The sequence below is a fragment of the Loxodonta africana genome, chromosome X (assembly GCF_030014295.1).
Source record: "Loxodonta africana isolate mLoxAfr1 chromosome X, mLoxAfr1.hap2, whole genome shotgun sequence".
Taxonomy (NCBI): domain Eukaryota; kingdom Metazoa; phylum Chordata; class Mammalia; order Proboscidea; family Elephantidae; genus Loxodonta; species Loxodonta africana.
Genome location: NC_087369.1, coordinates 75,062,394 through 75,134,482, shown reverse-complemented (window position 1 = coordinate 75,134,482; position 72,089 = coordinate 75,062,394). Strand labels below are relative to the sequence as shown.

The following is a 72,089-nucleotide window of genomic DNA, read 5'->3' as shown; positions in this document are numbered from 1 at the left end:
TTGATAGAGTCCTACATGATTCTTAGGGTTTCTTCGTTTTTTTTTTTTTTTTAATTTTTCATCTGATTTTTCTTCAAATATATTGGTGCCAAATGTTTTATCTTCAGTCTCACCAATTTTGCCTTCCACTTGCTCAATTCTGCTCCTCTGACTTTCTATTGAGTTATCTAATTCTGTAAATTTATTGTTAATCTCCTAAATTTCTGATGGCTCTCTCTGTATGGATTCTTGTGCTTATTAAATTTTTCATTATGTTCTTGAATAACCTTTTTAATTTTTTCAACTGCTCTATCTGTGTATTCCTTGGCTTGTTCTATGTATTGCCTGATCTCCTTCCTTATCTCGTTCCTGATGTCTTGAAGAATTCTGTATGTCAATCTTTATTCTGCATTTGATAATTCCAGGAATACACCTTCATCTAGAAGATCCCTTGATTCTTTGTTTTAAGAACTTGTTGATGTGATCATGGTCTGCTTCTTTATGTGATTTGATGTTTACTGGTGTCCCCGAGCCATCTATAAGTTATTGTATTAGTTTATTTAATGTTTGCTTACTGTATACTATCTTCTTGCTTTGTTTTGTTTTGTTTTGATATGCCCAAATGGGTTGCTTGAGTGAGCTAGCTTGATCGTTTTTGACTTTGAAGCTCTAATGTCCTGTCACCAGATGGCTAGAGCTGTTATCAGGTATATCAGCCTATGAGTCCATTCACTTTTCTTGTATGGATTCAGCTGAGGTGTCCTGGTAACTGGTCATCAAGTGTGTGGTACAGGCTCTGTCCTACAGTCTTAAAGTGGCAGGGATGATTGCTGTAGGTACTGGTATCTGGTTGCAGCAGGGGGTCACACTCTGAACAAGACAGAGAGCTCACAACCATCCCCCGAGTGTGTATGCGGAAAGCGTGTTCCTGTTCCCTAGATTACTGGTGGGTTGGTTGTGCAGATGGACCATAGGCACCCAAATCTTTTGGGTGTAAGGACTGGGAGGTACCAGGTATTCTTGAACCTCGTCACAGGTGGCTGGGTGACCTGAGTGGCACCACCGGTCCTTAGGCCCCTGATGTGGGTAATTGAGGACCCTTTTTTAATAGGCAAGCAGTGTCAAACATCCAACATGCACCTCTCCACCACACAGCTGAAACAGTTGCAGCCTGCCAACAAGGGTCTATTCTCCCAAAATAGGCCCACACAGACCTATGCAGGGGGAAATGTATTCAAACTCCACGGACCATTTATGCCTGGACAGGAGCCGCTTCTGTCCTAAGCTTCCCAGGTTAGTGGAGCTGGCAAATTATCTTTTCCCCCAATTGTGAATTTATTCCTTCTCCAAGGCTGGGACAATGGCTTAGAGCACTCAGCAGGGCCTATCTCAGGCCCAGGGATACCAACAGCCACTGAAGCTGACTTGAGGGTGGGGGGTGTGGTAAAATATACACAAGTACTTAGCTTTTGCTGAGAGTGCTGTTATTCTCTGGTACCGGAGGTGTGAGTAGGCTGTGTGGCTGGCTGTTTCTCCCAGAGGAAGCTGCAGCCAACTGCTACCACGAACCCATCACAGTCACTCCCAGAATGGTGCTGTGTGTTCCCAGCAATTCAGGTCTGGCAAGTCCTCTCCACTTCTGAACCGTCTCTCTGTCCCCCTGCTGTTCAGTCCTTTTTCTAACTTTGCCTTTGATATTCAGGGCTCCTAGCTTGTCATAAATATAATCATTTCAGTTGTTTTTTCAGCCCTTTGTTGTAAAAGAGATTGCCAGAAGTGTCTGGCTGTTCTGCCATCTTGGCCCCACCTCTGGGTTTTTTTTTTTTCTTTTTTTGCTCATTCAGGGAGGTCTCTGAACATACCTCTGCCCCAGGCATCCTTGTCATGATTTTACAACATAGTCCTTTCAAATCCTTGAACATCCAGCCAAACCATTGGCCACACCCCATACATTATTATACAGTTGTATATCTTGCTATTTCTCCTTCCAAGCAAAGAGAACAACCAGGAGCACTGCTCTAAGTTTTTTCCTCTTGAAGAATTTTCCTTCACCACTGCCCTTCAGGGAAGTCCCGTAAAGGGGCTGCAGTGCTACGCTGTCCATTTTCAGGTGGTGCCTGCATATTGTGCAGAAAGGAAAGCAAAGCAAACCAAACCAAACAAACAAATCAGTTCCAGTCGAGTGGATTCTGACTCACAGCAATTACGTGTTTTCAGAGTAGAACTGCTCCCTAGAGTATTCAAGGTTGTAATCTTTTGGAAGCAGATCATCAGGTCTTTCTTCCAAGGCACCTTTGGGTGTGTGTGAACCTCCAACTTTTCAGTTAGTAGTTGAGTGCTTAACCATTTGTGCCACCCAGGGACTCCAGATATTGTGTAGAACCATCTGTAAACCAGGCCCAAGTTTTCTATTCCTCAATCAGCTGATCGTAGAGAACTCCCCACGAGGCCATAGGTGCAGGCTGGGAGAGAAAAGGTAACATAACCAGAGTGGAGATCATGGGCATTTGGGCCACTTCCTCATGTAACTTACTCATGCCTTCAGGATTGGCTGGAGCCCGTTCTACTATATACCACTTTAGTATTATGATGGAACGCTGCTGTACACACCTGACTTTATAACTTTGTGGGTTAGGCCACAGCCAGTTCCTGGTAGGCAGCTCAGGTCATGTGGTAATTTGGTGGCCCATGGTTAAGTGTCCAGTCTCTACTAATGTCCAGTAGCAAGACAAAAGCTGTTCCTCAAAAGGGGAATGTAATTCTCAGAGATTTTGGGCTTTGCTCCAAAATCCGAAGCACCTGTACTGTGATTCACCAAAAGGGCCTTCCAAAGGCTCCAAACAGCATATATATCTGCCACTGACATTTCAATAACCATTGGATATGCTGGGTCATATGGCTTGAATGGCAGAGCAGCTTTCACAGCAGCCTGGACCTGTTGCAGAGCCTTCCCTTGTTCTGGACACCACTCAAAGCTAACAGCTTTTCGGGTCACTAGGTAAATGGTATAGATAGCACCCTCAAATGAGGAGTATGTTGCTTCCAACATCCAAACAAGCCAACTAAGCATTGTGCCTCCTTTTTATTTGTAGGAGGGGCCATAGGAAACAACTTATCCTTCACCTTAGAAGGGACATAGGACTGGAGAGTCAATATGTCCCTGTGGCAGATCAAGGAAGGTGGATTATTGGTCTTGTAAGCTGAAAGCACACTACTTCCGGTGGTCTCTGCTAACAGGAAACAAGAAAGAAAAGCAAACAAACAAAAAACATTTTCCAGATCAATATCTGTGTAGCAGGTACCAAACAATGTATTAATTTGCTTAAGCAATGAAACCACATTTGAAACAGCAGCAACAAGTGGAGTCATGGTCTGCTTAAATTTATGATAAGCCACTGTCATTCTACAAAATACATTTGCTTTCTGCACAGGCCAAACAAGCACATTGAATTGGAATGTATTGGGATCACCACTACTCCATCCTTGAAGTCCTTAATGTTGAAACTAACCTCTGTAATCTGTCCAGGAATATAGTATTGATTATGGTTTACTACTTTCCTAGATATAGGCAGTTCTAGTGGCTTCCCAATGGCCTTTCTTCCCATAATAGCCCTCACTCCACAGGTCAGGGAACCAATGTGAGGATTCTGCCAATTTCTGAGTATGTCTATTCCAATTATGCATTCTGGAACTGGGGAAATCACTACAGGGTGGAGGGACCCACCGTGAGGCAGACATGATCTAAGACTCCATTGATAACCTGACCTGTATATGCCCCTACACTGATTGGTGGACCACAGTGATATTTTGGGTCTCCTGGAATTAGTGTCGCTCAGAGCCAGTGTCCAGTAACCCCTGAGAAATCTAATTATTTCCCTTTTCCCAAAACACAGTCACCCTGGTAAAAGAACATAGATGTCTTTTGGGAAGGCTAGGATAAAGACCAGCACTATAAATTTTTGGCAGTGTAGTTGTGTCCTTCCTGAAGAGGACACACTTTCCCTTCCTTTAAGGGATTGTGGGTCTATAAACTGCCTGAAGTTTGGGAAGTGATTGAGGAGCCGTTAGACTTCTGTTCCCTTGATCTAGAACTCTTCATCTTATGCAGATAAAGTAAATATTTAGAAGGTTTTCTCTGTATTTCACTCTTAGGGACACCATGACCATTTAGCCGACGCCATATGTCTATAAAAGTCAGACTATACTGATTACAGCTTTGACTCTGCTGTCTATTATGGTAACTACACCAATCTTGCCTTTGGTGATTAAGTGCTGCCACTTGGCCCCTGTCACCTGGGATCTAATCACCTTCATTGTAGTTAGGTTCCCCAATTCAGTGAGGGAAGTTCCCACTGTAATAGTTGACCTACAGAGAAGAACAATCACAACGCTCTTCAAGGGTGCTGGGGCTCCCTTCAGAAATTTATTCCTCACAGTATGGTGAAAGGCACATCCACTGGGCACGCATGGAATGTGTGAATGGATCTGACATGACAAATCCACTCTACCATTCCAATTTCCCCAAGCCTTTGAATACTTTCTTCTAAAGTATACCAAAGCAGTTTTGGCATTTCATCTTCATTTAGTGTAGGCCACACTTTTCTCCATGTTTCAGCCAACCAGCCAAGCAAACTGTTAGATCTCTTCCTAACTACTTGAGCTGAGACACTAAATAGAGAATTGTCATTGTTGTTGTTAGGTACCATCGAGTCAATTTTGACACCTAGCAAACACAAGTGACATAGCAGAACTTCCCCATAGGTTTTTATAGGCTGTAATCTTCAAGCCACAAGTTGCAATATTGAAGGATTCTATGGGCAAAATATTGAACAATGCAGGAAGCATCAAAAAAAGATGGAAGGAATACATAGTCACTGTACCAAAAAGATCTGGTTGACATTCAACCATTTCAGGGGGTAGCATATGATCAAGAACTATGGCACTGAAGGAATAAGTCCGAGCTGCACTGAAGGCATTGAAAAAAAAAAAAAAACAAGGCTCCAGGAAATGGTGGACTATCAATTGAGATTATTTCAACAAATGAAAGCAAATTTGGAAGCACTCACTTGTCTATGCCAAGAAATTTGGAAGACAGCTAGCTACCTGGCCAACTGACTGGAAGTGATTCATATTTGCGCCCATTCAAAAGAAAGGTGATTCAACAGAATGTGGAAATTGTCAAATGATATCATTAATGTCACATGCAGTTAAAATTTTGCTGAAGATCATTCAAAAGTGGCTGCACCAGTACATAGACAGGGAGCTGCCAGAAATTCAATCCGGATTCAGAAGAGGACATAGAACAAGGGATATCATTGTTCATGTCAGATGGATCTTGGCTGAAAGCAGAGAATACTATGAAGATGTTTGCCTGTGTTTTACTGACTATGCAAAGGCATTCCACTGTATGGATTATAACAAATTAAGGGTAACATTGCTAAGAATGGGAACTCCAAAACACTTAACTGTGCTCAGGCGGAACCTGTACATGGACAAAGAGGCAGTCATTCTGACAGAGCGAGGAGATACTATGTGGTTTAAAATCAGGAAAGGTGTGAGTCAGGATTGTATCCTTCCACCATACTTATTCAACCTGTCTGCTGAGCAAATAATTCAAGAAGTTGGACTATACAAAGAAGAATGCAGCATCAGGATTGGAAGTAGACTCATTAACAACCTACAATATGCAGATGACACAACCTTGGTTGCTGAAAGCAAGGAAGACTTGAAGCACTTAGTGACGAAGATCAAAGACTACAGTCTTCAGTATGGCTTACATCTCAGCATAAAGAAAACAAAGATCCTCACAACTTGACCAATAAGCAACATCATGATAAATGGAGAAAATATTGAAGTTGTCAATGATTTCATTTCACTTGGATTCACAATCAATGCCCATGGAAGCTGCAGTCAAGAAATCAAGACACAATGCTTTGGGCAAATCTGCTGCAAAAGACCTCTTTAAAGTGTTAAAAAAGCAAAGATGTCACCTTGAGCAGTAAGGTGCCCCTGACCTATGCCTTGGAATTTTCAATCGCCTCATATGCATGTGAAAGCTGGGCAATAAATAAGGAATACCAAAAAAGAATTGATGCCTTTGAATTATGGTGTTGGTGAAGAATGTTGAATTTATCGTGGACTGCCAGAAGATCTGTCTTAGAAGATCTACCGCCAGAATGGTCCTTAGAAGGGAGGATGGTGAAACATCTTTGGACTTACATATTTTGGACGTGTTATCAGTAAAGACCAGTCCCTAGAGAAGGACATCATGCTTGGTAAAGTAGAGGGTCAGGGAAAGAGGAGGACCCTCAATGAAATGGGTTGACACATTGACTGCAACAGTGGGCTAAAACACAGCAATGATTTTGAGGTTGACTCAAGACTGGCCACAGTTTCCTGTTGTACAGAGTGTAGCTATGAGTTGGAACAAACTCTATTGCACCTAACAACGACATCAATGCCTTCAGTACAGCTTGGACTTCTTCCTTCAGTATCACTGGTTCTTCATCATATGCTACCTTATGAAATAGTTGAATTTCAACCAGTTCTTTCTGGTAGAGTGTCTCTGTGTATTCCTTCCATCTTCTTTTGATGCTTCCTGGGTAGTACAATATTTTTGCCCATAGAATCCTTCCATATTACTACCCAAGGCTTGAATTTTTTCTTCACTTCTTTCAACTCAACAAGTGCCAAGCATGTTCTAACTCCAGGTCTTTGCAAATTTAATTAAAATATCTCACTTTGTTTTTTTCAAGCAGCCCTTTGAAATCCTCTTTTCAGTTATTTTACTTCATGATTTCTTCCATTTGCTTTAGCTACTCTACTCACGAGAGCAAGTTTCAGAGTCTTTTCTGAAATCCATTTTGGTCTTTTCGTTCTTTTCTTTTCTTTTTAATGACCTCTTGCTTTCTTCACATATGATGTCCTTGATGTCATCTCACAAATCTTCTGGTCTTCAGTTATTAGTGTTCAGTGCATCAAATCTGTTCTAAATTTAGGTGAGATATACTCAGGGTCATACTACGGCTCCCAGAGACTTGTTTTAATTTTCTTCAGCTTCAACTTGATCTTGCATGTGAGCAATTGATGTTCTGTTCCACACCCAGCCCCAAGTCTTGTTCTGACTGATGATATTGAACTTCTCCATCCTTTCTTTCCCCAGGTATAGTCAATTTGATTCCTGTGTATTCCATCTGGCAAGATCCATGTGTATAGTTGCCATTTGTGTTGTTGAAAAAAGTTATTTCCAATGAATTGGTCGTTGGTCTTGCAAAATTCTTTCATGTGATCCTTCTTTGTTTCCAACTTTCACATTCCAATCACTAGTAATTATCAATGCATCTTGATTGTATGTTTGATCAATTTCAGACTGCAGAAGGTGGTAAAAATTTTCGATGTCTTCATCTTTGGCATTAGTAATTGGCACTTAAAGTTGAAAAATAATCTTATTAACTTATCTTCTTTGTAGGTATATGGATATTATCTTATCACTGACAGTGTTGTACTTCAGGATTGATCTTGAAATATTCTTTTTGAGGATGAATGCAACACAGCTCCTCTTCAATTTGTCATTCCAGCATAATAGACCATATGATTTTCCATTTCAAAATGGCCAATATCAGTCCATTTCAGCCCACTAATAGCTAGGATATGGGTCTTGAAAGGTTCCATTTCATTTTTGACAACTTTTTCTTGATTCATACTTCTTACATTCCACGTTCTGATTACTAATGGGTGGTTGCAACTGTTTCTTCTCATTTTGAGTCGTTCCATGTCAGCAAATAAAGGTCTTGAAAACTTTACTCCAACCACGTCATTAAGGTTGACTACTTTGAGGAGGCTGTATTTTGACTGCCTTCCAACCTGAGGGGCTCATCTTCTAATCCTATATCAGACAAAGTTCCACTGCTATCCATAAGGTTTTCACTGGCCAGTTTTTTTGGAAGGAGATTGCCAGGTCCTTCTTATTCTGTCTTAGTCTAGAAGCTCTGCTGAAACCTGTCCACCATGGGTGATGAGGCTTTTTCTTGACATACTGGTGGCTAGCTTCCAGCATCACAGCAACACAAAAGCCACCACAGTATGACAAACTGATTGGCAAGTAATGGGATAGAGACATTCACAAAAGCATTAGTGCCCTTAAATTTACCCATATTTTAGAATCAATTCCAGAAACCCCAACAACACTTCAGAAAACTCATTCTTTAGATCCAGCTCCTCTAGAGTCACTCTCATTACCAAAATTTCTTAGAGAGAGAGACGTAAATTAAAAAAATTTTTTTTTCTCATATGATTGTGGGGGGCTGACAAAGTCTAAAATCTGTAGGCCAAGATATAGGCCGGAGATTCCTGCAGGCTTGTGCCCCAAAATACATTGTCAGGTGATGGAAAGAGTGAAGAGAAAGAGAGATCTGTAAAAATGTCTATTTATAGTCTGGAGGCAGGACACACCCTAGGGAAACTCCCTTTTAGCTCTTAAGGCTTTTAACTAATTGGTTGAGGCTGACCCACATTATGGAAGGTAATCTTCTTTGCTTAAGGCCAACTAATTTAATCGCACATAAGTACTCAATAACAACATATAAACTAGTGTTTTACCAAATAACTGGGGGCCATTACCTAGCCAAGTTGACATGTAAATTTATTCATCATAAGTAGAATATAATTCATCACTCTGATCCAATTTCAGGAACTAATTTACATTTTCTCCAAATATAGTCTTTGTATTCTCAAGTATTTGAAGTAGGGGTGAATTTGAGTGGGGAGGTTGGCAGGCATGCATAGTTTGAAGAAACATATTTAAAATGCTAACTAAAAGAAAATTTAGGCAAAATTGTCTTGAGGAAAATATCCAGAAGTTAGAGTTAGGATATATATAGAGTGTAAGGGATAAAAAGGTTGAGATGCACGATAATTCAACTCTTCTCTCTAGTTGTAATACCTATATCTAACAGAATAATGTTCATTTGTATACTGATGGCTTTTAGAGGATTTTCATATCCATTTTTCTCATTTTCTTATCAAACCAGTACTTCCACTATTCACTTATCAACATGGTTGGTTAAGTTCCAAAGACCAAGCTGTTATGCAAAAATTGACTTTAGGTGAAAATGGAGGATGACTACATCAGATCACAATAGTTGGATAGTAAATTTTTTACCATTGTCATAAATATAAAATGTCAGATAATGAGATATTTGATAAGTGAGGAGTAGGTATATTGTGACCCTTTATACTCCCATTTATTTCTGTAACCCCTTATTTTAAATATCACGCTTGTTACTCTAACTTGTCCATCTCCACCACTACTGTCCTTTACTATTTACCACTGTCTCACTAGCATTTAGCACAGTGCCTGACACTTAATAAGCAATCAGCATATACTTTTGGATTAAGGAATGAATTGTTGTGTTATAGCTGACTGAGGGTCAGAGAGGAGGAATGTGTTGCCCAAGGTCAAACAACATCGAAGTGGCAGGGGCAGGACTCCAACACAGGTCTCTTGATTTCCAGCCAGGTCAGTACTCTTTCTGCCACTGGCTATATAGTAATAGTAGAAACAATAGTAATAGTTGCTAACAGTTGCTCTTGGCCTACTATGTGCCAGATACAGTACATTACCTGATCAGACTATGTGCTATCCCTAGAACTTTATAGCTGACCCCTCTTCCTGGAACACCTTTCTCCAACTGTCTTGCTTCTCTCCTACTCGTTCTTTAAGAGAATATCAAACACTTTCCTCTAGGATTTTTTCCCTAATCCCACCTATGTAGGGTTAGATCTCTTTGAATTTTGTACACACCTCTGTCCTAGAATGTATTACACTGAGTTGTCATTATTTGTCTACTTATCTGTGTCACCTACTTAGATAATGAGCTCCTTGAGACAGGGACCATGTCTTATTTATCTCATACAGCTTACTTTATGTTATCAGCAAATATTTGGTACATGAATAAATGATTGAATTTTATTCTATCTTTAGAGTCACTCTTTGGGAAAGGTAATAATAATAATTTAAAAAAACCCAAACCCATTGCCATCAAGTTGATTCTTCTCATAGTGACCCTGTAGGACAGAGTAGAACTAACTGCCCCATAATATTTCCAAAGCTGTAATCTTTATGGAAGCAGATTGCCACATCTTTCTTCCGCATAGTGACTGGTGGGTTTGAACCATTGACCTTTTGGTTAGCAGCTGAGTGCAAGGATTATTTTGCTAAAGCAATGGGTCTCACACTTCATTATTCGTTATAGCACGTTGCATGTTTGTTAAACATACAGATCCCAGTTTCTTCTCCCTTCCCTTACCTCTGCAGATTTAAATTCAGTAGGTCTGGAGTAGGAGGAGATATTTGCATGTTTAATAAGTCTCCCAGGTGATTCTGATGCAATAAACATACTCCAAGAACTGCTGGACTAGGGTGTAAAAGTGAGCTGTACTACCCATAGAAATGGCTCTGAAAGCCTGATGGAACTGCATAGATGAAGAAGGGTGCAGTGGCAACCCTGCCCTGTGGTTCAGTCCCCCACTGTGAATTTCAAGGACTATCTAGAAGACTGGTTTATTGAGGCACCCATGAAAGAGGCTTGGCTGCCTCAATATTCTTCCCTTCTTGAGACATTATGGTGTAGTGGGGTGTATATTGTCCTGAAAGTGAGGAGATCTGAGTATGACAGGGTGGCCTGAGTATGTCACTTGTCCTCTATGCATCTCAGTTGGTCATCTGTAAAACTGGAATATATTGGTCTTTCTGCTTCATAGGGTTGTCTTGAAAATTAAATGAAATAAAGTAGATCAAGAAAATAAGTGTCTGACACAGAATGGGTGTACATTAAATTAGAATGAAATGCACAAAATGAAATCATCCCAACTCTGCTGCTAAATCAGAGTCTCTTCTTTGGGTTTCAGCTTCCCTGTTTGTCAAATGATGTGGGTAGGAATTATACAGCCTCGTTTCCAAGGTGTGTTTCATCCTAATGCTGTGATTCTAATCTCAGTTCTGTGCTGTGGGCTGTGGGACAGAGTTCAATGTTCACCTTGATGTGGGTTTTCTTGAAGTAGGCCATGATCTTGTCACTGTGTAGTGTTGCCAACAAGTTCTGGTCTGATGCATTGCCCTCCCTTTTTCCTGTCTCCTTGCTCTTTGACTTTGCTCCACATTCTGCCCAAGGATGACACATTTTTTAGAGCAGGCAGTAGTGAATGGGAGATTTGCAAGGCAAAAGAAAGAGCAAAGTAATCAACAAGATATGGAATAATCTCTTTATTGTAATCTTGATTGTATTCTGAGTACTTTCCTGTAAAAGATGGGCTGGTTGGCATTCCAAAGCTTCCCAAAATGTTTTCTTTGGTGTTTGTGTTGAATACTATCTTCAGTATTAACTAAGTAAAGAGGAGAGGGAGGAAGGTTAGGAAAGAGTGGGTGGTTTGGTTGTAAAGTTGTTTGTTTTATGGCTGCAAACAGGCAGTGGCTTAGAGAGCCATTGCAGCATTGGCAGACTTGAACATTGTGGAGCAGCACCCATTAAAAGAGCTTTCAAGGGGTTAGAAGGGCAGGAGCTAAGGGAATCATAATTTCTGTGCCACACTCCTAGAAAGGATGTCTTTGCTACATAATGCTAATAATAGCCAATAATTAAATTTCTGTACTGTATAATATGTGCCAGACACAAGTTTAAACATATTTAAATGTCTTAACTCTTTCAAATCCCATAACAATTTATGTGGTAGTTACTATTAATATTATCTGCATTTACAGTTGAAGAAATTGAGGCCTAGAGCAATCAAGTGACTTGCCTCGGGTCACACATAAGATATGTGACAGAGCCCAGATTTGAACCCTGAATGGATGACTCCAGATTATGTGCTATTACCACTATGCTACACTGCCTCTCAGGAGAGGGTTTGGGTGAACACTATCTGGAGGTCGGAGGATGTTCTATCTCTACTTTGGGGAGCTTTTTATTTTGATAAGGCCCAGGTCTCCTCATCACTTTTTAAAAAAATAAACCTTTTATTTTGGAATAATATTAGATTTACAGAAAAGTTACAAAGATAACACAGAAAATTCCTGTTTACCTTTTTTGATGGTTAATGTTATGTGACAACTTGGCTAGGCTATTATTCTCAGAAGTCTGGCAGACACTATGTAATCACCTTCCATTTTGTGATCTATGTGAGCAGCGCATCAGTTGAAAGGGGATTTTCCTTGAGGGTGTGGCCTGCTTCCAGTATATAAATAGTATGTTCTGGCAAAGCTCACTCTCCTTCTTGATCCTGCAGTCTTCTTGTCGCTTGACTGTCAGCTCTTGGGGCATAAGCCTACAGAAGTCTCTGGTTTGCCACTTGACATGCAGATTTTGAGTTCTCCAACCCCCACAACCCTGTAAACCAGCAGACGCCTCCAGCCTGCCACCTGACTTGCAGATTTTGGATTTGTCAGCACCTGAAACCATGTGAGCCAGCAAAGGTCTTCAGCCTGACCTACGGATTTGGGACTTTCCAGCCCCCACAATTGTGTGATCCATTTTGTTGTTGTTGTTAAGTGCCGTCGAGTCAGTTCCGACTCATAGTGACCCTATGCATGACAGAACGAAACACTTCCTGGTTCTGTACCATCCTTACAATCGTTGTTATGCTTGAGCTCATTGTTGCAGCCACTGTGTCAATCCACCTCTTTAAGGGTCTTCCTCTTTTCCGCTGACCCTGTACTCTGCCAAGCATGATGTCTTTCTCCAGGGACTGACCCTCCTGACAACATGTCCAAAGTATGTAAGACGCAGTCTTGCCATCCTTGCCTCTTCGGAGCATTCTGGCTGCACTTCCTCCAAGACAGATTGTTCGTTCTTTTGGCAGTCCGTGATATATTCAATATTCTTCACCAACACCACAATTCAAAGGTGTCAACTCTTCTTTGGTCTTCCTTATTCATTGTCCAGCTTTCACATGCATATGATGTGAATGAAAATACCATGGCCTGGGTCAGGCACACCTTAGTCTTCAGGGTGACATCTCTGCTCTTCAACACTTTGAAGAGGTCCTTTGCAGCAGATTTGCCCAATGCAATGTGTCTTTTGATATCTTGCCTGCTGCTTCCAGGGCTGTTGATTGTGGATTCAAGTAAAATGAAATCCTTGACAACTTCAATCTTTTCTCCGTTTGTCATGATGCTGCTCATGGGTCCAGTTGTGAGGATTTTTGTTTCTTTATGTTGAGGTGTAATCTATACTGAAGGCTGTGGTCTTTGATCTTCATTAGTAAGTGCTTCAAGTCTTCTTCACTTTCAGCAAGCAAGGTTACGTCATCTGCATAACGCAGGTTGTTAATGAGTCTTCCTCCAATCCTGATGCCCCATTCTTCTTCATATAGTGCAGCTTCTCAGATTATTTGTTCAGCATACAAATTAAATAGGTATGGTGAAAGAATATGCTACACTGCCTCTCAGGAGAGGGTTTGGGTGAACACTATCTGGAGGTCGGAGGATGTTCTATCTCTACTTTGGGGAGCTTTTTATTTTGATAAGGCCCAGGTCTCTTCATCACTTTTTAAAAAAATAAACCTTTTATTTTGGAATAATATTAGATTTACAGAAAAGTTACAAAGATAACACAGAAAATTCCTGTTTACCTTTTTTGATGGTTAATGTTATGTGACAACTTGGCTAGGCTATTATTCTGAGGCACACCTTTCCTGACTTCAAACCAATCAGTATCCCCTTGTTCTGTCCAAACAACTGCCTCTTGATCTATGTAAAGGTTCCTCATGAGCACAATTAAGTGTTCTGGAATTCCCATTCTTCGCAGTGTTATCCACAGTTTATTATGATCCACACAGTCAAATGCCTTTACATAATCAATAAAACACAGGTAAACATCCTTCTGGTATTCTCTGCTTTCAGCCAGGATCCATCTGACATCAGCAATGATATCCCTGGTTCCACGTCCTCTTCTGAAACTAGCCTGAATTCCTGGCAGTTCCCTGTTGATATACTGCTGCAGCCATTTTTGAATGATCTTCAGCAGAATTTTGCTTGCATGTGATATTAATGATATTGTTCTATAATTTCCACATTCGGCTGGATCACCTTTCTTGGGAATAGGCATAAATATGGATCTCTTCCAGTCAGTTGGCCAGGAAGCTGTCTTCCATATTTCTTGGCATAGATGAGTGAGCACCTCCAGCGCTGCATCTGTTTGTTGAAACATCACACTTGATATTCCATCAATTCCTGGAGCCTTGTTTTTCACCAATGCCTTCAGTGCAGCTTGGACTTCTTCCTTCAGTACCATAGGTTTCTGATAGTATGCCACCTCTTGAAATGGTTGAATATCGACTAATTCTTTTTGATATAATGACTCTATGTATTCCTTCCATCTTCTTTTGATGCTTCCTGCATCGTTTAATATTTTCCCCACGGAATCCATCACTGTTGTAACTCGAGACTTGAATTTTTTCTTCAGTTCTTTCAGCTTGAGAAACGCCGAGCATGTTCTTCTCTTTTGGTTTTCTACCTCCAGCTCTTTGCACATGTCATTATAATACTTTGTCTTCTCAAGAGGCCCTTTGAAATCTTCTGTTCTGTTCTTTTACTTCATCAATTCTTCCTTTTGCTTTAGCTGCTCAATGTTCAAGAGCGAGTTTCAGAGTCTCCTCTGACATCCATCTTGGTCTGTACTTTCTTTCCTGTCTTTTCAGTGACCTCTTGCTTTCTTTATGGATGATGTCCTTGATGTCATTCCACAACTCGCCTGGTCTTCGGTCACTAGTGTTCAATGTGTCAAATCTATTCTTCAGATGGTTTCTAAATTCAGGTGGGATATACTCAAGGTCATAGTTTGGCTCTCGTGGACTTGCTCTGATTCTCTTCAGTTTCAGCTTGAACTTGCATATGAGCAATTGATGGTCTGTTCCACAGTCAGCCCCTGGCTTTGTTCTCACTGATGATTTTGAGCTTTTCCATCGTCTCTTTCCACAGATGTACTCGATTTGATTTCTGTGTGTTCCATCTGGCGAGGTCCATGTATATAGTCGCCGTTTATGTTGGTGAAAGAAGGTATTTGCAATGAAGAAGTTGTTGGTCTTGCAAAATTCTATCATTCGATCTCCAATATTGTTTCTATCACGAAGGCCATATTTTCCAACTACTGATCCTTCTTCTCTGTCAATTTCTCATAATGTGGGGGTTTGCGTGTTGCTGTGATGCTGAAAGCTATGCCACCGGTATTCAGATACCAGCAGGGTCACCCATGGAGGACAGGTCTCAGCTTAGCTTCCAGACTAAGACAGACTAGGAAGAAGGACCCGGCAGTCTACTTCTAAAAAGCATTAGCCAGTGAAAACCTTACGAATAGCAGCAGAACATTGTTGATATAGTGCTGGAAGATGAGCCCCTCAGGTTGGAAGACACTCAGAAGATGACTAGGGAAGAGCTGCCTCCTCAAAGTAGAGTCGACCTTAATGACGTGCATGGAATAAAGCTTTTGGGACCTTCATTTGCTGATGTGGCACAACTCAAAATGAGAAGAAACAGCTGCAAACATCCATTAATAATCGGAACCTGGAATGTACGAAGTATGAATCTAGGAAAATTGGAAATCATCAAAAATGAAATGGAATGCATAAACATCGATATCTTAGGCATTAGTGAGCTGAAATGGACTGGTATTGGTCATTTTGAATCAGACAATCATATAGTCTACTATGCTGGGAATGACAACTCGAAGAGGAATGGTGTTGCATTCATCGTCCAAAAGAACATTTCAAGATCTATCCTGAAGTACAACGCTATCAGTGATAGGATAATATCCATACACCTACAAGGAAGATCAGATAATACGACTATTATTCAAATTTACTCACCAACCACTAGGACCAAAGATGAAGCAATAGAAGATTTTTATCAGCTACTTCAGTCTGAAATTGAGTGAGCCATTTTATTGAAGTATATTTCTCTCTATATTTATATATGCTTCACTGGTTTTACTCCTCTAGAGAGCCCATATTAAGACAACTTTGATCCAGCTTCCCCTAATAATCACATCTTCCTTAACTGCTACACATTTCTTAAAACTAAAAAATTAACATTTTCACAATAAAACTATTACCTACAAACTATGTTCAGATTTCACCATTTTTTAACTGATCTTATTTTCTTTTTAACATGCAAAATCAATTGTATTTCTAAATACTAGTAATGAACGTGAAAACTGAAATTAACAATAAAGTACCATTTATAATCATTCAAAAAATGAAATAACTAAGTGTAAATCTGACAAAACTTGTACAGGACTTTTATGCTGAAAACTACAAAATGCAAATGAAATAAATCAAAGAAGATCTAAATAAATGGAGAGACTTACTGTGTTAATAGATTGGAATACTCAGCATAGCAAAGATGTCAGTTATCCCCAAATCGATATATAGGTTTTCTTCTTTTTTTTTAATTGTGATAAAATACATATCAGAAAATATTTTGATGTTTCAACCATTTTTGAGTGTACAATTCAGTGACGTTAATCATATTCACCATGCTTTGAAACTGCACCACTATCTAGTTAGTTCCAAAAGTTTGTCATCACCCCAGGTAAAAAGCCAGTACTCCTTGAAAAATAACTGTCCATTCCCCCTTGTCTTATCCCTGGTAACCACTGAAAAAGCTTTGTCTCTATGCATTTGCCTGTTCTAGATATTTCATGTAAGTGGATGTGATGATTAAGGTCGTGTGCCAACTTGGCTGAGCCATGATTCTCAGTGGTTTTGCAGTTATGATGTAGTTTGGCCATTATGTAAAGATTTAATTTGACAGTTATATAATGGTGTAATCAACTTTATGATGAGATCTGCTATGAGAAGCCAAACAGTTGAAAGGGAGTTTCCTTTGGGATGTGGCCCACCTCCAATATATAAATGGATCTTCTAGGAAGGCTCTCACTCTGTATCCTGCCTCTGGCTCATCATCAGCTGACCTCTGGTTTTTGGAACTTGAGCTACCAGCTTACCTGGTGATCTTGAGATTCATTGGCCTCTGCAGCCTGTGAGCCAGCAGCCTGCTCTCTTACCTGCAGATCTTAGATTTCTCAGCTTCGGTAGTCTGAGACGTGTGCCTGCCTTCTGACCTGCTGATCTTGGGTTCATCAGCCCCTGCAGCTACATGAGTCAGGAAAAGCCTGATGCCTGACCCATGGGCTTTGAACTAGCCAGCAGCCTCTACAACTGCATGAGACATTTCCTTGAGATAACTCTCCCTCTCAATCTCTGGCTCTATATATGTGTTTATGTACATATATATATATAAGCATGTATACATATATATGTATGTATACATATATATGTGTGTGTGTGTGTATGCTTCACTGGTTTTGGTTTTCTAGAGAAACCAGCCTAAGACAGTGGAGTAGTATTTGTCCTTTTGTGTCTGACTTTTTTCACTCTGCATAATGTTTTCAAGGTTCATCCATGTTTTAGCATGGATCAGAACTTCATTTCTCTTTATAGCTGAATAACATTCCACTGTATTTTTGTACCGGGTTAATGTCACAGGTTGAATTATGTCCCCCCGAAAAATATGTGTATCAGTTTGGCTGGGCAATGATTCCCGGTATTGATTGATTTTCCTATATGTTGTAAATCCTGCCTCTATGATGTTAATGAGAGAGGGCGGGCAGCAGTTTTGTTAGTGAGACAGGACTCAGTCTACAAGATTGGATTATGTCTTGAGGCAACCTCTTGAGATATAAAAGAGAGAAGCAAGCAGAGAGATGGGGGACTTCACACCACCAAGAAAGAAGCACAGGGAGCAGAGTGTGTCCTTTGGACCTGGAATTCCTGCACAGAGAAGCTCCTAGTCCAGGGGAAGATTGACGAGAAGGACCTTCCTTCAGAGCCAACGGAGAAAGAAAGCCTTCCTCTGGAGCTGATGCCCTGCATTTGGATTTTTAAGACTACTAGACTGTGAGAAAATAAATTTCTCTTTGTTAAAGCCATCCACTAGCGTTATTTCTATTATAGCAGCATTTGATGACTAAGACACAGGCATTATCCTAGGCATGATCCTAGAAATGTCTTACTCCAGCTCCAGTGTTCTAGCTAATATACCACTTCCTCTGCTTTCTTGGAAGCCATGCAGAACGCTTATTTAGGTTCCTTGAGTAGAGGAGAGAATAAATGTTTATTGAGCCAACATTATTCAGTAGACTAGGGATTTTATTTGCATTTGTTGTCTTACTGAATATTTTTAAAACCCTGAAAGTTTGAGATTTGTATTTCCGTTTTCAGGTGAGGAAGTTGAGGAGTGAGGCAGACCCCCAGTTTGAACTAGCTCCCTTTTTCCTCTCTAGAGTTCCATGTCCCAATGTCCCAGCTCTCTCTCTCTTTCTCTCTGTGTGTGTCTCCCAGGTCCAGGAACTTCTCAACACAGGGATCTTAGGTCCAAAGGATGCTCTCAGCTCCTGGTTCTTCTTCCTTGGTGGTGGAGATCTTTTTGCTTTGGAATTGGAACTCTTTTAAGCTTAGCAGGATGCCAAAACTGACCAGTCCCCTTGGTGGACTCCAATTATCTTATTTTCACAGTCCCACCCAATCACTTGGGTGGGAGTTAAAAGACCATGGCGAGAAAGGCCATAAAAAAGTGATCCATTGCACAACAATCCTCTGGCAGATTCTGCTGAAACCATTCCTTGGAATGCTGAGCCCAATATGAACACATCTGTTCATGTATCCATAGTTGCTTCCATGGTTCTCTCAGCAGAATCATAAACAACATAAGTGGAAAGGAGTCAGGTCAGTGAAGGAAAAAGGAAATGAGGCCTAGCCCTTGGGTCATACTCTGAGACCTCATACCCTCTAATGCCTAATGTGTCCATCAAGCCTAGATCACAGGTGGGTGGAGAGGGTCTCCTGCAGAAGTCCTCTGAGGTATGGCCTAGTTATGATGCTCAAGACTCCGCTGGCATCTCCAGTTGCTGCTTCTCATTTCTCAGACCTAGCCTGCATTGTCAAAGAAGGAGGGGCTCAAAAAGTCAAGTAGGTATGTGAGAAGAGGCTTGCTCAGAATCCGATCATGTCTCTTAAGGGCATGGAGCTCTGCTTTGTTGAGACAGCTTCTCTTGTTTCCTGTGGAGAGGGCCTGACGATCAGCCTTCTGCTGACGTTCTTTCTGGTGGTGGCCAGGCTTCAGGGGATGACATATTATAGTATTTAGGAAATGTCATGTCTCAGGTCAGCCTGCTTACTTGCTTCAACTCACTGGCAGGAGGACTTCTGACACTCTGAGCCATCTCTCACCTCTCATATCTTGGGCCTTATCATTCTTAAACTTGGAGGATAAATATAGAATCATATAGTCCTTTGGCCAGGAATACCTGCTAGGATCATCTTTTCCACCTCTCATCTCAGATCATGATTTCCTTAACTACTAAGACCTTTGTGAATTTCCCCTGTTCATAAAGGTCCTGTGGGAAAGAGATTCCACCACTCTCTTTGATTAATTAAAAAACCTCTACACTAATCCAGACTTTCTGGAGCCATTGAGGCTGGATGAACCCTCAAAGCTATTGTCCCGAGATAATCTTTAAACCTTAAGCCAAAAGTAAACCCTGAAATCTTTAAACCAAGAGATAAAGTTTAGCTTAATTAGTAAAGAATGTCTACCTTGAACATTATACTCTTTTAAAGAAATTTCTACATGGGATCAAATTGGTAACAGCAACTGGAAAGTTTAGATAGGAATTTGAACCTAAGTGGCTGTGAGTTTCTATTAGTGGGGGAGGAACAACTCAGAAAAGAAGGACAAGAATCTTTGCACAACCCAAAAAATGTAGTCAATGTGACTGAATAATACATGTAGAAATGTTGAACGCTCGTATGTTCTGCTGTGTATATTTTCAACAACAACAGCAAAAATAAAGTATTAAAAAAATACCTCCACACTTTGAATGCCATTTTTTTCATTGGACTTGATTCCTTACACCTTCATTTAGTGTCGTAAAAAACTTAGAACTAGAGGAGGTGGGGCCAAAATGGCAGAATAGTCGGATGCATTCTGTGGTGCCTCTTACAACAGAAACTCGAAAAAACAAGTGAATCAATTATATGTGACAATCTAAAAGCCCTGAACATCAAACACAAAGTTGAGGAGTCAGACTGAGCAGCAGGCAGAGGGAGAGACAGTTCAGAAGCTGTGAAGAAGTGCCAGACTTGAGCTAGCTGGCACCCTGTGGATTGGGAAAGACTTAGCTGCAGAGAGACTGCACAAGCCTCTGGAGCTAGGGGGAAGCAGCGGGATCTGCAAAAGAAAAGTGCAAGTGTCTAACCTACCCCGTGAGATCAAAATAACCCCTCCCCCTCTGGGACTTTTGTAGAAGTGCCTCTTTTCCCCTCACCCACCCCTTCCCTGCTCTGCTCCAATAGTGGTCCTGCAGTATCCACCAATTGCCATGCCCCTAAGCTGGAAATAGGAGCTCTCTGTGCCTGAACTAGTCTCCCAGTTTTAGGGGAAAAACAAACAAACAAACATCATCAACTCCGCTAAGCTGGGTGCTCAGAACTAGCTATGCCCAAGCCAGTCTCATAAAAAAAAAATTTTTTTCTCATAGCTTTAAAAAATTGCTATGCCCCCTAAGCCATGAACTCATGGCAGGCACAGCCATTTTGCCTAGGCACAGGCATAAGGGTTTCATGGACTTTGAACATCTTTCACCCCTGCCTAGACATGTGTGGGCTGATTCAAAAGCAGACTCTCTTTAGCATAGAACAACAGGGTATATACCTGAAACCTGTTTTCAACTGCAACAGCCAAGGGGGAGTGGAGTTCATGACATTTGACACAGCCGTACCCATTAAGCAGGGTCCTCATCCACCCACATCAGGGGCCTGAGGATAGGTGGTTTCACCCATTCCACCAAGCCACCCGTGACGAGGGTCTGAGAATAAGTGGTGCCATTCAGTCCTTGCAGCCAACAGTATTGGGTACCCAAAATATGGCTGCAAAATCCTCCCACCTATGCACCCTAGGGGACAGAGACATGCCTTTTATCTAGGCACTCAGGGGTAGCCATGAGCTGCCTACCTTTTTCAGCACATAGACCCCTACTGCAGCCAGATACATCTGCTTGATCCAATCACCCCTACATAACCCTGGCTGTCTAGTACTGTAGATGAGAGTCTTCTCCACATACCTGGTGACAGACAACCTGGACACCTGAGCTGAGTCCACACAAGAAATGTAAACAGACTCCTGGGCTCACATACCTAGTAGCAGTTCTAACCACCTGGTGACAGGATGTGAAAGCTTCAAAGAAGCCAATAACAAAAGTAGCTCACAGGCCCAGCCTACCTGGGCATATCAAAGCAAAACAAAAGCAAGGATACAATAAATAAACATACAATAAATAAATCAATAACTTATTGACGGCTCAGAGACAACAGTCATTATCAAATCACATAAAGAAGTGGCTAAAGATGGTTCCAGCAAGTGACCAAAACAAAGAACCAGGAAACCTACCATAGGAAGGGAAAATATTGAAATTACCAGAAGTAGATTTCAAGATTAATATATAGAGCTCTTCAAGAGATCAGGCAAAACCCAGACCAAGCCAAGGAACACACAGAAAAAGCAATAGAGAAAATGAGGAAAGCTATACAAGATCAGAATGACAAACGTAACAGGCTGCTAGAATCCATAGGGAGACAGCAAGTGGAAATCTAAAAGATGAATAATAAAATTTCAGAATTAGACAACTCAATAGAAAGTCATAGGAGAAGAATTGAGGCAACGGAAGTCAGAATTAGTGAGATTGAAGATAAAGCACTTGACACCAACTTATGTGAGGAAAAATCAGACAAAGAAATTTTTTAAACATGAAGAAACCCTAGGAATTATGTGTGACTCTATCAAGAGGAATAATCTACGAGTGATTGGAGTACCAGAATGAGGGTGGGGGGAGATAACAGAAAATACAGAGAGAATTGTTGAAAATTTTCTGGCAGAAAACTTCCCTGATATCATCAAAGATGAGAAGGTACCTATCAAATAAGCTCATAAAACCCTAAACAGGATAGATCCCCAAAGAAAGTCACCAAGTCATATTATAATCAAACTTTCCAAAACCAAAGATAAAGAGAGAATTTTAAGAGCAGGTGGGGATAAACAAAAAGTCACCTGCAAAGGAGAGCCAATAAGACTAAGCTCTGACTACTCAGCAAGAACCATGCAGGCAAGAAGGCAATGGGATGACATATGTAATGCTTTGAAGGAAAACAAATGCCAGCTAAGATTTATATATCCAACAAAACTGTCTCTCAAATATGAAGGTGAAATTAAGGCATTTTCAGATAAACAGAAGTTAAGGAAATTTGTAAAAACCAAACCAAAATTACAAGAAATATTAAATGGAATCCTTCAGCTAGAGAACCAACAATATCAGATAACAACCCAAGACTAGAACACAGGACAGAACAACCATATATCAACCCAGATAGGGAAGTCACAAAAATAAGTTAAATCTTAAACACTGAAAATAGGGAAACCAAGATGTCAATATGTAAAAGTGGGCAACATTAAAATAAAAAAAGAGGGACTGAATAGTGTAGTCATGAACTTTCAAGGGGAAAGAAAGTTCGGGTGATAGCAAGAAATAAAAGATTAGTTTAAACTTAGAAAACTAGAGGTAAATTTTAAGGTAACCACAAGTAAAAAATGTACACATCAAAATAAGAAAGAATAAAAACATAAAGCCTCAGCAAATACAGAATCAACAATAATGAAAAAAAGAAAAGAAAATACATAAAGAAAAATGACTCAGCACAGAAAATTGCATGGAAAAAAGAAGCTATCGACACCAGAAAAAAATACATCAAAATGACAGCAGTAAACTCATATCTATCAATAATTACACTGAATGTAAATGGAATAAATGCTCCAATAAAGAGACAAAGAGTGGCAGAATGGATTAAAAAAAAACACTTCATCTATATGCTGCCTACAAGAGACACACCTCAGACTCAAAGACACAAACAAACTGAAATTCAAAGGATGGAAAAAAATATATCAACCAAAAAATAACCAAAAAACAGCAAGAGTGGCAATATTAATCTCTGACAAAATAGGCTTTAAAGTAAAAACCACAATAAAGGATAAGGAAGGATACTACATAATGATTAAAGGAGCAATACACCAGGAGGACATAACCATAATAAACATTTACAAACCCAATGGTTAGGGCTCCAAAATACATAAAACAGAGTCTAACAGCATTGAAAAGAGAAATAGACAGCTCCACAATAATAGTAGAAGATTTCAATACACCATTTGCCGTGGAGGACAGAACATCTAGCAAGAAGCTCAATAAGAACATGGAAGATCCAAATGCCACAATCAACCAACTTGACCTCATAGATGTATACAAACACTCCACCCAATAGCAGCCAAGTATACTTTCTTTCTAGTGCACATGGAACATTTCCTAGAGTAGACCACATATTAGGTCATGAAGCAAGTCTTAGCAGAATCCAAAACATTGAAATATTATAAAGCATCTTCTCTGACCATAAGGCCATAAAAGTGGAAATCAGTAACAGAAAAAGCAGGAAAAGAAAGCAAACACTTGGAAACTGAACAATACTTTGCTCATAAACGACTGGGTTATAGAAGACATTAAAGATGGAACAAAGAAATTCATAAAATCCAATGAGAATGAAAATATTTCCTATCAGAAACTTTGGGACAAAGAGAAAGCAGTGCTCAGAGGTCAATTTAGATCAATAAATGCACACATCCAAAAAGAAGAAAGGGCTGAATCAAAGAATTATCCCCACGATTTGAACAAATAGAAAGAGAGAAACAAAAGAAACCCTCAGGCACCAGAAGAAAGCAAATAATAAAAATTAGAGCAGAATTAAATGAAATAGAGAACAGAAAAACAATTGAAAGTGTTAACAAGACCAAAAGCTGGTTCTTTGATAAAAATTAACACAATTGATAAACCATTGGCCATATCGACAAAAAGAAAAACAGGTGAGGAAGTAAATAACCCAAACAGGAAATGAGATGGGTGATATCACAACAGGCTCAACTTAAATTAAAAGAATCATATCAGATTACTAGGAAAAATTCTACTCTAAAAATTTGAAAACCTAGAAGAAATGGATGAATTCCTAGAGACACATTGAATATCTGAACTTACACAAACAGAAGTAGAATAACTAAATAGACCCATAATAAAAGAAGAGATTGAAAAGGTAATCAAAAAACTCCCAACAACAACAACAACAAAAAAGCCCTGGCCCGGACGGCTTCACTGCAGAGTTCTACCAAACTTTCAGGCAAGAGTTAACAGCACTACTACTAAAGATATTTCAGAGCATAGAAAAGGACAGAGTACTCCCAAACTCATTCTATGAAGCCAGCATATCCCTGTTACCAAAACCAAGTAAAGATATCACAAGAAAAGAAAATTACAGACCTATATGCCTCATGAACCTAGCTGCAAAAATCCTCAACAAAATTCTAGCCAATAGAATTCAACAACATATCAAAAAAAATTATTCACCATGACCAAGTGTGATTCATACAAGGTATGCAGGAATGGTTCAACACTAGAAACACAATTAATGTAATCCACCACATAAATAAAACAAAAGACAAGAATCACATGATTTTATCAATTGATGCAGACAAGACATTTGACAACGTTCAACACCCATTCATGATAAAATCTCTCAGCAAAATGGGAATAGAAGGAAAATTCCTCAACATAATAAAAGGCATTTATACAAAACCAACAGCCAACATCATCCTAAATGGAAAGTCTGAAAGCATTCCCTTTGAGATCAGAACTAGACAAGGATGTTCTTTATCCACTCTTATTCAATATTGTGCCGGATGCCCTAGCCAGAGTAATTAGTCTAGATAAGGAAATAAAGGGCATCCAGATTGGTAAGGAAGAAGGAAAAGTAACTCTATTTGCAAATGACATAATCTTATACACAGAAAACTCAAGGAAAAAAAAAACTAATAAAAGAGTACAACAGAGTATCAAGAATCAGCTGGATTCCTCTACACCAACAAAAAGAACATTGAAGAGGAAATCGCTAATTCAATACCATTTACAGTAGCCCTGGAGAAGATAAAATACTTAGGAATAAATCTTATGAAAGACCTGTACAAAGAAAGCTTTAAGACACTACTCCAAGAAACCAGAGGAGACCTACATACCTTGCTCGTGGATAGGAAATCTTAACATTGTAAAAATGTCTATTCTACCAAAAGTGATCTATAGATACAATGCAATTCCAATCCAAATTCCAATGACACTTTTTACTGAGATGGAGAAAGAAATCACCGACTTCATATGGAAAGGAAAGAGGCCCTGGAGAAGTAAAGCATTACTGAAAAAGAAGAACAAAGTGGGAAGCCTCACTGTACCTGATTTTAGAACCTGTTAAACCACTACAGTAGTCAAAACAGCCTGTTACCGGTCCAATAACAGATACACAGGCCAAAGGAACAGAATTGACAATCCAGACATAAATCTATCCACATATAAGTAGCTGATATTTGACAAAGGCCCTAAGTCAATTAAATGGGGAAAAGATGCTCTCTTTAACAAATGGTGCTGGCATAACTAGATATCCATCTGCAAAAAAAAAAAAAAAAAATGAAACAAGACCCATACCTCACACCACGCACAAACACAAGCTCAAAACGGGTCAAAGACCTAAATACAAAATCTAAAACAATAAAGATTATGGAAGAAAAAATAAGGACAGTACTAGGAGCCCTAATACATGGCATAAAGAGTATACAAAACATTACTAACAATGCAAAAACACCGGAGGAGAACGTGGACAACTGGGAGCTCCTAAAAACAAACACTTATGCTCATCTAAAGACTTCACCAAAAGAGTAAAAGGATCACCTCCAGATTGGGAAAAAGTTTTTAGCTATGACATTTCCCATCAGCATCTGATCTCTAAAATCTACATGATACTGCAAAAACTCAACTGCAAAAAGACAAATAACCCAATTAAAAAGTGGGCAAAGGATACGAACAGGTACTTAACTAAAGAAGACTTTCAGGTAGCTAACAGATACTTGAGGAAATGTCCACGATCATTAGCCATAAGAGAAATGCAAATCAAAACTACAATGAGATTCAATCCCACTCCAACGAGGCTGGCATTAATCCAAAAAACACAAAATAATAAATGTTGGAGATGTTTTGGAGAGACTGGAACACTTATACACTGACGGGCATGTAAAATGGTACAACCACTGTGGAAATTGATTTGGTGCTTCCTTAAAAAGCTAGAAATAGACCTCCCATACGATCCAGCAATCCCACTCCTTGGAATATATCCTAGAGAAATAAGAGCCTCTACACAAACAAATATATGCACACCCATGTTCTCTGAAGCACTGTTTACAATAAAAAAGAAGGAAGCATCCAAGGTTCCCATCAACACATGAACTGATAAATAAATTATGGTATATTCACACAATGGAATGCTATGCATTGATAAAGAACCATGATGAATCTGTGAAACATTTCATAACATGGAGGAATCTGGAAGGCATTATGCTGAGTGAAATCAGTCAGTTGCAAAAGGACAAATATTGTATGAGACCACTCTTATAAGAACTCAAGAAATAGTTTAAACAGAGAAGAAAATATTCTTTGATGGTTACAAGAGTGGGGTGGGAAGGAGGTAGAGGAGTATTCACTGATTAGATAGTAGACAAGAACTGTTTTAGGTGAAGGGAAAGCCAACACGCAATATAGGAAAGGTCAGCACAACTGGACTAAACCAAAAGCAAAGAAGTTTCCTGAATAAACTGAACACTTTGAAGGCCAGTGTAGCAGGGGCCCGGGACTGTGGACCATTTTTTTCAGGGGACTTTTACGTCAATTGGCATAATAAAATCTATTAAGAAATCATTCTGCATCCCACTTTGGAGAGCGGCGTCTTGGGTCTTAAACGCTAGCAAGCAGCCATCTAAGATGCATCAATTGGTCTCAACCCACCTGGAGCAAAGGGGAATGAAGAACAGCAAGGATACAAGGTAATTATAAGCCCAAGAGACAGAAAGGAGCAGATAAACCAGAGACTACAGCAGCTTGAGATCAGAAGAACTAGATTGTGCCTGGCTACAAATGATGACTACCCTGACAGAAAACACAACAGAGAACCCCTGAGGGAGCAGGAGAGCGGTGGGATGCAGACCTCAAATTCTTGTAAAAAGACCAGACTTAATGGTCTGACTGAGACTAGAAGGACCCTGGAGGTCATGGTCCCCAGACCTTCTTTAGTCCAAGACAGGAACCATTCCTAAAGGCAACTCTACAGACAGGGATTGGACTGGACTAAAAACAAAAAAGCCAAATCCGTTGCCATTGAGTCGATTTTGACTCATAGGAACCCTATAAGATATAGTAGAGCTGCCCCATATGGTTTCCAAGGCAGCGCCTGGTGGATTCGAACTGCTGACCTTTTGGTTAGCAGACATAGGTCTTAACCACTGGATTGGGCTATGGGATAGAAAATGGTACTGGTGAGGAGTGAGTTTCTTGGATCAAGTAGACACATGAGACTATGTGGGCAGCTCCTGTCTGGATGGGAGATGAGAGGGCAGAGGGGGTCAGAAGCTGGCCAAATGGACATGAAAATAGAGAGTGGAAAGGAGTGTGCTGTCTCACTAGTGGGAGAGCAACTAGGAGTATATATTAAAAAAATATAGTGAGGCATATATAAATTTTTATATGAGGGACTGACTTGATTTGTAAACTTTCACTTAAAGCACAATAAAAATTTTTAAAAATGCCAGAAAAGATAAGAACCACATGATCGTATTAATTGAGGCAAAAGGCATGATAAAAAACTCTCAGCAAAATAGGAATAGAAGGAAAATTCCTCAACATAGTAAAGGATATTTTTCCAAAGCCAACAGCAAACATCATCCCAAACGGAGAGAGTCCAAAAGCATTCCCCTTGAGAAAGGGAACCAGATAAGGATGCCCTTTATCACTACTCCTATTCAGCATTGTACTGGAGGTCCTTGCCAGAGCAATAAGGCAAGAAAAAAAAAAAGATAAAGGGCATCCAAATTGTTAAGGAAGAAATGAAAGTGACCGTATTTGCAGATGACATGATCTTATACACAAAAAACCCTAAAGAATCCACAAGATAAATACTGGAACTCATAGAAGATTTCAGCGAAGTAGCAAAATACAAGATAAACATACAAAAATCAGTTAGCTTTCTCTGCACCAACAAAGAGAAAGCTGAAACTGAAATCACCAAATCAATACCATTTACAGTAACCCCTAGAAGATAAAATACTCAGGAATAAACCTAACCAGAGAGGTGAAAGACCTATACAAAGAAAAATACAAGACACTACTGCAAGAAACCAAAAGAAACCTACGTACGTGGAAAAACACACCATGCTCAAGATAGGAAGTCTCAACATTGTGAAAATGTCAATTCTACTCAAAACGGTATACAGATACATGCAATCCTGACCCAAATTCCGTCGAATGTTTTTAATGAGGTGGAGAAAATAAATCACCAACTTTGTATGGAAAGGGAAGAGGCCTGGGATAAGTAAAGCATTACTGAAGGAGGAGAACAAAGTGTGAGGCCTCACACTACCTGATTTTAGAATCTATTTTACCTTCGCATTAATCAAAACAGCCTGGTAATGGTGCAACAATAGATACATAGATCAATGGAACAGAATTGAGAACCCACACGTAAATTCATTCACCTATGAGAAGCTGGTATTTGACAAAGTCCCAAAGTCAGTTAAGTGGGAAAAAGACAGTCTCTTTAACAAATGGTGCTGGCATAACTGGATATCCATCTGTAAAGCAATGATACAAGACTCATACCTCACACCATGCACAAAAACTAACTCATAATGGATCAAAGACCTAAATATAAAATCTAAAATTATAAAGATTATGGACAAAACAATAGGGACAATGCTAGGAGCCCTAGTACTTGGTATAAACAGAATACAAAGCATAACTAACAATGCACAAACACCAGAAGAGAAACTAGATAACTGGGAGCTTCTAAAAATCAAACATGCTCATCAAAAGACATCACCAAAAGAATAAAAGAGAACCTTCAGACTGGGAATAAATACTTGGCTACAACATATACAATAAGGATCTAATCTCTAAAATCTACAAGATACTGCAAAACCTCAATGATAAAAAGACAAATAACCCTATTAAAAACGTGCAAAGGATATGAACAGACACTTCACCAAAGAAGACATTCAGGTGGCTAACAGATACACGAGGAAATGCTCATGATCATTAGCCCTTAGAGAAACGCAAATCAAAACTGCAAGGAGATAGCATCTCACCCCAGCAAGACTGGCACTAATCTAAAAAACAAAAAATAAGAAATGTTGGAGAGGTTGCAGAGAGACTGGAACACTTATGTACTGCTGGTGGGAATGTGAAATGGTACAGCCACTTTGGAATTCGATTTGGTGCTTCCTTTAAAAGCTAGAAATAGAAGTTCCACAGGATCCAGCAATCCCACTCCTAGGAACATAATCTAGAGAAATAAGAGCTGTCACAGAAATAGACATATGCACACACATGTTCATTGCAGCACTTTTCACAGTAGTGAAAAGATGGAAACAACCTAGGTGCCCATCAACAGAAGAATGGATAAACAAATTGAGTTTCATAATACAATGGAATATTACACAACAATAAAGAACAATAGTGAATTGGCGAAATAGCTCATAACATAGATGAATCTGGAGGGTATTATGCTGAGTGATATTAGTCAGTTGCAAAAGGACAAATACTGTATGGAACTATTATAAGGACTCTATCATCAGAACACAAGAAAGGGTTTAAACACAAAAGAAAACATTCTTTTGTGGTTAGGAGGGTGGGGAAGGAAGGAGCAGGTATTTCAGTAACTAGATAGACAAGATTCATCTTAGGTGAAGAGAAAGACAGTACGCAATACAGGGGAAGCTAGCACAACTTGACTAAAGCAAAATCTAAGAAGTTTCCTGAACACAACCAAAACTCTGAGGGACAGAACAGCTGGGACTGAGGTCTGGGGACCATGGTTTTGGGGAACATCTAAGTCAATTGGCACAACAAAGTGTGGTGAGTGGTATCTGGGATCTTAAAAGCTTTCGAGTGGCCACTGAAAATGGATCAGTTGGCCCCAACCCACTTGTAGCAAAGGAGAATGAAGAACATCAAAGACACAAGGAAAATATTAGCATAAGAGACAAAAAAAAAAAAAGTCCAAGAGACAAAAGGGCCACATAAACCAGAGACTCCATCAGCCTGAGACCAGAAGAACTAGGTGATGCCTGGCTACTGTCAATGACCACGCTGACAGGGAACACAATGGAGAATCCCTGAAGGAGCAGGAGAAAATTGCAGAGCAGAACTCAAATTCACGGACAGACCAAACTTAATGGTCTGACTGATACTGGAGGAACCACCGAAGCCATGGTTCCCAGAAGCTCTGTCAACCCAGAACTAGAACAATTCCTGAAGCCCGCTCTTCCTACAAAGATTAGACTGGCCTATAAAGCATAAAATAGCACTTGTGAAGAGCATGCTTCTTAGTTCGAGCAGATACACGAGACCAAATGGGTGGCCCCTGTCTGGAGGCATGATGAGAAAGCAGGAAGGGACAGGAAGTGGTTGAATGGACACAAGAAACCCGAGGTGGAAAGGGGGAGTGTCCTGTCACATTACAGGGATTGCAGCTAATGTCGCATAACCATATGTATATAAATTTTTGTTTGAGAAATTAACTTGAACTGTAAACTTTCACTTAAAGCATACACACACACAAAAGTTAGAACTAGAAGCATCTAGCACGGTTCCTGGCATATTAGATCTTGATGTTAGTATTACATGAGAAGCTTTGCAATCCATAAAGTACAGCACAGATGTAATTGATCATTATGGCTACCTTGTGCAACCTCCGCATTTAAAAAATACTAAGGCCCTTTGGGATAAAGTGATTTGCCAAAAAAGACACAGCTCATAAATGACAGCTCCAGGTCTCAAGTCCAAGTTTTCTGGACCAATCACCATGTCCTTTTCACTGTGCTCATTGACTGTTGTCCTGCTACAGCTGAATTGGTGAAGAGAATGCCATTATCTCCTAAATATTTATACTGAAGTTTTTTTTGTTGTTAGGATGTCATTGATTAACCTTCTCTTCCTCAGGCTACATCAAGGGATTGGTGTTTTTCATCCCAATGACTTATTTCCAACTCTTCAGTCCTTCCAGTTCCCTGAGGAGGAGATGTGTACTTCAACAGCAGAAAGATGCCCACTGAGTTGGCCTAGGAAGGACCAGGGATGTTTTACTCTTGATCATCAGAATACAGTTCTGGTGAGAGAAGTGGGAGTTAACATCTTTTTCCAGGCACCAGGATTCCAGCATACTGAAACTCGTGTTTTATTTGGGTAGACGAAATAGACTGCTGTCTGGGGAAAAATAATATTATAGCTACCACTTACTAAGTGCTTATAATATGCCTGGAACTGTGCTAGGTGCTTTACAAACATCATCTTAATTAATCTTTGCAGTCACACACATGTGCACACACGGAGAAAATGAGAGAGATTATTAGCTCCATTTTATAAATGAAGAAAGCAAGTGTGATCGTTAAGGTTGTATGTCAACTTAGCTGGGCCATGATCCTCAGTGGTTTGGAAGTTATGGTGCAATTTGGCAGATGATGTGATCACTTCCATGATGAGATTTGATATAATGTGATCACCTCCATGACGGGATCTGTTGTGAGCAGCCAATCAGTTGATAAGGAAGTTTTCTTGGGTGTTTGGGATGCATCAAATATAAGTGGACTCTCTGGGAAGGCTAGTGGGCTTTTACTCTCTTTGGATTCTGCAGCTGGCTCCTGTTCATCTGACCTCTGGTTTTTGGGACTTGAGCTAGCAGTTTACCTGTAGTCTTGCCTGCCAATCTTGGGTTCACCAGCCCCTGTGGCTATGTGAATCAGGGGAAGCCTTTATCCTGACCCACAGCCTTCGGACATTCCAGTCTCTACATCTGAGTGAGCCATTTCCTTAATATAAATCTCTCTCTATATATCCATTTACATGCTTTGCTGGTTTTGCTTCTCTAGAGAACTCAGTCTAAGACAGCAAGGCACAGCTACTAAGTATTTCAGACAGCATTTGAACCTGGGTCTTTCTGGCAACAGTGCCCAGGTTATTTTCACTTTTTAAGCAGCTTCTGTGAACAGTAAACTTCTCTCTGTTTGATGTGGCCTGAGATATGTTAGAAAGCATCCACTACCCATCACCTTAAAAGGTTTTTCCTACCTCAGTGTTATTGTCATTATTGTTAGTTGCTTTCAAGCCAATTCCAACTCATGGCAACTCCATGTGTGCTGAGCAGAACTATTCCATAGGGTTTTCAGGGCTGTGGCATTTCAGAAGCAGATCTCCAGGCCTATATTTTGAGGCATTCCGGGTGGGGTTGAACCACCAGCCTTTGGGCTAGTAGTTGAGTACTTAACCATTTATGCCACCCAGAACACATTTCTTGGTGTTACAGTGCCTGAGAATTCACAATTAGAGACTCAATTTCTAGCAGAAACTATACTCGTCTAGGGGTTAGCAATCCTGAGTTTTAGTACGAGCTCCACCACTAAGTCACTATGTGAACTCAGGCAAATTACTTTACTCTGTGCCTCAGTTTCCTCATTCTTACAGTGGACAAGATGTTTGATGAGGCCTCTTAATTCTCTAAAATCTTGAGATTCTCTGAAAATGATGACCCAATTCGTCCAGGCTTTCTTGTGAAAATTGATGACAGATTGGGAGTATGAGGATGTTTCTTGCTATGTAGTAGTTAATCTAAGTATAACTTTTCATGATGAGCCCAATCCCAAGATGTTCCTCAACCTTAACTTGTCCAAATGGAACCAAGATTAGTCTTTTGACTTGTTCTTATTACCTCATATCTTTTTTAATGGAATGAGAACTGGGCATGAGAGCTAGGGAGCATGCTAGCTCTGATAGTAAGAATAACATGCCTTAGATTCAAATCCCGCTGGCCTAGGCCAAAAAGACCCAGGAATCCACATGTTTATAAGTACCCTCAGGTGCTCTGACGCACAGTAGAGTTTTAGGCTCACCGCCTTAGGAAAATATAATTTATTTTACTTTTCTCAAGGAGTGATTATAAAGATAAAATGGAGCTGCACTCATTCATTTATCTCTCTTTCATGTAACAAGGATTTACTGAACACGTCTGTGTTAGGCTTTGTGAAATAAATAAGACGCATTCTCTATCCATGATAAGTTTAAGGTCTAGTGGGTGAGACAAATTGATGATGATCAGACATGGGAATCAGTGCTCTGACAGATATGTATAAAGGCTAGAGGAGCCAGAGGAGCCTAGCCAGCAAAACTGGGATTTAGGGTGGCTTCCAGGAGGAGGTCGTGGCTAAGGTGAATCTTAAGGGATGAGCAAAGATGTCACCTTGAAGACTAAGGTGCGCCTGACCCAAGCCATGGTATTTTCAATCGCATCACATGCATGTGAAAGCTGGACTATGAATAAGGAAGACCAAAGAAGAATTGATGCCTTTGAATTGTGGTGTTGGCGAAGAACATTTAATATACCATGGACTGCCAAAAGAATGAACAAATATGTCTTGGAAGAAGTACAACCAGAATGCTCCTTAGAGGCAAGGATGACAAGACTGCATCTTACATACTTTGGACATGCTGTCAGGAGGGATCAGTCCCTGGAGAAGGGCATCATGCTTGACAGAGTACAGGGTCAGCAGAAAAGAGGAAGATCCTCAACGAGGTGGATTGACACAGTGGCTGCAACAATGAGCTCAAGCATAACAACAATTGTAAAGATGGCTCAGGACCGGGCAGTGTATTGTTCTGTTGTGCATAGGGTCACTATGAGTGAGAACTGACTTGACGGCACCTAACAACAACAACAACAAGGAGTTAGGCAGGACAAGGGCAGAAGGTGTTTCAGGCATAAAGTTCAGCTGTAAGTTTCAGAAGATGTTATTTAGTCTGATTGAACAATGTATAGTAGCATTCCTGGCACATTGTAGGTAAACAACTGATAGATATTTTTTGCCATTGTGTATGTTATGCTTCTGTGAGGTTTGCTAGCCAAAGAGGTCATCCAGGAGATGCTAAGACTTGAGGAATTCAGCAAGCTTAACCATGAAGATTACCGGAGAACAGAGGGTATTCCCCATTCCATTATTGTTAATATTTCCAGTTCAAATCGACCCAAGATTGACCATAAAATATCATATCTTAAAGGTCATCTGACCAACTTCTCAGTGGAGTTACTCTCATTCCCAAGGCACATGAAAAGTCTATGTACTTCAGTTCAATTCACAGTTTGTTCTCATGAACTTTGGCCTCCCAAATTTCTTTGCTCTTTGAGGCTGATTACTACATGTACATCAGAGCTAAATGGCCTGTACACAGCACCTATTCCAACTCTTGTATTTTACAGATAAAAAAGGGAAAGGAAGGAATTTGATCTCTTGCTAACTGATTTCAAGTTTCTTACCATCTCCGATAACTAAAGAACTTTCCTGTTTTTCTGTGGTATTTTATTAAAGTTAGATCTTACCATTGGTTTAAGGCCCCAAAACTCAGGGTTGCAGAATCCAAGATCTGGGATTCATGGCAGAGATTACCTAGTCCAGTAGACTAAAGAAAAGCCATATAAGTAGGCAGTTGTCTACCTTATTCTTCAAGATCCTCAGAGAAGGCACTTTTTTATTCCTCTGGATAGGCTAGTCTAATATTTTCTCTTCCTTGCCGTCTTGTGCCTAGTAGAGTGCTTGGTATATAATAGATGTTCAATAAATATTTATTAAATATATTTTTTGGAGGAATTCTTATCTCTTTTTTTCCTTTTTAATTTTCAAATTCAGTGTATTTTTATCATTAAAAAAATAACTTCGAAATTGGATAAATAGGGGAAAAATTCACCCATAGTTCCACCACCCTAATATTACAACTTCTAGCATTTTGGTATATTTCAACCCAAGGTTTTAAAACACATATCTATGCATATATGAAAAAAATAATCCTTTGCATATAACATTCTGTCCTGTTTTCTTACAATATCTCACATGCATTTTTCAGTTATTATATATCTTATACTAAGTATCGTTTTATGACTCCATCATACTATTTATTTCCTTTTGCTTGGCATTGCCATGAAGTTCTTATGTCTGTGTTTTATTGCATCTTCATTCCCCAATCTTGTAAACAGGCACCAAAAAATACCAGGCCACCAGGACTTTTTGACTATCACAACCACTCCATTCCAAACTTTTCAGACTATACTCTAATATCAGTAGACCCTATCCTTTCCTCTTCCTTATCTTTAAACATTCATATGCATCAGAAATGTAGACTGTTGGTCTACAAAAGTCTATTATACATATTAGATTCCTGTCCTTATAGTCTAAGAGAAAATAACTTGAACCTGAGGTAGGAGATAACTTAGGAAAATTCCAACGTGAAGAAATTCTTCAAAAGTAAAACATTTGCATCAGGAACAATTAGAAGAAGCACATCTTAGTGGTGATTGGAGTGTGTGAGAGGGCTATATGGTGAGTATAAAACTGAGAAGAAAATTTAATTGCAATTCATTTCCAGACAGGGCAAAGTAAGGGGAATTGGTCTGCTCTTCTCTGGTCAGTTTGGGAAAACTTCCTGGAAACATTACCACTGTCACCATCATATATTATTTTGGGCCTCAGACATGTGAACATGTGGTTCTCTCTGGGATTGGGTAACTGGGTGTGTGTGAGGATGAGCTTTTCTCATATTAGATATGGTTTTGCAATATGATAAGGTAACTGAAAGGGGCCAGTGTTATTTCCAGAAGTGTTCTGAGAGACACTGTGTTATGCTGAGATGGCACCTAGGATGTTTGAGTCAGTATGGGGCCATAAGAGGCTCTGAATGATGAGGACACAGGGTAGGAAGTCATAGAGAAGCTGTAGACATGATTGATGAAGTGGGAAGGTTTTATTGGCAGGGAAAGATTAAAGGAGCTATGTTTCCCCAGACACACTTGATGAGGAGGTACAGAGAATAGGCCACATGGTTCTCTATAACTATCTGGAAGGCATTAACACTAGTAAAAGGAAAAATATTTTCTGGGTTGGGGTAGGGTGGAAAAGCGAGGATTCACAGATGAAGGTAACGGAAGATATAAAAAGGTGGTTACCTTTGAGGTGTTTAAAGATGATGTTCAAAATATCACATAGCAAAGATGCTGATCAGTCAGAATGGACACTGGCCCATGGCACTGAAGAAAGCTCCTGAAAGCATTGTTGTGTCAGACAACACTCAATGATGAAGAGATATGGGGATGGCACTGGGAAAGCCAGTGCAGCAGGAATATACTTGGGAGGCATGAGGTAGCTGTTTTCCAACTAATATGAAAGTGTTTCAATATTTTATCACTTGGTATGGCTATTCAGGAAACCCTGGTGGCATAGTAGCTAAGTGCTACGGCTGCGAACCAAAGGGTCAGCAGTTCAAATCCATGAGGTGCTCCTTGGAAACTCTATGGGGCAGTTCTAATTTGTCCTGTAGGATCACTATGAGTCGGAGTAGACTCAACGGCACTGGGTTTGTTTTTTTTTTTTTTTTTGGTATGGCTATTCAACAGTGTTTCTAAAGTGGAGGTGATTTTACCCTTCAGGGCATATTTGGCAATGTCTAGAGACATTTTGATTGCTATAACTCGGGAAGCACTACTGGGTAGTGGCCAGGGATGCTGCTAAATATCGTACCATGTACAAGACAGCCCCCCACCCCATGCGCACAACCAATAATTATTTGATCCAAGGTGTCGATAATACCGAGGTTGCTAAATCCTGGCCATACAGGTACAGACCAGTGAATACCGGCCTTGAGGATGCCACCATTCTCATTGATGAGGCTAAGGTGGTATGAGAGTTTCACAAATGACTGATGATCATCCCTTTCTCCTGGACTCCCCTGACACCATTACCTCTCCAGGCTGTTAAAGTAGAAAACTTTCATCCTCCTTACTCCTTATTTTCCCTCCTTCCCCACAGTCAATTGTTCACAGAGTTCTTTGAATTTGATCTCCTAGCTCTCCCTCTAATCCAGTCTCTCCTCTCCATTCCTATTTCCATTGCCTTAGTTCAAGTCTTTATCATCATTCTTTTCCTAGTCAGTATCTCTTTCCAGGACTACAGGTTTTTCAAACTCTACGCTTCTCCTGTTCTAATCCTTTTTTTATACTGCCTATCTTTGTTTTTTTTATCTTGTTTACTAGCGTAGCCCTGTGCCTAACACACACTACCATATCCAGAGTAGACAATGAGTAAACATTTATTTAATTAATTAATAAAACATGGATTCTGTTATATCTCTGCTCCAGAATTTCCAATGGTCCTTGGATGCCTACTGAATAAAAAATCCCATAACATGGTATGCGAGATTATTCTAAATATCAATTTATCTTGCCAGTTTAATTTTCCATGTGTCTCAATCTCCTCTCAAATCCCAACCCCCACCATGGGCCTTATGTTCTAACTCAATGACTTTCTCCCCATTTCCCCCAAATGCTACATTGTTTCCCATTTATGTTTTCATATATGCTATTGTGAAACCCTTTCAACTTTGTTCCCTGGAAAATGCTTCTTCATTCCTCAATGGAAAGAAAATAGGGATGGAGAGAAGAGACTGGATTAGAGAGAGAGCCAGGAGATAAAATTCAAAGTACCCTCATTCCTCAAGATCCAGCTCAAAGGTAACACTGTGTCTGAAATTTCCCCCAACTTCTCCTTACCCTCAAATAAGCAGAGTTCATTGCTCTTCTGTGCTTCTAGAGTATTTAGTATACGTATGAATCATTTCACTGATTACACTTCACTATAATTACTTTTTTGGTTCTTCCTTCACCTGCCTGGGAATCTCTATCTTATTTATTTTATCTTCTCATGTCTACAAAGCCACCAGGCTCACGTGTGTGTGTCGTGTTAGGTGCTGTTCAGTCAGTTCTGACTTATAGCTATTCTGTGCACAACAGAATGAAACACTACCTGGTCCAATGCCATCCTCACAGTCGTTACTCTTGAGCCCATTGTTGCAGCCACTGTGTCAATCCATCTTGTTCAGAGTCTATCTTTTTCGCTGACCTTCTACTCTACCAAGCATAATGTCCTTCTCCAGGGACTAGTCTATCCTGATAACATGTCCAAAGTATGTGAGATGAAGTCTTGCCATCCTCACTTCTCATGCGCATTCTGCCTGTACTTATCCCAAGACAGATTTGTTCGTTCTTATGGCACTCCACGGTATATTCAATATTCTTTGCCAACACCATAAATGAAAAGCATCAATTCCTCGCCAGTCTTCCTTATTCATTGTCCAGCTTTCACACATATAAGAGGTGATTGAAAACAGAATGGATTGGGTCAGGTGCACCTTAGTGTTTAAAGGGACATCTTTGCTTTTTAACACTTTAAAGAGATCTTTTGGAGCAGATTTGCCTAATGCATTGTGTCGTTTGATTTCTTGACTGCTGCTTCCATGGGCATTGATTACAGATCCAAACAAAATGAAATTCTTGACAACTTCAATCTTTTCTCCACTTACCGTGATGTTGCTTATTGGTCCAGTTGTGAAGAGTTCTCTTTTCTTTGAGGCATAATCCGTACTGAAGGCTGTGGTCTTTGATCTTCATCAGTAAGCGCTTCAAGTCCTCTTCACTTTCAGCAAGCAAGGTTGTGTCACCGCATAATGCGGGTTGTTAATGCGTCTTCCTCCAATCCTGATGCCCTATTCTTCTTCATACAGTCCAGCTTCTCAGATTATTTGCTCACCATACAGATTGAATAAGTATGGTGAAAGGTGACTTTAAACCATGCAGTATCCTCTTGTTCTGTTTAAATGACTGCCGCTTGGTCTAAGTACAGGTTCCTGATGAGCACAATTAAGTGTTCCTAAATTTCCATTCTTCTCAACGTTATCCATAGTTTGTTATGATCCACACAGCCAAATGCCTTTGCATAGTCAATAAAACACAGGAAAACATCGTCCTGGTATTTTTGACTTTCAGCCAAGATCCATCTGAAATCAGAAATTATAGCCCTTGTTTCACATCCTCTTCTGAATCTGACCTGAATCTCTGTCAGTTCCCTGTATATGTACTGCTGCAACCACTTTTGAATGATCTTCAGGAAAATCTTGTGTGCGATATTAATGATCTTGTTCGATAATTTCTGCATTCTGTTGGATCACCTTTCTTTGAAATGGATACAAATATAGATCTCTTCCAGTTGCTTGGCCAGGTAGGTGTCTTCCAAACTTATTGGCATAGCAAGTGAGTGCTTCCAGGGCTGCATCCATTTGTTTAAATATCTCAATTGATATTCTGTCAGTTCCTGGAGTCTTGTTTTTCACCAGTCCATTCAGTGAAGCTTGGGTCTCTTCTTTCAGTATCATTGGCTCCTGAAACACCGGCATTATATTACTACTAATCACCATAGCCACCGCCTTCATAGGATATGTCCTTCCATGAGGACAAATATCATTCTGAGGGGCAACTGTAATTACTAACCTCTTCTCAGCAATTCCCTACATCGGCACAAACCTAGTAGAATGAATCTGAGGGGGCTTTTTGGTAGATAAAGCAACTTTAAATCGATTCTTCGCCCTCCATTTTATCCTTCCATTTACCATAGTTGCACTAGCAGGGGTACACCTAACCTTCCTCCACGAAACAGGCTCAAACAACCCACTAGGCCTCACTTCAGACTCAGACAAAATCCCCTTTCACCCATACTATACTATCAAAGACTTCCTAGGACTACTTATCCTAATCCTACTCCTTCTATTCTTAGCCCTACTATCTCCTGACACACTAGGAGACCCTGACAACTACATACCAGCCGACCCACTAAACACCCCCATACATATCAAACCAGAGTGATATTTCCTCTTTGCTTACGCCATCCTACGATCTGTACCAAACAAACTAGGAGGCGTCTTAGCCCTATTCCTATCAATTCTAATTCTAGGACTAATACCACTTCTCCACACATCCAAGCATCGAAGTATAACACTTCGACCTCTCAGCCAAGTCCTATTCTGAACTCTAACAATAGATCTACTAATACTTACATGAATTGGCGGCCAACCAGTAGAATATCCTTACATCATTATCGGTCAAATAGCCTCAATTCTATATTTCTCTATCATTCTAGCCTTTCTGCCAATTGCAGGGATAATCGAGAACTACCTCATCAAATAACCCCTATAGTATAAGACATTACAATGGCCTTGTAAGCCATAAATGAAAACCATTTTCTAAGGGTATTCAGGGAAGAGGTCCACTTACCTCGCTATCAATACCCAAAACTGAAATTCTTCTTAAACTATTCCCTGCAAGCAAATCAACCCGCTATGTACATCGTGCATTAAATGCTTGTCCCCATACATAATGATATATAATACTAACTATACTTTTATACTTAATCTTACATAGACCATACCATGTATAATCGTGCATCACATTATTTACCCCATGCTTATAAGCAAGTACTGTTTAGTCAATGTGTCAAGTTATATTCATGTAGATTCACAGATCATGTTCTAACCCATGGATATTATTCACCTACGATAAACCATAGTCTTACATAGCACATTAAAGCTCTTGGTCGTACATAGCGCATTACTGAGAAATCTCTAGTCACCATGCATATCACCTCCAACGATCGTACCTTAACTACCTACCTCCGAGAAACCATCAACCCGCCCATCTTCGTGTCCCTCTTCTCGCTCCGGGCCCATCAATTGTGGGGGCAATTGTGGGGGTTTCTATACTGGATCTATACCTGGCATCTGGTTCTTTCTTCAGGACCATCTCACCTAAAATCGCCCATTCTTTCCTCTTAAATAAGACATCTCGATGGATTAATGACTAATCAGCCCATGATCATAACATAACTGTGGTGTCATGCATTTGGTATCTTTTTAATTTTGGGGATGCTGTGATTCAGCTATGGCCGTCTGAGGCCCTAACACAGTCAAGCAACTTGTAGCTGAGCTTGAATTGAGTATTAAGATCTGGCACGGTATATATGGGGTATTATTCAGTCAATGCTCGGAGGACATAAAATTTTTTAAACCCAAATTCCCAGCATACACGCATACGCATACGCATACGCATACGCATACGCATACGCATACGTACACGCGCACGCGCGCGCGCGCACGCGCGCACGCGCACGCGCGCACGCGCACGCGCGCACGCGCACGCGCGCACGCGCACGCGCGCACGCGCACACGTACGCACACGTACACGCGTACGCGTACGCGTACGCATACGCATACGCATACGCATACGCATAACCACTATGTAAGTATCTCTTCAAACCCCCCTTACCCCCCTTACTTACCCTTGGCTCAATTTCTATAGGTATATTTTTTTATCCTGTCAAACCCCAAAAGCAGGACTATACTATAGATGAAACTAAGAGTATAAACGGGAGGCATAACTAGTTACATAGGGGTGAAAGCAAATTCTTTTGCCTTCGATACTAAGGTATTACTTAAAAAAATTTATTTTCTTTTCAAGAGCCATGTTCCTAGATTTGAAAAAAAAACCCCGGAGACGCGTTTCTTATAAAATTCTACCCCATCTCGTTAATGTAGCTTAAAACAAAAGCAAGGTACTGAAAATACCTAGACGAGTTTATCCAACTCCATAAACAACAAAGGTTTGGTCCCGGCCTTCTTATTGGTTACTAGGAAACTTATACATGCAAGTATCCGCCCACCAGTGAATACGCCTTCTAAATCATCGCTGATCAAAGAGAGCTGGCATCAAGCACACACTCTAAGTGTAGCTCATGATGTCTCGCCTAGCCACACCCCCACGGGAAACAGCAGTAGTAAATATTTAGCAATTAACAAAAGTTAGACTAAGTTATCCTAATAAAGGACTGGTCAATTTCGTGCCAGCAACCGCGGCCATACGATTAGTCCAAATTAATAAGCATACGGCATAAAGCGTATCAGAAGAAGTAAGAAAATAAAGTTAAATCTTATACCAGCTGTTTAAAGCTCAAGATAAGACATAAATAACCTACGAAAGTGACTTTAATAATCCTAAACATACGATAGCTAGGGTACAAACTGAGATTAGATACCTCACTATGCCTAGCCCTAAACTTTGATAGCTACCTTTACAAAGCTATCCGCCAGAGAACTACTAGCCAAAGCTTAAAACTTAAAGGACTTGGCGGTGCTTTATATCCACCTAGGGGAGCCTGTCTCGTAACCGATGAACCCCGATATACCTTACCGTCACTTGCTAATTCAGTCCATATACCACCATCTTCAGCAAACCCCTATAGGGCACAAAAGTGAGCTTAATCATAACCCATGAAAAAGTTAGGCCGAGGTGTCGCCTACGTGACGGTCAAAGATGGGCTACATTTTCTATTATAGAACAGACAAACGGATATCACCCTGAAACGAGTGATTGAAGGCGGATTTAGTAGTAAACTAAGAATAGAGAGCTTAATTGAACAAGGCCATGAAGCGCGTACACACCGCCCGTCACTCTCCTCAAGTACTTCTATATCAAACAATCCTATTACAGATTAAAACAAATACAAGAGGAGACAAGTCGTAACAAGGTAAGCGTACTGGAAAGTGTGCTTGGGTAACTCAAAGTGTAGCTTAACAAAAAGCATCTGGCTTACACCTAGAAGACCTCATTTACAATGATCACTTTGAACTAAATCTAGCCCTACCAACCTTACATACAACTCTCACACTACATTAAATTAAAACATTTACTTATCAAAAAGTATAGGAGATAGAAATTTCACTAAGGCGCAATAGAGATAGTACCGCAAGGGAACGATGAAAGATAGTTTAATAGTAAAAAATAGCAAGGATTAACCCCTTTACCTTTTGCATAATGAATTAACTAGAAAAATCTGACAAAGAGAACTATAGCCAGAAACCCCGAAATCAGACGAGCTATCTGATAGTAATCCCCAGGATCAATTCATCTATGTGGCAAAATAGTGAAAAAACTTACAGATAGAGGTGAAATACCAATCGAGCCTGATGATAGCTGGTTGTCCAGAAATAGAATTTCAGTTCTACCTAAAATTTACCACAAAAACAAAGTAATTCCAATGTAAGTTTTAGAGATACTCAAAAGGGGTACAGCTCTTTTGACCAAGGGTACAACCTTGATTAGCGAGTAAATTTGTCATTAATTTCATAGTTGGCTTGGAAGCAGCCATCAATTAAGAAAGCGTTAAAGCTCAACAACCAATCAAGTTAAAAAAATACCAAAATTAATCAATGACCTCCTAAATATAATACTGGACTAATCTATATAAATAGAAGAAATAATGTTAGTATAAGTAATAAGAAGTATTTCTCCCTGCATAAGCTTATATCAGATCGGATGCCCACTGATAGTTAACAATCAAATAATTAAATACAAAAATGAAACTTTTATTATACCAATTGTTAACCCAACACAGGCATGCTTAAGGGAAAGATTAAAAGAAGGAAAAGGAACTCGGCAAACATAAACCCCGCCTGTTTACCAAAAACATCACCTCGAGCATTACTAGTATTCGAGGCACTGCCTGCCCAGTGACCAAGCGTTAAACGGCCGCGGTACTCTGACCGTGCAAAGGTAGCATAATCATTTGTTCCTTAATTAGGGACTTGTATGAACGGCCACACGAGGGTTTAACTGTCTCTTTCCTCTAATCAATGAAATTGACCTTCTCGTGAAGAGGCGAGAATAAACATACAAGACGAGAAGACCCTATGGAGCTTAAATTAACTAATTTAATTGCTACCCTACAAATCTATAAGATACAACTAAACAGCATAATAAATTAACAATTTTGGTTGGGGTGACCTCGGAGAAGAAAAAAACCTCCGAACGATATTATAATTCAGACTCTACAAGTCAAAATTTATTAATAGCTTATTGACCCAATACTTGATCAACGGAACAAGTTACCCTAGGGATAACAGCGCAATCCTACCCTAGAGTCCCTATCGACAGCAGGGTTTACGACCTCGATGTTGGATCAGGACATCCTAATGGTGCAGCCGCTATTAAGGGTTCGTTTGTTCAACGATTAAAGTCCTACGTGATCTGAGTTCAGACCGGAGCAATCCAGGTCGGTTTCTATCTATAGTTTATTTATTCCAGTACGAAAGGACAGAAAAAATAAGGCCAATCTTACCAAGACGCCTTCAGCTAAATTTATGAATAAATCTCAATCTAGATAAGCTAAACTACCCAGTCCAAGAACAGGATTTGTTAAGATAGCAAAAATTGGTCACTGCATAAAACTTAAGCTTTTACTCACGGAGGTTCAACTCCTCTTCTTAACAATGTTCTTGATCAATGTCCTAACAGTAACCTTACCTATTCTCCTAGCAGTAGCTTTCCTTACTCTAATTGAACGAAAGGCCTTAGGCTATATACAACTTCGTAAAGGCCCCAATGTAGTAGGACCTTACGGCCTTCTTCAACCTATTGCAGATGCAATCAAGCTATTTACCAAAGAACCCATCTACCCACAAACCTCCTCAAAATTCATATTTACCATCGCCCCAATTCTAGCCCTAACCCTAGCCCTAACTGTATGAGCTCCTCTTCCAATACCATATCCTCTAATTAACTTAAATCTAAGCCTACTGTTCATTCTCGCAATATCAAGTCTGACAGTCTACTCTATCCTATGATCAGGCTGAGCATCAAATTCAAAATACGCCCTCATAGGGGCCCTGCGAGCAGTAGCCCAAACCATTTCCTATGAAGTCTCTATAAGAACTATTATACTATCAATAGTACTAATAAATGGGTCCTTCACGCTAACCGCCTTCGCCACAACACAAGAACATCTATGATTAATCTTTCCCATGTGACCCCTAATAATAATATGATTCACGTCAACCTTAGCAGAAACTAACCGAGCTCCGTTTGATTTAACCGAAGGAGAATCAGAATTAGTTTCTGGCTTCAACGTCGAGTATTCAGCTGGCCCTTTCGCTCTATTTTTTATAGCCGAATACGCTAACATTATCATAATAAACGCCCTCACTGTAATTCTATTCCTAGGAACCTCTTGTGACCCCCAAATACCAGAAATTAGCACTATCAATTTTGTCATAAAAACTATCATCCTAACTATCTGCTTTCTATGAGTACGAGCATCTTACCCACGATTCCGATATGACCAACTAATATATCTCCTCTGAAAAAATTTTCTCCCACTAACCCTAGCTCTATGCATGTGACATATTTCAATCCTAATCTCACTAGCATGCATGCCACCACAAGCATAGAAATATGTCTGACGAAAGAATTACTTTGATAGAGTAAACTATAGAGGTTTAAACCCTCTTATTTCTAGAATTACAGGAATCGAACCTAAACTCGAGAATTCAAAAATCTCAGTGCTACCAATTACACTACATCCTACTAGTAAGGTCAGCTAAATTAAGCTATTGGGCCCATACCCCGAAAATGTCGGTTCACACCCTTCCCGTACTAATAAACCCACTAGCTCTTAGCCTAATCCTAACAACATTATTTGCAGGAATACTAATTACCATAATAAGCTCCCATTGACTAACAGCCTGAATAGGACTAGAAATGAACATACTTACTATAATTCCTATTCTAATAAAGACAACCAATCCACGATCCACAGAAGCCGCCACAAAGTACTTTATAACCCAAGCTATAGCATCCATAATGCTTATAATAGCTTTAACAATTAACTTAATATACTCAGGACAATGATCAATTACAAAAATAACCAATCCTGTAGCATCAAATGTAGCATTAATAGCTCTAATAATTAAACTAGGCTCAGCCCCATTTCACTTCTGAGTCCCAGAAGTAACGCAAGGAGTCGAACTCACACCAGGAATGATCTTGCTAACCTGACAAAAATTAGCACCACTATCCCTACTATATCAAATAGTCACCTGCACCAACACCAACCTAATCTGCCTCTCTGGTCTACTTTCAATCCTAATTGGAGGGTGAGGAGGCCTAAATCAAACACAACTACGAAAAATCTTAGCCTACTCATCAATCTCCCATATAGGCTGAATACTCATTATTTTATCCTTCAACCCCACCCTTACTCTCCTAAACTTAGCCATTTATATTCTACCAACACTATCTATCTTTATAATCCTAGCAAATACTTTCACAACTTCAATATCATCTCTAACTCTCATATGAAACAAAACACCTACAATAACCATTATACTTATAACTACTTTACTATCCTTAGGAGGACTACCCCCACTATCAGGATTCATACCCAAATGACTTATAATCCACGAACTAACCAAAAACAACAGTATTATCATACCACTAACCATGGCCATTATAACACTACTAAACATATACTTCTACATACGACTAATCTACTACTCATCACTCACAATCCTACCATCTACAAATAATATAAAAATAACCTGACAATTTACTAATACTAAACACACAACAATATTACCTACCCTAATCACTCTATCTAATATACTACTTCCCCTAACCCCAATCATTTCAATGCTAGAATAGGAATTTAGGTTAAAACAGACCAAGAGCCTTCAAAGCCCTAAGCAAGTATATTATACTTAACTCCTGAAATAAGGACTGCAAGATACCACCTTACATCAACTGAATGCAAATCAGACGCTTTAACTAAACTAAGCCCTTCTAGATTAGAGGGCTTCAATCCCACGAAAATCTTAGTTAACAACTAAACACCCTAACTAACTGGCTTCAATCTACTTCTCCCGCCTTGAAAAAGGGGGAAAAAGGCGGGAGAAGCCCCGGCAGAATTGAAGCTGCTTCTTCGAATTTGCAGTTCGACATGTTTACACTTCAAGACCTGGTAAAAAGAGATTACTCCCTGTGGTTAGATTTACAGTCTAATGCTTACTCAGCCATTTTACCTATGTTTGCTAACCGCTGACTATATTCAACAAACCACAAAGATATTGGAACACTGTATCTATTATTTGGTGCTTGAGCTGGTATAGTAGGGACTGCTTTTAGTATCCTAATTCGGGCAGAACTAGGTCAACCAGGCTCTCTTCTTGGAGACGACCAAATCTATAATGTTATTGTCACAGCACACGCCTTTGTAATAATCTTCTTTATAGTTATACCAATTATAATTGGGGGCTTCGGAAACTGATTAATTCCACTTATAATTGGAGCACCTAACATAGCTTTCCCTCGAATAAACAATATGAGTTTTTGACTACTGCCTCCATCCTTCCTGCTACTTTTAGCATCTTCCACAGTAGAAGCTGGAACAGGCACTGGTTGGACCGTATACCCTCCCCTGGCAGGAAACCTAGCCCACGCAGGAGCTTCCGTAGATTTAACTATTTTTTCACTTCACCTTGCAGGAGTATCCTCTATTCTAAGTGCAATTAATTTTATCACTACCATCATCAACATAAAACCTCCAGCCATGTCTCAATACCATATGCCCTTATTTGTATGATCCATTTTAGTTACAGCTGTCCTTCTTCTCCTATCCCTTCCAGTTCTAGCAGCAGGTATTACAATATTATTAACAGATCGCAACCTTAATACTACTTTCTTTGACCCTGCAGGAGGAGGAGACCCAATTCTATATCAACATCTGTTCTGGTTTTTTGGACACCCTGAAGTCTATATTCTAATTCTCCCAGGATTTGGAATAGTTTCTCATATCGTTACATACTATTCAGGGAAAAAAGAACCTTTCAGTTATATAGGAATAGTATGAGCTATAATATCAATTGGCTTCCTAGGGTTCATTGTATGAGCCCACCATATATTCACCGTAGGCATAGACGTTGACACTCGAGCTTACTTTACATCAGCTACTATAATTATTGCTATTCCAACTGGCGTAAAAGTCTTTAGTTGGCTAGCCACCCTTCATGGCGGTAATATTAAATGATCTCCCGCTATAATATGAGCCCTAGGATTTATCTTCTTATTTACAATTGGAGGGTTAACTGGCATTGTTCTTGCTAATTCTTCACTAGACATTGTCCTACATGGTACTTACTATGTTGTAGCTCACTTTCACTACGTCTTATCTATAGGTGCAGTTTTTGCCATTATGGGTGGGTTTATTCACTGATTTCCACTATTTTCAGGGTACACATTAAATTATACGTGAGCTAAAATTCAGTTTCTAGTTATATTTATCGGTGTTAATTTGACATTTTTTCCCCAACACTTTCTTGGACTATCTGGTATGCCACGTCGATATTCTGACTATCCAGATGCCTACACTGCATGAAATACTGCTTCTTCTATAGGTTCATTTGTCTCTTTAGTAGCCGTAATTCTAATGGTCTTTATAATTTGAGAGGCATTTGCTTCTAAGCGTGAAGTTTCTATGGTAGAACTCACAACAACAAACGTAGAATGACTTAACGGATGTCCACCTCCACATCACACATTCGAAGAGCCAGCCTACGTAAAATCTAACTCGAGAAGGGAAGGAATCGAACCTCCAACAGTTAGTTTCAAGCCAACTCTATAACCCTTATGCCTTCCCCAGCAGGCATGAAATTTTAGTAAAACAATTACATAGCCTTGTCAAGGCTAAGCTACAGGTTTAAATCTCGTAAATTTCTATGGCCTATCCATTACAATTAGGGTTCCAAGATGCCACATCCCCTGTTATAGAAGAACTCCTTCACTTCCATGACCACACCCTAATAATTATTTTCCTCATTAGCTCCTTAGTCTTGTATATTATTCTACTTATATTAACTACTAAACTAGTTCACACAAATATAATAAACGTCCAAGAGATAGAAATAATCTGAACCATTCTCCCAGCTATTATCCTTATCTTAATTGCCTTGCCCTCTTTACACACTCTATATATAATAGACGAAATTAATAACCCCCTACTAACAATCAAAACTATAGGACACCAATGATTCTGGAGCTATGAGTACACTGATTACGAAGATTTAGCTTTCGACTCATACATAATCACTACTGATAGCCTAAAATTTGGAGAACTTCGATTACTAGAGGTAGACAATTGAATGGTGTTACCAATACATCTGCCAGTTCGAGTACTAGTCTCATCAGAAGATGTTCTCCACTCATGGGCTGTCCCATCCCTAGGTCTAAAAACAGATGCAATTCCAGGACGACTTAATCAAGTAACCTTGACATCAATACGACCTGGTTTATTTTATGGTCAGTGTTCCGAAATCTGCGGAGCAAACCATAGCTTTATACCAATTGTCCTAGAACTAGTTCCACTTAAACACTTTGAAAGCTGGTCAGCATCGCTAGCATAATCATTAAAAAGCTATAATAACACTAACCTTTTAAGTTAGAGTATGAGAACATAGAATTCTCCTTGATGAATGGAACAGATAAATATTATTATTTGATTACTAGTAGTTGTAATCGTACTTACGACACTAATAATCTTTCTCCACCTTAAAACTCTGAAAATCATTCGCTTCCTTTTCCCAGTCTCTAAAGAACTATCCAAGAAGTCATGTGTTTTCCCTTGAAAGAAGAAGTGAACGAAGAACTATCCGCCTTCTTCGATGTACCCGTAGGTACAATAATCCTAATTATTGCATTCCCAGCAATTTTACTTCCAGCTCCAAATCGCCTGATTACCAACCGTTGAATTACAATCCAACAATGACTAGTCCAATTAATCATAAAACAACTTTTGACTATTCATAATACAAAAGGACTGTCGTGATCTCTAATACTAATTACTCTAACTTTATTTATTGGCCTGACCAATCTACTAGGTCTATTACCCTATTCATTTGCTCCCACAACACAACTAACTATAAACTTAAGCATAGCAATTCCCCTATGAACTGGTACAGTTGTCCTAGGCTTCCGATATAAAACTAAAATCTCACTAGCCCATCTCCTCCCACAAGGAACACCTACATTCCTTATCCCTATAATTATTATCATCGAAACCATTAGTCTCCTTATTCGACCAGTCACTCTAGCGGTTTGACTCACCGCCAACATCACAGCAGGTCATTTACTCATTCATTTAACCGGAACTGCCACACTAACTTTACTATCGATTCACCCAATAACAATTACAGTAACATTTATTACAATATTTCTACTTACAACTCTAGAACTTGCCGTAGCACTAATTCAAGCTTACGTCTTCGCTCTACTAATTAGCCTCTACCTTCATGAGAGTGCTTAATGACTCACCAAACACATGCCTATCACATAGTAGATCCAAGTCCCTGACCCCTTACCGGAGCATTATCTGCCCTACTTATAACATCCGGTCTAACTATATGGTTTCACTACCACTCTGTAATTCTCCTGCTTTTAGGATTAATAACTAACATCCTAACTATATTCCAATGATGACGAGATGTGGTTCGAGAAGGAACTTTCCAGGGCCACCATACACCTGTCGTGCAAGAAAGTTTACGGTATGGTATAATTTTATTTATCACCTCTGAAGTACTATTCTTCACAGGTTTCTTCTGAGCCTTTTATCACTCTAGCCTAGCACCTACCCCTGAACTAGGAAGCTATTGACCTCCAGTAGGTGTCTACCCACTAAATCCACTAGAAGTACCGCTTCTAAACACGTCAATCCTCCTAGCTTCAGGAGTGACTATTACCTGAGCTCATCACAGCCTAATAGAAGGAGACCGTAAAAACATACTTCAAGCCCTTCTTATTACTATTCTCTTAGGAGTCTACTTCACACTTCTCCAAGTCTTTGAGTACTTTGAAGCATCCTTTACAATCTCCGATGGCATCTATGGCTCAACTTTCTTTGTAACCACGGGATTCCACGGTCTGCACGTTATTATTGGCTCAACATTTCTCCTAATCTGCTTTATTCGCCAGCTCAAATTCCATTTTACATCCAACCATCACTTTGGCTTTGAAGCAGCTGCTCGATATTGACATTTCGTAGATGTAGTATGACTATTCCTCTATTTATCCATTTACTGATGAGGATCCTATTTCTTTAGTATTAACTTAGTATAACTAACTTCCAATTAGTAGGCTTTGGTAGACCCCAAAAAGAAATAATCAACCTTATAACTACACTACTAACCAATACTATACTAACATCACCGATAATTCTAATTGCATTTTGACTACCCCAAACATATACTTATTCAGAAAAAACAAGTCCATACGAATGCGGCTTTGATCCAATAGGTTCTGCTCGCCTACCATTCTCAATAAAATTCTTCCTAGTAGCTATCACGTTTCTCCTATTTGACCTAGAAATCGCGTTACTCCTACCTTTACCCTGAGCCATTCAAGCTAATAATACAAATCTAACACTTTTGATATCATTTATGTTAATTATTCTTCTAGCTATTGGCCTAGCCTATGAATGACTCCAAAAAGGCCTTGAATGAACTAAATATGGTACTTAGTTTAAACAAAACAAGTGATTTCGACTCATTAAACTATGAACATATCATAATTACCAATAATGCCCTACATTTACATAAATATCGTACTAGCCTTCGTTATTTCACTTATTGGTACTCTCATATACCGCTCTCACCTAATATCTTCACTACTATGTCTTATGTCTTGAAGGAATAATACTTTCACTATTTACCTTGAATGCACTACTATCCCTCAACATAAACTTCGCGTTATCTACTACAGTACCACTAATTCTACTAGTATTCGCAGCCTGTGAAGCTGCAGTAGGCTTGGCACTTCTTATTGTAATCTCCAACACCTACGGACTAGACTACGTACAAAACTTAAACCTACTTCAGTGCTAAAAACTATCTTACCAACAATCATACTTATTCCCCTTGCCTGAAATGGTTGAATGATGACCAATTCATTTTGGTACAATGACTCTGTATTCCTTCTATCTTCTTTTCATGCTTCCTGTGTCGTTTAGTATTTTCCCCATTGAATCCTTCAATATTGTGAGTCAAGGCATGAATTTTTTTCTTCAATTCTTTCATCTTTAGAAACGCTGAGCATGTTCTTTCCTTTCTTTTTCTATCTCCAGGTCTTTGCACATTTCATTACAATACTTTACTTTGACTTCTCTAGCCGCCCTTTGAAATCTTCTGTTCAGCTCTTCTACTTCATCATTTTTCCCTTTTGCTTTAGCTACTCTATGTTCAAAAAAAAAAAAAAATTTTTTTTTTTTTTTTTACTCTATGTTCAAGAGCAAGTTTCAGAGTCTCTTCTGACATCCATTTTGGTCTTTCTTTCTTTCCTGTCTTTTTAATGACCTCTTGCTTTCTTCATGTATGTTGTCCTTGATGTTGTTCCACAGCTCATCTGGTCTTCCGTTATTAGTGTTCAGTTAGTCAAATCTATTCTTGAGCTGGTCTCTAAATTCAGGTGGGATATACTCAAGGTCCTACTTGCATCTTGTGGACTTATTCTAATTTTCTTCAACTTCCACTTGAACTTGCTTATTAGCAACTGGTGGTCTATTCTACAGTCCACACCTGGCCTTTTTCTGATTGATGATTTTGAGCTTTCCATCCTCCCTTTCCTCAGATGTAGTCTATTTGATTTCTGTGTATTCCATCTGGTGAGATCCACATGCATAGTCACCACTTATGTTGTTGAAAAATGGTATTTGCAATGAAGCAGTCTTTGGTCTTGCAAAATTCTATCATGCAATCTCCAGCATCATTTCTATCAGCAAGGCCATATTTTCCAACTACCAATCCTTCTACCAGCCTCATAAGACTCAGTAAATATTTAAATGAATGAATAAATTATAATGACGCAGCCAGTCTAACCAAAAGTATTTCTTAAAAATTCCAACACCTTTATCATAAGGGTGAAATCTTGAAATCTCTTTAACCCTGTTGACTCTTAGTTTCTTCATCTGTAATGTGAAGATTGTACAAGTATCTTCTTCACAGGGTTTTATGAGAATTGCATGAACATAATAATATACTTACTTCACAGTTGCTGACAAGCTGATTCCAAGTCATAGTGACCCTGTAGGAAAGAGTAGAACCATCCCTTAGGGTTTCCAACGAGCAGCTGGTGGATTCGAACTGCCGATCTTTTGATTAGCAGCTGAGCTCTTAACCACTGTGCCACCAGGTCTCCTGCTTCACAGTACGACATTTAAATTATCTTGTTTTTTTTTTTTTTTAGCTGATCTCTTATTTATAGAAAGCACAGTAAAGACAATTATAAGAAGGTTGACAGCTCATGATTTCAGCAATACTGGAGAAAAACAAGATCTGTTTTAGGATGAGAAAATAAATGCCTTGATGTTAAACAAACTTTCCTCATGGTCCACAATGATAATATTGCCTTTTGAATCTCAAGCATTTCTTGAACCAACAACAGAGCAATCCAGAAGAGAGATAGAGGAGAGAAGAGGAACTCAATCTCTAGATGAGGAGACCAGAGATATATCAACAAGTAGAAAACAAACCCACAGCACATGGACTAGATTCCAATTTCACTGACCCTGCTCTCATCTCCGTTTGGAATTGAGTCCATGAGTCGATCCAGTGATTGTTTTTTTTTCAATTTGGTTAAAGTGCTGTTTACTTATAAAATTTCCATTTGGTTCATGCTTATTATGTTCTTTTTCTTTACCCAGGCTTTCTTTCTTTCCATTCCTTTCAAGTGTGTCCATCCTTACTTCTTGGAGCATGGTTTTATTAGTTGTTTTATATTTTTTCTGTTTGATAATTCCAACATTTGTGTCATCTCAGGGTTTGCATTTGTTAATTATCTTTTCCCTTGTGTGGTGCAGTGATAGTGATACAACTGCTAATCAAAAGATCAGCAGTTCAAGTCCACCAGCTGCTCCTCGGAAACTCAAAGGGGCAGTTTTACTCTGTCCTCTAGGGTCACTATGGGTCGGACTTGATGGCAACGGATTTGGTTTTTTTCTTGTGAGTTGAGATTTTCTTAATTCTTTGCATGTCCAGTGATTTTGGATTGTATCCTGAACATTTTGAATATTATATCATGACAACCTGGGTCTTGTTTAAATTCTAAGGTGAATGCTCATTTTTTTCTTTTTTTTTTTTATTTAATCCACTACATTAAGTTCAGGTTACAAATTTCAACGTGAATTCTGTGTATTGTGGTTCCAAAGTGATTTCAGTTTTTGAGGTCTTTGAAGTTGTATTTTAATGAGCACTGCATGTGCAGTCCTGTCTGAGACCTGAGTGGTGGTCTACCCTATAGGTCTCAAAACTTGAGGCATACTGTTATGGTCAGATGCATGCATACACAGTTGGAAAGTGTAGCCAGAAGTTCATACACAACATTATGGGATTGCTCTCTTCATCTCCGTCCTCTTAATGATTTGATTTCTTTGACTCTTTCCAGCTCCCTGCCTCCCTTTACAGTTCTTTAACCACTTTGCCTATGTACTTGGGAAGGAAACATTTCCTAGTACTCCCAAAGAGGCAGAAGTGTTTTGCTTCTAATCTTCCTGGAGAAACAATGGATCTTTCCCTGTGTTCTGTGGACAAGCGCATTTTCTGCCTCTCCTCTAGTGGCTTAAGTTTTGCAGGAAAGAAGGATCTGGGGAAGCAAGTGAAGTTTCTTTTTTCTAACATGTTCTCTGTCAGCTGATCACCTCCTGACCAAGGGAGGTTCTCTCTGATCTCCTGGCCTGCCCCAAATCATTCTCATAAACATTTGGTGGAGGGCCATGGAAAAGAGCTTATAAAAATTCCTCTTGTGTTTGAGACCTTTAGCTATTCCAGACTGACATGTCCAGATTTACATGCTAGCCTATATTTGGCCTTTAAAATTTTGTTAAAATTCTAGTTGATTTTTTTTTCTTACCCTCTTGTGTGGTGGCCACCTCTTTCTCCTCTTCTCTGGTATCAAGGTTATTCTGGTTTCATAAAATATGTTGAAAGTGTTTCTTTTTTCCTTTTTTCTCAAAGAATTTGTGTAAGATCGAAATTACCTGTCCCTTGAATGCTGTTAGAAAGCACCTAAAAACTTTGATCCTATTTTATTATTATTGTCATTTTTATATTTTTGTAGTAAATTGCCAATTTTGATGAACTCTTCAAATTCATTGTTGTAAAGTTGTTCATATTGTTAAAAACCTTTATATCATGTGGAGTAATGTACATTTTTCTTTCCTAGCATTATTTGTGCTTTTTCATTGTCTTTCTTGATACCTTGCCAGATATTTGTCTATTCAAAAGATCACCTTTGCTTTTGTTGTTCTATTGCATTTTTATATTTCTTTATTTTTATTTTGTATTTATAATTTCTTTCCTTCTACATTATTTACTACCTTTTTCTTGTTCTTTTTCTAGCTTTCCCCTAAGATGTATGCTTGACTCATTAGTACTTAGGCCTTCTTCTTTTAGAATATGAGGATTTAAGGCTATATATTTCCTGAATATTCTACATTCTCTGTATTCCACAAGTTTTGATATGTATATTATAATTTAATTTTAAATACTTTATTATTTTCATTATAATTTTTGCTTTGACCAGTGAAATATTGAATGTGTATTTAAATTCCTAAACATGCTTTTAAAATTTTAGTTTGCTATTGATTTCTAAATTATATTGCAGTCAGACCATAGCCTATATGCCACATTTTCTTTGAAATTGAATCTTTAGTGCTTAATATGTAATCAACTTTTTAAATATTTCGTATGTGATTGATGAGAAAGTCTACCTATGTTCTATATATGCTTATTAGATTGTTAATTATGTTATTCAGCTTTCCTATAATCTTACCCATTTTTTGAAAGCTTGAAGTGACAATTTTTAAGGAAGATGTGTTACCTTCTTCCATTATATTGATCTCCCATTATATTTGGTTGGTATTTGTCAGGCATATCTATTTTCGGCTGTTGGACTTTCAAACATTCTGTATTTTGTAGGTAAGGTGAGTTTAATTCATTTATCTCTTTTGTGATTATTGGTATATTTGGATTTATTTTCTACTCTCTAGTTTTGTGTTTCTATCCTCTTTTTTTCTATACTACTTTTTCCCCCTTTTTTTGCTGCCTTTCAGATGACAGAATTTACTTTATTGTAATTATTTTCTTGCCTCTACTGGTTTGTAATTTTTACACTCTATTTCTGCTTTTTTTATGATCGTATGTAAATTGATAGCATGCTTATTTAACTCAACAAACTCTAAAAGTTAATCAAAAGCTTTGTCCTTCTCCCAAAAAGTATGACAGGGAGTATAACACAGTGATTAAGATTATAGGCTCCGTTGCCATACTGTCCAAATTTGAAATCACATTACTTATGTGATTTTTGACAAAGTTGTTTTACCATTCTAAGCCTCAGTTCCCTCATTGGTAAAATGGGGATTATAATGGCCCCTTACCTCATAAAATTGCCATGAGAAAAACAAAATGAGATAATGTAGACAAAGTACCTGATATATAAGGGCACGATAAATGTCAATTTATTAGAATGCTTACCTTATTCATTGCTCTTAGAATTTAATAGATTTTCCTAATAGCCCTTTTCAGCCATTGATTCTCCAGATCGTTTTTCAAATTCTTTCCATCACTGTGATCATTTTAATTGCCTTTATGGGCACCTCGTGCAGTTTTTTTTTAAGTATAATAACCAGTTTCATGTCCAATTTTGATATAAATGCATACAGTCTTATATGGAGAAGAGATACTTTTATTATTATTACTATTTTGTTTTTAATACCCTAGGCCACAGACCCTCACTGAGCCAATCTCTTAAAGGAGTGTTCTGTAGAAAATTTTAAATTCCTTTCTTGAATTGTAACCAGGAGCTGAGAGCCCATAGGTATGGATTGGTTTAATTCCACCTGTCAGTGGTTTTTATCTGGTGTGCATATACCCTCATTACACGTGCACCACCAATCTTTGAACTTTGTGTAAAATTTATTTTTTGCTCCAACTGATGCTGCTAGAGTGAATGTTGAAGTGAGCAGGTCCAGCAGTGGGGTACAGCTGGCTGTGAGTGAGCAGTGAGAGGCATCATCCCAACAAGTGGGTGCCAGAGAAAGATTATGGATTTTACTGGAACAGACAAGAACTTTGCTTTCCAAATATATTTGGGAGCATGGTTAAGAAAGTGAAATGCTGTCTATACTCATATAGTGACATAGTGCTTAAGAGTGGCCACTAGTAACACTTAAGTCCGGCTTGTTATGTGCCAGGCACTTTACATGCATTAATGTATTTAATCAACATAAAAATACTGTGGAGATGGTGTTATTATCATCCTCATTTACAGATAAGAAAACTGAGGCACAGAAGGATTAAATAACTTGACTAATGTAGATGTAAGTTTGAAACTAGGCAACCTGACTCTAGGATTCTGTATTATACTACTTCCAAATGAATAATGAATTAACTGCAGTTGTTTTAGAGACATATTGTATAGTAGTGCTTGTGTCATGTACTTCTCACGGACTATCTCATTATTTGACATTTTGCATTTACGACAATAGTAAAAAATCTACTATCGGATTATTTTGTGCATTAAAGAGATGGCGGGCATGGCAGCAATGAGGGTCTCCAGGCTGCCTCTGGGAAGCTGGGCCACACTGTCCCACACTTTCTGCTCCCTTCTGCTTGCAGGGGTGCTGGGTTCAGCTGCCACGCAGGCCTGACCTTCTCCATGAAGACAGCCTCTGGGTTGGCCCGTAGGCAGCATCAGCCAGCAGGCGCATGTTCCCAGTTCCCATGTGGCCTGAGGCCCTGCATCTCAAAATTGCTGTAGGGTAAGAAGGGAGGATAGGAAGAGGAATTGGAGAGGGTGTTTGGAAGAAATGTGTGCAAGTTTAATGACATCCCAAAGTGAGCCAAACTGGGCCTGAAGCCTCCACTTCGGTGGTTCCGGGTACACTGCCAGGCTCCCAGCACCCTCACAAGTAGCCCCAAGCCTCTGAGACTCACCAGGCCTGGAGGGCAAAGTAGGCTCTGGGGTGGTGAACGCAGGGCTTGCAGGGGTAGGGGTGGAGCCCTGGAGCTGATCCACAAGGAAAGCTCTGACCTAACACTGGAGGAAAGTGAAGTGGTTAAGCTGTGGGCCCTCCAGTCACACAGCCTGGCTTCATTCAGCTTTGTCTTGTCCAAGCCTCCTTCTCTGCAGAGGAATAATCCATAACTGAACTGGCCACATCAGTATATCTTAGCTGTTATTATTTCTATGATCATATTTTCTAAATAAAAAAAATTGGACAAATGGGTGATCTGAAAACAAAATAAATCCTCCACTTTCTCATAATGCCGATTTTCAGATAATGACCTGGTCTTTGGAACCTAACCATGTTGATAATTGAGGAGAGGGTGTTGTTACTGATGACATTTTTAAGGTCTTTTCTTTACATTAAGCATGCCAACAAACTCTCCACTTTTCTAAACTGTGCCTCAAACATACATACACAATGGTTGATACTCATTGAACTAAAAGCCTGACATTATACAAGTTTACACCAAAGCACCTTTAACTCTGTTCTGCCCACTCAGTCTTAGTACATTTTCTTAGGCTTCATCTCTATAGGGTCGCTATAAGTCAGAATCAACTAGACAGCAACAGGATTTTTTTTTTCACTTCATACAGCTCCTAACTAATCTTTCTTCCAGTCTCACCAAAATTCAATCTATCTTTCACACTGGCTCCAGAGTGTTCTCCCCAAATAAAAAATCCGATCATAAAACCCTTGCTCAAAACTCTTTGATAGTTCTCTATTGCCTATAAATTAAAACTGCTTATCCTTGTACACAAGGGCCATCATAATCTGACAATATTTCTGGTTCCATCTCTAGCCACTATCCTCTTTGAAAATTCTTCATCCCAACTGGAATTTTTTAGGCTCGTTTGCATCTCTCAGTCTTTATATATGTTATTCCTTCTGCCTAATAAAATCTTATACAAAATCTAATATTACCTCTTCCATGAAATCTTTACCAACCTAAGTCAGAGTTAGTTACTCTCTCCTCTGAGTTTCCACAACACTATTTTAACACTGTTATAGGACTTATCACATTGCATGTTTCCCCAAGTTTCACCAGTCTATGTGTCATATAGGGCCACATAATATACATTTCACTGCTCTTCCTCCTACCTGCTCATATAGGACTTAAAATCCCTTCAAAATATGTTCCCTTCACATTCCACAAACATTTCTGTGTTTTCTCAAGGTGTGCCTCAAATGTTCTCTCAAACAAGTCTGCTCTTGCTAGGTCCCACTGCTGATCTGTCACCCATTACGGCTCTACTGGCTGTTGTTGTTCTCTTTGGAATCACAGTCTTCCACGGGGTTTGTTCCATTGGTCTTCTCACATTTAAGTCACCCACTGAGTTGCTGTTCTATTGGCCATCAGTTCTAAAATATTGGAGCCCTTGTGGATTCCAGCTGAGTGGTGGATTATAGGGGGGGGAAAAGCTTCAACTTTGGGAGAAGACTGCTCTTTTGTTTTGGAGGGAACAAATACTTCAAAAAAATTTTAAGCTTTTATTTTGAAATAATTATACATTCCCAGGAAGTTGCAAAGAAATGTACATGGAGGTCCCATGTACCTTTACCAAGTTTCCCAAAATGTTTACATTTTACATAACTGTAGAATAATATCAAAACCAGAAAATTGACATTGGTGGAATGTGTGTATAGTTCTATGCCATTTTATCACGTTAGTAGATTCAGGTAATCACCACTGCAATCAAGATACAGAACTATTCTACCATCACAAAGGTCTCCCTGGTTCTACCACTTTACAGACACACTCATTCTTCCACCACACCTTTCCTAAGTCCTGGCAACTTCTACTCTGTTCCCCATCTCTATAATTTTGTCATTTCAAGAATATCATTCATATAAATAGAATTATACAGTTTGTGATCTTTTGAGATTTGCTTATTTTCACTCAGCCCTTGATATCTATTTAAAATTGTATGTATCTATAGTTCATTCCTTTTGTTGCTGAGTATTATTCTAGGATACATACATACTGCAGTTTAGCTATCTACCTGCTGTAAGACATTTTGCTTGTTTCCAGCTTCGGGCTATTATAAAAATTCAGGTACAGGTTTTTGTGTGGACCTAAGTTGTCATTTCTCTGGGGTAAATGCCCAAGAAGGTAGGCAGAGACACTTAGTCCAAGGTGTTAGGTCACTTTTCACTGACATGATAACCTTGAACACATTGTCTCTACCCAAACACAGGACCTTCCCTAAGCCCTCTTTGCCTTAAAAAAAAAGAATGGAGGAATTCCTCTCCCCCTGGTCAAATATGATAATAACCTCCAAAGAGAAGCAACTCATTTCCCAAGTGATGACAAGACAACACTTAACAAGATTATGCAAAGCAATTTAACTCCTTAATGCTGCATGTTCTCTACTCCAGAACACGGTCTGAAATTTGACCGCTATATGTTAAAGAAAGACCCATTGTTAGCCTCAACCTAAGCCTCACACTTCATACAAAAAATTACTCTGAATCGATGGTAGATTCAAATCACGACATAAGACTATAAATATTTTTGAAGAAAATCTTTGGAATTAGAGAGGTCTAAGTTTGAATGCTGGCTCAAAACCTCAATCTTTTTTATCTGCTATTAAATTCCTCATAGGCTTGTCATGACAGTTAAACAAGGTAACGAATGTGAAAGGTACTTAGCAGGGCTTGAGGAGTCTCTAGATAATGCAAACAGTTAACACACTTAGTTGATAAATGAAACACTGGAGGTTTGAGTCCACCTCGGAAGAAAGGCCTGGTGATCTACTCCTGAAAAATCAGCCATTGAAAACCCTGTGACACACAGTTCTGCTCTGATACACATGGGGTCACCATAAGTCAGGGTCAACTTGATGGCAACTCAATGTGACAGGGTTTGGATGGGACAGTACATTTAGTGTAGTTTTCTGGATATTTTGTGGTAATATCTTCCTCCCTATGGCCTTCATTCATTGGGCCAAACTCTATCACCATGAGCCATCCTCAGTCAGGCTAATCTGTCTTCCCTATAATAAAAGCTACTCTAAATCTAGAAAAACATGCTGTCACAGAAAATATGCCACGTAATGAGGTGGTTGATTTGGTCAGTCCTTTCAACTCTCAGGTAATAAAGAGGGGGAAACAGAGAGAAGCTAGGCCATAGGCACATTGTGGGGCTTGTTTAGGGCATAAATTCAGAGGGCTACAAGGCCATCCTTCATAACAGGAACAAACATGGCTGCTTGTTGATTTTGTTGGAGTAAGAACCTTCTCCACAGTAAATTCTGCCTTTTCTTATCAGGCATGTGCAATGAAGTCATCCTAATCTTCGGGCTGACCAAAGTAAATGTTGCCATGGAGACAAACTGTGTTGGCTGGAACACTCTGAACAAGAGCAACATTATAGAAGACTGGGGTCTCTTATTCTTGCACAGACACAGTCTATACACCAGGCTTGATTTTAAAAATTCTTGAGTGGGTAAGGAGTGAGGGAATGTCCTAAGGTGCGTGGTGGTCAGAGGTGCTAGGAGCCTCATGTAGGCCTCCCATTACTTAGAATCCCTAATTGGACCTTGAAATATTTTAATCCAAGCCTTGCCTCTATCCTACCAGGTCACCTTCAGCTAATAGATTGAAAATGTCATATGTTCTACTTCTAAGTCAGTGGGATTTGATTTTTCAAAATGGAAGAACTTGTTGGAGAAGAGCCCTAGGCAGTACCATTTCCTGATTTTTCTCATATACTCAGCCTTGCATTTCATTCCTGATTTTTACGGGTCATCTTTCTATTTTAGTCACTGTCCTCATTATTAACCAGGAGTTTTAGAGCTCTGGCCAGTTTCAATGCATTGAGTAATGGGTCCGAGGCTCTTACAAAACTGAATGTCCCAGTCACATGTCAGTATTTCTTCAGGAGACATGAATTTCCTGATTTTTAGATATAGATGGTAGTTTAGAGAGCATCAAGTTCAGTGGCGCCCATCACAATTACTTGGGAAGCTTTTTAAAATATCAGCTCCCAGGGCCATACTCCAGGCCTATTAAATATGAAGCCTAGGCATGTGTATTTTTAACACTCTCCTCCAGCAACTCTGACATACCACAAAGTTTGAAAACCATTGATTTAATCCATCCGTTTCTTCTCCCATTTTATATAATAGAGACTGGGGCTAAGAAGGGAGTATGACTTCCTCAAGTTCACAAATATAACTGAAAGAATGTTCAGAAGCAGAAGCGTGGACATCATTGTAATTTCTAAAATTTCTTTCTCCCTACAAATTATTTTTGCAACATGCAAAAGTCAGACTTGACCTATGGTAGCCAATTCAATTAGGTCAGATTTATGGGGCTCTCAGCCTCAAAGAAATCAGGCCTTGTCACAAAGAAACAGGTTTTGGTAAGATCTGCACTTTAATAAAAATGAAAATGAAAATGAAGACCCCGGAGTTTGCGTCTTAAAATTCAAGCCCTAAACAGGCTTCAGGTCTAGTAAAAGATAGGGAACTTAGATTGAGAGGCCCAAAGACCTTTTTGAGCTTTCCTTCAGGGAAGCCCTGAAGCCACAGCCTGCTAATGGCTCTGGGGGTTAATTGAGCTAAAAATAAAACATAAAATGTGTTTGAGGTTTCTTTCTCCCTTTCTATTTTCACAGAATTTGATTAAGAGATGTGTTTCTTGAAGGATGAGATTAGAACTGCGTGGGATTAGAAGAAAATAGACAAGATTTTTTTTTTAATTTTTCCCATAGCTCTCCAGCTGCCTCTGCAGAAGACATCTCCCAAGGCTTGGGCCATGAGCTCATGTTCTTTAGAAATTTTGAGTGGGTTCAGATATTTTTGAGATGGGCCCTTTCATCCGTGTCAGAAGAACAGCTTAGTTCCTTGGTTCTTCTCCAAGTCAAGGACAGATTCTATGATGCTATTTTAATTTGCTCATTCTGAAACTTCAATCAGTGGTTAGGAAAGATATTTTTCAGTAAATGAGTAGCCAGGCACACACATAGGCCCTATAGTTAAGATGAAATTCCTGACAGTGTTGCACCCTAAACTCTAGTGACTTGTCAGTGACTGTGGTTTGCTAACAACGCTAACATCAGTGAATGAGCTTCTGGGAACTAGAAGACTAGGAGAAGGAAAGGAATGAGAAGAGAAGGAACCAGCTCTGGGGAACTGAACAAATGAAGAAATTAGTGAAGATGATTCCTGGAACTTTGAGAGTGATTCAGCCACAGAAAAAAAGGCTTCCCTAATTTTTCAAATTGACATTTATTTTAAAAGCCATCAAGGTAAAATGTGGCCCCCCCAAAAAAGAAGAAAATGTTTTGCCTTGATATCTTATTGCAGTTGACACCAAATCTCTTAACCTCCTGCCCATTTTTCCCCACCTATGTCTCATTTTCTAGGGGGAATGCCATTAGTCCCTACTGAATATGGGGGGTGTTGAAGCTTGAGTAAGACAGTGAGAAACCTAGTGTCGTGATTGTATATCGGTCCTGGTAAGAGCTGGAGAGGTGGTGCTGACTCACATCCTCCCAATCTTTCCAATGTAGGAAAGGTTAAGATTACTTACCAGGTACTTGATGAGCTTTAGTAGTAAAAAAAAAAATCTTCCCACACATCCTGGTGTTTGATATAAACCATTGCTTATTACTGAGTTGTAATCAACTTGACATCAATGGGTTTGGTTTTTTTTGGTCCCTAAAGTAGATAAGACCATGGAAACAATTTTGTTGGAAATGGCACTGGCTGAGGACAGAGGAAGCCATGGTCAAATAGGGGCTCTGCCATGGACCTGTGGATAAGATTGCCTTTGGCAATTAATGTGACAATTCTACGGTCTACATAGACCTTCCTCACAGAGCAATTGACTAACATCTCATGAGAGGCAAACAACCTGTCATTCTAGGCCTTCCACTATCTAAAAAAAAATAAAAATTTTATTTATTTTTTAGATACTTCCAAATGTTTAAATTTTCCCCTGCCAAATCATCTGACTATAACCAAACCTGTTTACTTATCCCTTAAACAGGGTTTGGGCATCCTCTTCCTCCATACCTCAAATTATTCTTCCTATTTGGAAGGCTTAACCCTTTTCTCTCATCCTATCCAAACCCTCCTCTTCCACCAAGGCAAAATGAAAGTCCCACCTTTTCAAAATAATACTTCCCTTGTGTCCCTCCAGGACTCTTTCCACTCTACTTTTACTGTTCATACCACTTACTTGGTAGCCATGAGTCAGAATTAACTCGATGACAACTAACAACATCAACAGCGTGTTTATGTCTGGCTACTCCAACTAGACTATGTTTCTTGATTGAAGGAACAACATCCTACTTAATGAATTCAGTTAGTGGATGTAAAATTTCTTCATAACTTGTCAAGTATATTGTCGATATCAGTTACTGATGCATCAGGTACTGATGCAGGACCTTCACTTAACTGTGTGACTTTGGGGAAATCACTCCTGACTTCAAACTTAGTTTCCTCATCTGTAAAATGGGGAACAACAGGTAACATACTTAAGAAATTGTTATGGGAATGAAATACCATTAATGGGCCTGGAAGTTTTTTTTTTTAATTTCCATGTGTTGCAGGCATTGTAAGTATAAACCCAGTGCCATCGTACTGTTACCCAAATATGAAATTTCCTGTTATAAAGCCAATTTGTGGCTTACATAATTTTTGCCTTGGTATTCATCTTAGTTCCTCTTCTGCTCCTGTCCCACACAGATAAGTCACCCATTCAGCAGTTGCTTGCTTAGATAAAATGTCCCTATCCCTTTTCCCTAGTTTCCTCTGAACTCCCAGAAATCTATGCCAAGTGCATGCTTCAAACCAACCAATGCCACGGGAAATATACCCAGCAATGCCCTTAACCCCAATAAAGGTTAAAGCCTCTGCGTTACTCCACAGCTTGCTCCCCGCCCACTGGTTGAGCTCACCCTTCTGCGCAGCCTTCCTGTAGACCCTTATTAGCACCCCTTTCTACTTGTGGACCTGTGAGTAATAAACCTCTTTGAGTTTTTCCTGCACTTTATTGTCAGTTTCCCCTGTGTCTAACCAGATTGACACCCATGTGTACGGACCTTTAATTTACTACAGAGTGTTGGTCATATGTACAAATGACTTAAACGTGGTGGGTACAAGTCTGACACTTCAGAGACAGAGCATTCACCACTATAAAAAAAAAGTCTTCTCATGACAGGATAAGTTGGACACAGGCCGAGCACAGATGACCTTAGGTTGCTCACCAGTCTAAACAAGCACCCCATGAAAGGCACACTGTGAAACAAAACAAGACCCCAAACCCTTCAAAATCCCTGCAGAATATAATACATATATTGGATAAAGACTCATCATCTATTGACCAAATTTATAACATTTCCCCATCATAAGTTACACACAGTAGGCCACACAAAATGTTTCTTGGTGACCACGATAACAATGGTGATTAACAGCATCACTTATTCCTTTCCAGGCCAAGGAAGGAAACAGCCATGCTATAAGCCCACAAATCTGTCCAGTGGCTTTTTTGTGGAGACCAGCCTTTATGGTTATCCTATGTTGTTTTCACAGAATATTAGAGTGGAAGGGCCCTATACAGAATATCCAATTGAGCTTCTTCATGTCACTGATGTGGATAGTGATGTTCAGAAGAAGGAAGGTGTTTGCCTAAGGCTGCACAGCAGGTCAGGTGTAGGGGCCATAAATGACTTGGATTCTGATACAGATAGGGTTGCAAAGAGATAGGTCTTTCTTGTGAGGTCTGTGGATTTTTCTTTAAATTTCCATTTTTATATTCCAGCCTACTTACTGAGGCTTAGCAGAGGTGGAGCCCACAGTCACACAGCCAGAAAGTAAAGGAGCCAAGACTTGAGTCTAGTTCTGTCTGCCTCTCAAGCCCCAGGACTGCCGCCCTCCCCAAATCATCACTTCGTCTGATGTTCTCAGCTTCTTCCAGTTGATTATCTACAAGAAAGTCATATAGTCTCTTTCCCTCCTGGTGTCTTAGCTACAAGCAATGGTGTGAGGATTTCTGAGGAAGTATTAGAATAAAGTACAGATTGGTACATATCTGGGTAGCATAGTCCAGACAGAGGGCATGGAACAAGTCAAACTGACCAGCCTTAGGCCTAGCAGCTCCTTTTCCTCCACATTTATCATTTATTGGGAAAATTACTTAACCTTTCTGTATATAATTGAGCAAAACACTTAACGTCTCCAAGCCTCAAGTTCTCTATATGTAAAATGATGATAACAGCAGTATTTATCTCATATGGAGGTTGGAAAGTTATGAATGAAATAATCTATGTAAAATAATAAGAATAGTCGCTGACACACAGAAGCACTCAAGAAATGTTAGCTATTTTTATTGTTACTATACAAGAAATTCGTAAGAATCATAACAAAGGTACAAATAAATTACTGTGGGTACAACAACAACTAAAAATATATGCGTGGGTATGTATGTATGCATATATGTGTATAAGTATGTATATGTGAGTATATATTATGTACATATAGTTATATGCATATGTATATGCATCTATATGACCATATGCATATATATTCATATATATAACAAAGCACATGGGGGCACAGTTAAACATACTTCTTAGACGTAAACACTTCGCAGAATTGGTTTTCTGGGTTTGAAGGATTAGGACCATAGTCTTGTGGGACCTCTCTGTCAATTGGCATAATATAGTTCATAAAGTTATGTTCTACCTCCTAGTTTTGTGAGTGTTGTCTGGGGTCTTAAAAGCTTGCAATTGGCCACCTAAGATACAACTATTGGTTTCTATTAGTCCAGAGTAAAAGAGAAAGATGAAAACCGAAGACTCAAAGGACAGTCTACACGAACCATGGCCTCATCTACCATAAGACCAGAAGAACTAGATAGTGCCCAGCTACCACTACCAGTTGTTCAAATCATGGCCACAATAATGGACCATGATTGAATGGGAGACAAATGTGGAACAGAACCTCAAATTCCTAAACAAACAAACAAAAAAACCCAAAAAACAGACTTTCAAGACTGATTGATTGAAGGACTCCCTGAGACACTCTTCAAACTTTGAACTGAAACTAATCCCTTGAGGTTATCTTGCAGCTATATAATAGATTGGCTCACAAAATAATGAATATCACCTGAAGGCACTGTGCTCCTTTAAAACAAATCACCGATAGGGACCAAATGGTCAACAATTACTTTAAAACTACGATGAAAATGTAAAGGGTTAGGGAAACTAGATTAATGAAAATGGAACAACCAGAATGGAAATAATGTTCATTCATTGTGAAGAACGTAACCAATGTCACTGAACAATTTGTGTAGAAATTGTTGAATGGGAACCTAAACTGGTGTGTAAAGCTTCACTGAAAACACAATAAAATATTTTTTAATTACTATGGGTAGACAAAGATTGTCAGATTGAATCAAAAAAAGAAAAAGGAAATAAGTGAACCCAAGTATTAGCTGGCTACAAGAAATCCTTTTTAAATATAAATAATGATAAGCTGATAGTAAGATTTAAAAAATATATATATATACTTTGCAAACACAAATTAGCAGAAAGTGATGGAGATTAGAAGGATTTTTTTTTTTTTATGAAAGAGATGGTATTTTAGCTGGTACTTGACCCATAGATATAAGATTTAGACAGAGATAGATGAGGGGAAAAAGTGGAACACAGGGCTTGTTTTTGGAGTAGTCAGTATTATGGTTTGACTGGAGCAGTGTTATCATGCAGAAATGTAGGGGAAGATACAGCTGGGAAGGTAGGTCATGACAATTTTGATGCTTTTTTTTCCTTAAGGTAGCATGGAGTCATTGAAAGCTTTTAAGAGGAGAAATAATATAATTAGAATGGGGCCTTAGGATTATTATTCTCACACTTGGGGCCAGGAGTAGCAGCCTATTGCAATTATCCAGAGAAGTAAAGAATATCTAAATTAGAACAAGATCAATGTGGATAGAGTGAGGAATGTACTCAAGAGATGATATCATGATATGAATATAGAATCTGTAGAACTTGGCAACTGACTGAACTGGGATGAGGGGATGGAGGGATATACGAATCTGTGTTTTTGAAATTGGGATGTGGCTAGGGTGATAGTGCATTAACAGAGACAGAGGCAGACAGAAGAGGAGAATATTTAAGGGGAGGATATTACCTAATGATTTTCACTGCACAAAAACCATGAAACCAGTCTGCCTTAACTAAGCAAATTTGTCCCTCCCCATACTGGGCATTAGTTTAAGTCAAAGATGGTATTTTGTGCATTTGATTGTTCCAGTTATCAAGTATTGGCACAGCTGATTGGCATCTATAAATTTGATTCCAACTATGCTGGTTCAGGAAACCCTGGTGGAGTAGTGGTTAAGAGCTACGGCTTCTAACAAAAAGGTCAGCAGTTTGAAGCCACCAGGAGCTCCTTGGAAACTCTACAGGGCAGATCTACTCTGTCCTATAGGGTTGCTATGAGTTGGAATCAACTTGATGACAACAGGCTTGGGGTTATGTTGCTATAAATATCAAAAATGAAACCTGAGAAGTCTCAATTTCAAACACCCGACATTGCCCTTCTCACCTGACCCAGCTCAACACTTTAGCGTGAGTCTTATACCATTTAGAATAATTAGCAGCAGTTCTGTGAGGACTGAGCTTCTCACTTCCTTTTCTTCTCTCCAAAAGGTCTTTGCATAGGGAAAAGGACCATGAAAACAAGTGACCAAACATAAAACAAAACAAACAAACCAAACCCATTTTCATCGAGTCCATTCTGACTCAAAGCAACTCTACAAGACAGAGCAGAACTGCCGCATAGAGTGTACAAGGAGCAGCTAGTGGATTCAAACTGCAGCCTCTTGGTTAGCAGCCAAGCATTTAGCCACTGTACTACCAGGGCTCCAATCAAACATAGTGGAATCAATATTACTGCCCTTCCCTGAGAGGTCCAGGGACCGAGACAGAGTCTTAATTCCATTCACCATGCCACCTCCACAGTCACACTTTAAAACAGATTTCATGTTCTACTTCTGGAGCTATGGAGTAAATGTATTTTTTCCCTATTCCTCCAGCTATGTATAATTAAAAACCCATGACATTATATATAAAACAAACATAAAAAGATGCTGAAACCTAGAGAGAAGATGGCAGACTGGCTAGGATGACAAGGCTCAAGGAATGACATGCTAGTGAGTTTCCTAAGTTTCTTTTTACCATTCATATATCCCACACGTGAAGCTAAAGAATCCAGAAACTCAAAAACACTACCAGGCAGAGGCAGAACCAGGATGGCGGAATAGACAGATGCTTCTGGTGAGCCCTCTTACAACAAAGACCCAAAAAACAAGTGAAACAAGTATATTTATGACAAGCTAGGAGCCCTTTTTTTTTAGGAGCCCTAAACATCAAAGGTGGTTTAGAAGCAGAGAGGAGTTACTGGAACTGAATCACAGGGAGCCCTCAGGCACCTTTAGGAGCCCTTTTTTTTTAGGAGCCCTAAACATCAAAGGTGGTTTAGAAGCAGAGAGGAGTTACTGGAACTGAATCACAGGGAGCCCTCAGGCACCATTCCCGGGCTGGTACTAGCTTTCGGCCATGGTTTCCTCAGGGAGAAGCAGCCAGCCACATAGCCTACTCACACCTCTGGAGCCAGAGAAGAGAGGTGCTCTCTGCAAAAGCTAAGTATTTTTGTATATTTTGCTGCCCACCACCCCCCCAGCCTCCAAGCAGGCTTCTTCAGTGGCTGAATTCCCGGGGCCTAAGAAAGGCCTTGTTGAGTGCCTAAAGCCATCCTTCCAGCCTTGGAGGAGGAAAAAACTTGCAGTTGAGGAAAAGATAATTTTCCAACTCCTCTAACCGGGGGAGCTCAGGACAGAAGTGGCTCCTGTCCAGGCATAAATGGTCTATGGACTTTGAGCAGCTTTCCCCTCTGCATGGCCCTGTGTGGGCCTATTTCAGGAGAATAGGTACTTGTTGGCAAACTCCAACCATTTCAGCTGTGCAGTGGAGAGGTGGGTGTTTGATGTTTGACATTGCTTTGCCTATTAAACAGGGTCCTCACCTACCCACATCAGGGGCCTAAGGACTGGTAGCTCCACTCAGGTCACCCAGCCACCCATGACAGGGGTTCAGAGATAACTTGTACCTTCCGGTCCTTACAACCAAAAACATTGGGTGCCCATCATCCACCTGCAGAGCCCACCCACCTGCATGCTCTAGGGAATATGGATGCGCTTCCTTCACAGACACTAGGGGGTCGGTTCTCAGCCCCCTGCCTTGTTTAGAGCATGACCCCCTGCTGCAATCAGATACCGGAACCTACACAAACCACCCCCTGCCCCTCTAACACTGTAGGACAGAGCCAGTATGACACATTACATGAGCAGCTACCTGGACACCTGAGCTGAATTCTTACAAGAAAAGTGAATGGACTCCTAGACTAATATACCTGATAACAGCTCTAGCCAGCTGGGGACAGAATGTCTGTGCTCCAAAGGCGAAAATAATCAAGTTAGCTCACTCAAGTAACACATTTCGGCATATAAAAACAAAACAAAGCCAGAACCTATGACGCAGTAAGCAAGCATAAACTAATACAATAACTTATAGATGGCTCAGAGACAACAGTCAATATCAAGTCACATAAAGAAACAGACCATGATCACCTCAACAGGCTCTCAAAACAAAGAATCCAGGGATCTTCTAGATGAAAGTGCATTCCTGGAATTACCGGATGCAGAATACAAAAGATTAATATACAGAACACTTCAAGACATCAGGAAGGAAATGAGGTAATATGCAGAACAAGCCAAGGAACACACAGATAAAGCAATTGAAGAAATTAAAAAGATTATTCAGGAACATAATGAAAAATTTAATAAGCTGGAAAAATCCATAGACAGACAGCAATCAGAAATTCAGAAGATTAATAATAAAATTACAGAAGTTGACAAGTCAGTAGAAAGTCAGAGGAGCAGAATTGAGCAAGGAGAAGGCAGAATTTCTGAACTTGAAGACAAATCGCTTGCCACTAAAGTATTGGAAGAAAAATCTGATAAAAGAATTAAAAAAAATGAAGAAACCTAAAGGATCATGTGGGACTCTATCAAGACAAGTAACCTACGAGTGATTGGATTACCAGAACAGAGAGGAATAACAGAAAATACAGGGAGAATTGTTGAAGATTTGTTGGCAGAAAACTTCTCTGATATTGTGAAAGATGAGAAGATATATATCCAAGATACTCATCAAACTCCACATAAGGTAGATGTTAAAAGAAAGTTGCCAAGACATATTATAATCAAACTTGCCAAAACTGAAGATAAAGAGAAAATTTTAAGAGCAGCTAGGGATAAAGGAAAAGTAATCTAAAAAGGAGAGCCAATAAGAAAAAGCTCAGACTACTCAGCAGAAACCATGCAGGCAAGAAGGCAATGGGATGACTTATTGTAAACATTGAAGAAAAAAAATTGCCAGCCAAGAATCATATATCCAGCAAAACTGCCTCTTGAATATGAAGGTGAAATTAGGACATTTCCAAATAAATGTAAGTGTAGGGAATTCATAAATACCAAACCAAAGTAACAAGAAATACTAAAAGGAGTTCTCTGTTTATAAAATCAATAATATCAGATATCAACCCGAGACTAGAACACTGGGCAGAGCAATCAGAAGTCAATCCAGATGGGGAAATAAAAAAAAAAAAAAAGCAAGATTAAAAAAAAAAGCTCAAAACAGGGTAACAGTGATGTTATTGTATAAAAGACAACATTAAAACAATAAAGAGGGACTAAGAAATGTAATCATAGCTCTTCCATAAGGAGAGGAAGATACGGTGATACAAGGAAATAAAACTGAGGTTTAAATTTAGAAAAATAGGGGTAAATAAGAAGGTAAACACAAAGGAGACAAACTATCCTACTCATCAAAATAAAATACAAGAAAAAAACAGACTCAGCAGAAACAAAATCAACAATGACAAATATGAGGAAAGGACAATACATAAAGATAATCTACTTTTTACTCAGCACATAAAATTAAGTGGGAAAAAGAAACTAT

The 72,089-nt window shown here is 39.4% G+C and overlaps 2 pseudogenes; both read left to right on the top strand.

Annotated features, from left to right (window-relative positions):
• Positions 1-48,178: 48,178 nt before the first annotated feature.
• On the top strand, positions 48,179-49,409 carry LOC135228923 (cytochrome c oxidase subunit 2-like; annotated as a pseudogene).
• A 64-nt stretch (positions 49,410-49,473) lies between these two features.
• Positions 49,474-50,710, top strand: LOC135228922 (ATP synthase subunit a-like; annotated as a pseudogene).
• The last annotated feature ends 21,379 nt before the right edge of the window (positions 50,711-72,089 follow it).